Source organism: Chelmon rostratus, chromosome 8 (genome assembly GCF_017976325.1).
Source record: "Chelmon rostratus isolate fCheRos1 chromosome 8, fCheRos1.pri, whole genome shotgun sequence".
Classification (NCBI taxonomy): Eukaryota; Metazoa; Chordata; class Actinopteri; order Chaetodontiformes; family Chaetodontidae; genus Chelmon; species Chelmon rostratus.
Window position 1 is genome coordinate 18,932,495 of NC_055665.1, and position 60,948 is coordinate 18,993,442.

A 60,948-nucleotide genomic window follows, 5' to 3' on the forward strand; every position below is an offset into this window, starting at 1 on the left:
TTCCTGTTGTACATGTGACCTTATAAGGGTTGTGGGTCATGGAGATGATAATCCAAATGTTAATTTTTCACTGCAACTTTATTGCAAACTTGTTGTGAACTGCAGGTCAAGTTCTTTGTTTCACATTTTTACTCCACCTGTCAATCTGAACATTGAGCTTCCTCACAATCTGTGAAGTTCTAATTACAAACTGCTTGGTTTAAAAATTAGATCTATTGTTGTACATAAAAAATATGCTGTCTCTAAATTACCTGCTCAGTCCCTTTCGAATTAACGACCTTAAGTTAATGAAGCAATTGAGACTTAAGTTACAAGATGCTGTGGTTTGTGGCCAGTGTTAGCATCTGTGCAAAATGAGCAGCTGAAACAGTGTGCTTGTCTTCAAAGCAGTATATCAATGGATTCTTGCCACTAAGAGAGAGTGGAACAAGCTGTAAACACAACAGTGACGTAACATCACCTAACAACTTTAAACATCCAGTATTTGTTTAACATTAGCATTTATTTGCAGTTGTGTTTGTAGCCTCCTGACAAATCGAAATCCAACATTCTGTCTACTTTTAGCTCTGCTTTGGTCTCCACCATAGGTGCCGATCGAGCATCCACGGAGAAGGCCGATTCACCACCAAACTGGCGGTGCCAATAATGCTGGACGCGCAACTCGTTAGCTGACCTTGACCAGAGACGTGACCTAGACCAACAAAATGGATAAGTTTGTTACTCGAAGACCCAAAGACGCAAGTGATGCTCATAATATGATTTCCACCACAGCGACTTCCAGTTCCACCAGTGCCGCTGGCTGCAGCTCACAGTCAACTATTGTTAGCGAAGATGGCACCTCCAGCAGGACTGATTTTGGACCAAAAAAGGCACCAACAGGATTTCTTTCATGTCATGTATTTTTGGTGTGTATTTCTAACCCCTATGAGTATTTTATCCGTGTGCGTGTGTGCACGCGTGCCTGTGTCGTCACTGTTAATTTCCTGTGGCGCTGAAATGAGTGCTTTTGAGTCCTTTTTCCAAATCCTTATTGCAGCAAGCCATGTAGGCTATAGTTTTGCATTCAGCTGTTTTGAGCAGCCACCGGCAGAAACATAAATCGGCGTCCATGGTCTCCACCAACTTCTGAGAGAAATCTGGCTTTAGAGTTTCTAAGCGCCCCACTATGTTCACCAAGCTCGTCGCTAACTGTGTATCACAACAAACAGTGTAATAGACCTGCTTGTCCACTGTGTCTGCGTTATATTTTGCTTCATCCAGGTGTGAAAAGAACACGTTCGGATAGATGATATTTCAGGTTGGTATGGTTTAGGAAAAGATCATAGTTTGGCATAAAATAACTCAACATGAACTATTTGGTGTGAGACTGAGCTGGTCTGTCTGCTGTTTGGTGCTTGGCAGGTTGTGTATTGCTTTTTTTTTGGTTTTTTTTTTTTGCTGATAACAGTTGCCTACTGTGGCCCAAAATGACATTATGAGAGCAAAGAAAGTGAACCAACAAGTAAACAATTCAACCAAAACAATGAGCTGAATGACACTAAAACAAAGTGGAATAGAGACGGGGCAAACTGCAGAGTCAGGTTATCTTCAGACAGTGTTGCTATAAAAACATTCATTTGTTCAGCTTTTAAATGTTTGCTTGTGGAATAATTCAGACATTTAGCCCTGGTAACTGCTTGGCTTCGTAGGATGCTTGCTTTGGTCCCATCCTCCAACATAGACTCAGTAAGAGGTGAGCAGGAAACTGAATGTGAAGCCTGTAATTCTCAAATCAAATTCGTTTAAAGTAACCACGACAGTTTTTTTCAAATAAGTCTAGAGTGGCTCTTGGACTTTCTCTCCAAAGCATGAACAAGTCATTTCTACATTTGTCAACTGTCATAACATGAGAATCAGTGGAGGAGACAGGAGCACTTCCTGTTTTTTTTCCAACTCATCCATGTTTTTGTGCTCAGATGGTACCCAGCTGAATAAGGTCTATTAATTAAAGATGGATAGGTAGCAGTGCTTTTCCTGAAGCATGACCTCCTGTTGACATTGGAGCAGAAGTTTCCTCTGGTGTCCTCTCCTGCTCTGTAGGCCTGTTGGCCAACTTCCTGCCTCCACTCGAACTGTCTCAATAAAACATAAAGAACAAAGATATAAAAACGTGGAGGAAAGGGCGAAATGCACCTTTAGGAACATTAGTCTTTCCAACCCAACTGGGACCTGTGCTGCGCAAACACACACACACACACACACACACACACACACGGCAGGAGGCTAACTGCTCCAAGTGGGAGCTGTGCTGCTGAGGGCCGGATGAAAGGAAACACTAAAACTACAACGAGGGAAAGACAGGTGGCCAGTTTGGCAGCTCCACACACTCATACACACACACATACACACACATACACACACAAACACACGTACACAAGCTCTTTCCTCCTCAAACCCCCTGTTGTGCACACCTGTGAAAGTGCCAAATCCTGGACTCTACGTCGTTCAGCTCTCCAGCTTTCTTCCTACCTCCTCTCTCTCTCTCTATCTCTCCCTTCTCTCCCCCACGATGAATCTCTCTCCCGCTTTCTCGCGTTCGGAAAGCTGCTTTGTGTAAACATCCCGCTTGTGAGCTAGCAGCCTGGCTCAACTTTAATTGGTTGTTAAAAAGACATTTCCTGCTCATGAAGATACCACCATGGACGCCTCTATCATTGTGTATAACTGTGTGTATGTGTGTGTACATAGAATAGTAACAATAGTGCAATAGGCCAAATAGGTAACGGTGTGTTTACTCTTGTAAGATCACCAACTGCTCATCAATTATATTTCGTTACCTGATCACAAAAACTCCTGCACTCGGAGCTGAAGAGAAACACCTTGTTGGCTCGACAAAATTCACCAGATTGTTGTAATCCTTGCATAATGTTTTGTCTCCGGAGCACATCCTGAATTTAAAAGGCCAGTAGTTTCTCTTTAGTTCCACTTCTTCTTATGCACTGAGGCTTGTGGTCGAGGATGATCTGGCCAGGTAATGAAAGCTGATGTTCTGGCTAGAGCCAATGATTGTTTCCCCGTTGTGCTCCTCCATTGTTATTCCTCTGGTTTTCCCCGTTTTTTAAAGGAGAATTCTTACTGGTTGCTCACAGCAGATGTCTAGACTCGGTATTAATGTCTGTCTGGAAAATATACCCTGATGAGCAAAGAGAAAATAACTAAGAGACCAAAATTACAACGGTTCAAAGGACAACTGGTGCCCTGTTTGTTTTTATTTCTTCATTAATTCAATTAAACCTTTTAGGGCTGCAAATAATGGTGATTTTCATTATCGATTCATTTGTTATTTTCTCGATTAAAACAACATAATGGAATTATTTTATTTTAAAATAACAGCTTCAAAATCATGTTGACAATACGCTGACTTGTAATAGTTAGAGCAGTGCCTCTGTCATTCCCACTCTGCACCCCGGATGCCTGCTCTCGTCACTTGGGTTGCCAGGTCCAGTCTCCCACCAGACATGCACAACGCTTTACGTCATACGATCATATTTTATGGAGAAAATGTTTTCTGGTTTTCCCTCTGATGTCCTTTGGCTTCTCTGCCTCAACTCTACATATATTCACATTTGAGTAGCTGAGTAGCTTTAAAAAAAAAGTAAATAATAAAGCGATGAAACAATTATCATCGCAGTTGCAGTTGAAGTTTTCATTGATTCACTAATCAGATAATCATCTAATCATTTCAGTACTAAAACCTTTAATAGGAAAAGGAGTGTAGCAGGATATTTAATAGGACTGATATTTGCTGACGATGTTTTGACTTTGTCGCTCCTCACAGGTAAACACCAAGCTCAGCAGAGCAGGGAGTGCCACTAATTTTCCGCCTACAGGTGGATGCTGAGGTGGAGGTGGGGCCACACTAGCAACATAGCTCTGTGGGTGGAACACTGGTCTGTCAGCCATTGGTCTGGACTGAAATGTCTCAAAAACTATTGGATGGATTGGCATCACATTTTTTACAATCAGCCATGTCCCCCCTATCAGATTAAAAATGACATTTGTCCAGGGCTTTGCTTTATGCACAATTCCCTCAGCTGTACTCTGTCATCATCATTGTTGCTGACATCTGTATTTAGTTCAAAGCACTGCCGTCCCCAGGTAGAGCCTCACAGAGCTGCCAGCATGGCTGTGGACTGTGGTGTTAGCATAGCTTTCAGGTGTGGGGTGTGGCAGCCATCTTGGCAGAAAAAGCCTGAACAGAGCACTGATGGGTTAAGTCAACACCATAATCAAAAGGGGTGCATTAGATTTATGTTTTTAGCTTTTTCGATCGTCTTTCTCTTTCATGCAACTTACAACAGTTACTTAAATGCCTTTTTTGGGTCTGGTTTGAACAAACACAGCCAAAGTGGAAAGTAGGTGACAATGGCAACATAAACAAATTTGCAGGAAAACACTGAAGAAACAGGAAATGTAAGAAAAATAATCACTAATCACATTATTGGCCAATGATTAATTGCACAAACATTAATTCCCAGAGCATTGATGTTGACTTTGGCCGCTACGTCACAATCTGAACAGGGGTCCCATGTGTTCATAATTGGAAGACCAAAGGGCACCGATTTTGATCCTAAGCCAAACCAGAGCCAGACCCAGCACAGGCAGAAAATTGTGAAGTTAGAAAAATTGTAGTTAACTGGATTTACACAGTCAGGCCTTGAAAAACACACATGCATGTTTTGAGAAAAGAAAGCATGTTTTGAGAAAAAATGAATTCATACTATACATACATTGGAATATTATACAGTGCTAAAGAGATTTACATTTGACATAACAGCTCTGTGCTGTTGGGGATAGAAAACAGAGCCAGACCTTAACCAAGTACAGGCTCAGTGACCGCCAGCTGACAATCAGTGGAGACACATGAAATATTAGCAATATTAGAGCAGAATATCTGGCAACTGCAGGTGATGTTGAGCCATTCCTCCACTCCTGCATTAAGTTGTCAACTATGAGAATCACTGGGTGACCTACACAGACTTTTCTACTTGATGTGGGCTGGTGATAGATGGATATTGAGATAGATGGAGGTTGAGACACACCCTGAGCTGACTGAGGTGCATGTGTGAAGGCACACGCACACACAGTGTGAGAGCTGCAAGTGTTTCATCCTTTTACAGGCTCTGTGAATCGGGAGGCACTTTAGGTTTTATTAGCCTCTAAGCAGGCGTGTACAGATCCAACAATGAACACGTGCTGCCCTCCCCGGAGTGAAAACTCCAAGCACTTATTAGACGCTAGACAAGAACTCAGGAAGAAAAGAAAGCCCAAAACAGGAAAAGGTGAAATAACTACAACAAGAAAACAGAAGAAGTCAATAAGTGAACTTTGAGAGGAGAGGAGGGTGGGACGAGGAGGAAGAGGAGGAGCAGGTACAGACTGCAGCAATCTTCTCCCCAGTTATAGATAGACTAGAGAGAAAGAAGTAGATGGTAAGAAAGAGAGAACGAAGACGAGGAGCCAAGCCTTCAGTCAGTAGCAGCTTGCCAGAGCGTTGCTTTGCTTCGCCAGGTCCCTGTGCTCTCTGCTCTGTCCTCTCCAATAAGACCCCTGGTTTAATGCTGGAAAATTCCCTCCAAGCTGTCAATCACCCCCTTTAATAAAAACAAAGTATAACATTGCGGTCTCGCTCGCTCTCCGTTCCCCCTCGAGAATTAGAATGCGAGGTTTTGTCTGCGGAACTGTGAAAATCTCCTCTGCTTTTATTAGCAAAGCCCTGGTTCGACCGAAACTCTGGAAAAATCTGGCCACTCTCCGCTCTGCGTCTCCCATCTGGACTACATTAAAGCCAACCACCTGGACCCAAACCAAACCTGAAATGAAACTGGGGGTATTACAGAAAATAACTCTGGGATCTGCCTATACACACACACACACATACACACGCAGTCCCACAGAGATACATATCTCCCGTCGCTCGCTCACACACACATTTGCGTGTGTGTATGCCCCAGACATGGTTCATGCAGCCATCCTGTTTCTCTTGCTTTCGATTTCGTGCCTAATCAGATTTCCTTAAGGAAAACTAGTCTTAGCCAGCATGATGGGATCTGATTTGACTGACTGGCTGGTCGGCTGTTTTTCTTTTTTCTCTCCACTGTTTGGTTAACTGACTAGCTGATGGGCTAGTTGGGTGCTGACAAGCTGGCTAACATGGCTGACAGAATGAGGGATTGACTGGCTGACTGAGGAGTGACAATAACTGACTGACTGAGTGGCGGCTGGCAACGTGCAGTATGTGTGAGATTAATGAACTCTTTCTTTTACCTGCTGAACCAAGAAAAAGTCCTTCAAATATTTGGTCTGGGCCCTGAGTGGACTGCAAGTCTATCAGCAGTCACATCTACTGAACATCTGTACAGTACAGTTTATCACAGGATTTTGAACCCTAACTTTTCAGCCATCAATCAAATATTCATCCAAGGTAGCTTTGTCTTTTCAAAATCTTTTCAAAATCCTACAACCTTCTAGAGATTATTCTTATCGCCAACAAATTGAACAAAAAACAGAAGTAATAAGTAGTTGACCTTGACAACAAATATTGCCTCGTGCCCCTGACATTGCTCATTTCTCTGTGCCATAAAGCTCCATTTTGGTCCAAAAACTATTAAAACACATCACTGAACCTCCAGTTGCTGTGTATAATCATTAGAGCACCAATTGTGTATTAGTCCACCACTGAAAATAGTCCCTAACATAAACACAGTTTCTTCCTGTTTGAGCAACAGTTGCTGAAATGCATTTGTGAGCAGCTTGTAAGGATTTACATCTTCAGTGGGAGGGATTAGGCTGTGAGTGTCAGAGACAGGGACATTTTGAGAGACAGACTTGGACATCGTCATTGACAGTTAATAGGATTGTAAGAGCAAAGAATGCCGTTAAAATATTTCCTTTTTATACCTTTCATTCAAAATTAGAAGTATAATTTAGCACAATTGTCGACATAGATTTACACACACAGGTAAAATCAGCTTTTGATAAAATACACAGTTTAGGTTGTGCAACCTCTCATAGAAGAGACAAAAAATAAAGCAAGCTGAACAACAACATGCAGAGATAAAAGGTGGCAAATTACTATTAACACAGCTATAATTGATAAACATATACGGTACAATACTGCACAGCATGTACAGCTTGCACATCATGTTCTAAGAATTTCTGTAGTGAAAAAAATTATCTTTTAACAGTAGGTGGACAACAGAAGACAACAGCAGCCCGCTGCAAAGAGAAAGGGTCTGTGTGACATCACAATGGTGGATTTACTCTTCATAGAACTGACCTATTAGGAGCTGCAAAATATGTAAAACCACTAATCATATTTCAACACCTATTTAGATTAAGCAACACATGTATGTGATGACAGGTGCACAGTATTCAACAGGTGAAGCTGTTCCATCCCACCTTATTCCAAACATACTGCAGAGTAGAATAAAGAAGTAGAACAGAAGAGGATTCAGTAGCTTAATATTTTAGAGGACATGCACACACACACACACACACACACGCACACACACACGCACACACACCGCCAGTTGATTCTGTTCCAAAACCACTCTTAGCCTCCTTAAATCACCAAGGTAAAGTGTTAGTAGAGGCAGAACAAAATGAAATGAAAATAAACATGGCAGAGCAACGTTTACAGCCCAGAACCCGGTATCACTCCCCTCGGTGGAAAACACGCCATAAATTACTGCAGATCATTTTGTGGAATTTCGGAAAAAAATGTTCTGCGCTCCAACAAAAAATTGGGCAGTTGATTTATATCAGCATTAATTGTGCGTGCATGTGAGCGAGTGTGGGTGATTTGTGTGTGTGCCTGCTGGGTGTCCTTGTGTGCATCCATTTGTTTATATTCAAGATTTGTCTTGTGTGCTCGTGTGTGTTTGAGTAAGAGAGAGAGAGAGAGAGAGAGAGAGACTGGGTTTAAGCTGTGGAGAGTAACAATGCTGCGGTTTTTGACCATATGATCCTTTGCATTTCTTGCTCTGTAGGCAGCTGGACAGCCTCCACCTCTCATAACAACAACAATATGTTCCATAAGAATCCCACTCCTCAACTCTGTAGGCGTTTGGCTACAAATGCACCCCCTCTGCACAGATTTGTATGTATATATCCTTTGGTACTGGTCTGGAGCCAATAAGAAAGGGACAAGACTAAATGTTTATTGTAGCATCACTGAGGAAAACACTCTTCCAAGATTAATAAAAAGTAGTACAACAACTGGCTATTCAATATATTGTGCTGTATATCAGGAAAGAGATTATCAAATGTCTTAAAATGATTCAACTTTTCAACCAGTCCTCATACATTTTAACCCATGTTTAGGTACACATATTAATACATTTAAGCCCAATCTTCACTCTCTGTTTTGGTCTCCACCAGCATCTGGAAAAAATGACTGGTTCTTTAGCTACATGCTCCACTATAGTTACTAGTTTTCTAAACTTTATGAAATTTCCTAAACCTTTATGACTGTGGCTTTACGTGTTTGTACACTGAAAAGTAGTTTTGTTACCTCAACCTCAACAAGTAATTTTGGTGCTCAAACTTGAGGAAACTGCGACTGCTACACAACATTCACCAACATGGAATATCTGCCTTCATCAGCCCTTTGAGTCATCATCATTTAATCAGTTGTTAATATGATAAATATGGATCTCCTCAGTAAATATTGATCTCCACAGCTTTAACACTTGTGTTTGGTAAGGATGAAGTATAAAGTGAGACAGTTACAGTCTTTCCCTGATAGCAGAAGGCTTACAATGTGCTGTTATGGACAGTGTGGTCCAGAGTAAAGCAGTAGCATAAACACTTCAGCCAAAATATTCTTCTATCTGAATATGATGAGAAAATTGGTAGGGCCCTTTGGTAGCAATTACAGCTGTGAGCCTATGTTGAATGGTCCCAGCTTTGCACATCTGGACACAGCAATTTTTGCCCAATCTTTTCTTACTTAACTAAATTGCTGCAGCTCCATCTCACTGAATGGGGAAAACGAGCAAAATGAAATTGTCAAGGCCTTGTCTTCATTCTCAGTTCAGCTGAGGTTTGGACTCTGCCTCGGCTTTGGCTGTGTGTTTGGGGTCAGTGCCTTGTTGGAAGATTGATTCCCTGCAACAGGTTATACTCCAGAATTCCCAGCTACAATTATGCGTTCATTTTGTCTTTTAAGGCATCCAATCTTCACTGTTCAGGTAAGATGATGCTGCAACCACTGTGCCTCTGTAATGGCAGTTGCATTGGTATACATGGATTTTTCGATAGCTTGCACTTTATATAGAGATGGGCGCTGAGGCCAAAATGCTTCATTTTCCCATTAGCATGCTTACAGCTGTGATAAAAATAGACATATGACTAATCATGAAATATTGTATGATTTATAAGTATATGGTATGTGGTAGTTGTTGCTATAGCTGGTATAGTATCCTTCACTTCCTTCCTTCAGTTCCTTCCTTATTAGACTGTTTTCAAAGCCTGCATGGTTTACATCATCTGGCCCTTTTCTTCTTCTCCTCTTTTATTATTGTGTTCCTGCCTTTCACATCATATAACCAATCAGTGCATTCAGCAGACATGTATGGAACCACGTACTTGTCGTGTGCATGTGATTCCTTGTGTGTGCGAGAATAATAAACCATTTGGACTCATAAGACTCGCCATCTTGAATAACAGTATAGTTATTAAAATAGAGAATTTAAGCCTGAAAAAGTATTTTTATGAACCCTATGCAAATGAAGTGTATTAACAAGCCAAACTGTGCGTGAAACCTCCTGAAGATCGGCACCATATGTATATCTTAAAATCATGCAATCTGTGTCCCAGTTTCTCTCAGAGTTTATTTGGGCAGAAAAGTTGTGGCCTGGGTAGAAAATCAAAATCTCCCATTTTTAAGTATAGAACTGAATTACTATGGGCATTTTGGCCTAATGTGAGCAGGATTGTACACTGGCAGTGGCTCAAATGGAAAAAGGGGCATCAGTCACAGGAGTGTGGTTGGAAATTTACCATACAGGACAGTCTGCACATTCTGACTGGCTGAGGAATCTTGAGTGTTCCTCGCTCTGCTGTATTGGTCATTTCACAGGACGGATAACTTGAAGCTTAGTTATGGAACAGTTGTATTCGTCTTTCTGTCTCGCTGTTGTCTATTCAGGGCTTGGGGACTTGAAAGCCTGGCCCTGTGGAGAGGTTACCTGGCTTCCACCCTTTAGCTCTTTAGCCAGTCCAGACTCCTGTGTGCTTGTGTGCGAGATAAATCTGCCCTGGACACAAACTGAAGGGATTTGTTTGGGCTAGATACCGTGCCAACAGGTAAGAATGGTTCAGGATAGCACAGTATCTGATTTCAAAGGTTTGTGATTTAAAGGGAAAATTGTGGCAATATGCAACAGCTGTGAGTGTTGTGGCTGTATCGGCACTTCAGTTGTATACTATATCACCAAATGTCCTAAGAATCCACAAATAAAACATAGCATACGCCACAAGGTTACAGCTGGGTTTTGATTGTCCAAAATACCAACAGGATCTGTGCTTTCTAAGTAGAAGAGCATATGTCTTTTACTTTTCTTGCACAACCAAGAAACGCAGCATTGGTTTTAAATACTGAAGGCAAAAATGTAAATGTTACAAAATTCAAAGATTTATGTGCTGGTGAAGTGCTTTAAATGGCTCTCTGGCATCAAAAAGAGAATATGAAAGCTGGCAAAAGATACATTTAATTGCATCACAGTATCATCAGTCCATGTGAAAAATAGTGACAGCACTGAGGAACTAAAGACTTCTTTACCAGGAAATATGTGAAATATCAAACACCCAGGATCATCAATAAAAAGAGGAGGAAAAAAGAGCTGATCCACAAGATGTACACAGACAAGGACAGAAATTTATGCAAGTACTCCAGATAACCCTTAATCCAAAGAGCCAGAGGGTCAGATTCATATAACAGTAGCCCACAAAAGCAGAGAACATGCAAAATGCAAAATGTCTAGGACACAAGACCTCAGGGATTGAGAAATTAATAATTCTGCACTGAGAAAGTCAGCTGCTGGCAAAGACCTGGACGGTATTCACGAAGCTTCCTAGTACAATGAAACTGTAAGAAAATCCTTAGAATTGTGACATTTTCAAAGAATTTCCCCGTAGAGTTAAGACCCTTAAGAGAGCTCCCTAGGTGAAAAAGTGTTTGGAGCAGGGAGGAGGACTTTTCAGAGGCTGAAGAGTTTCTTAAGCAGAGGAGAAAATGGCAGAAAGGAGGAGGAGAAATATTCTCCAAACGCTGAATGACAGCACGTTAATGGCATAGATCGTGGAGTGATAATGTTTGTGGTCGATCTCGTTCGAGATGGCTCGCATCTCCCACCCAATTAACGCTATAACACCAGAAATCACAAAAAGTGATGAAAGCTAAATTCACTGATCAGGCCTCTGGATTTCACTGCCCATTTTATGTCCATTATAACATAATTTGCACATTTCCTTTCCTTTCCTTTTTTGATCAACCAATCGCACCTTTGTAAAGAATGCCTGAGGTTAACCACACCTCCTCACTAAGGTAAAACTTTCTGTTCCTTCACTGCTCAGAGTTGAGATTTCCCCTACATCTCTCCTAAGCTAAGCAAGGACTCCTTGCTAGAAATGTTTAGGCTGTTAGGAGCTCTCTGAGAGGACTCTCGGGACGTTTGTGAGTACAGCTCCTGGTGTTCAGTCTGTGACCGGCTCGCTTTGCTCTGGAAAAATGTTGGGGATGGCACAAGCTATACCAAACTGCAGCAAGGAGCTGCAAGTGCAGGATACGCCCTGTTGAATTTGGGTGCCATGGATTTGTAGCCACTTCCACGAGCAGTTTACCAGGCAGTTACTGCAGGGTTTTGTGGTCAGGGCGGAGGTCAGAGAGTGCCGGGCTTCCCTATAGGGCAGCAGCTCAGGCTGAAAAAAAGAAAAAGAAAGGACAACCCTGAAGGGTCATATCATAGGTGGCAAACTATGAGTTTGCATATCATGTGATAACAAACATTGGTAGATTTTCTGCATCAATAGTATAATTGTTTTGATAGTTTCAAACCAACTGCTAACACATAACATACTGGTGATGTGGCCAAACCAGTAATTCAGCCTGACACTGCGTTTGTTTCTTGTCGAGGAGGGGTGTTATTTTGTTTCATGTAAAAAATAAAAATAAAAGATCACGTTTACCAAAGTCACATGTTGATTTGGGAGTTGTTATGTTCTTCTACATTTTTCTATTGCTAATTAGAGCCATCAGTAGGCACAACTGTAGTCTGAAACATGGGTGTCTGGAACCAGGCTAACCTGTTTGAAGCTTTGCATAACTCTATAGCTTCCCAACTAACAGTGTGTCTGTATTGTGATTGTGTCTCTTTTATAACACTTCCTGGTCTGAACTTGAGACAGCGTGTCCTTCATGAAGCAATTCATATTTGGTTCAAATGTTTCCATATATTTCCTACTCAGACAATACAAAGATCAGTCTGATTGTGTAATGGAGATGCATCTTCAATTAAAAAAAAAAAAGCAACACTCTGCCCACAACATGTCAAAAATAACACATATACCTCAAGTGAAACCTCAGTGTCTTAATAGAACTTCTAATGTGCGATACAGAGACTGAACGGTCATCCTCTGCATATGCCAGCACCTTTTTGAAGTAACCCTCTACTTAACTATTAACTGCAAGTATATCATGAAGGACGGCTGAAGTAAAACCTGCATTTAGGATGAGAAAAAATAAAAGGCTGCCGCTCTCCCTTGAAAATCACATTTTAGCAGCTTTTATTGCATTTAAAATTCATTGTATCATTGCATGTCCCCTCGGTGGAAGGGAACCTCTGGAAAACCAAGTGTGCAGGATAGTCTGGTTCTGATCATCTGATGTTGCTCCTGTATATTTCAGCGCCGCGTCAACATCAACCCCGCACAGGATGGATGAGCTCGGCCAGAAGCTAGCAGCACACTGTGTGCATGTACTCGACATATGATTTCATTTATTTTACAAGGATTTATCACTTTTCTATTTTAATCATAGCAGGCCATGAAACATTATCATGTCATCGCTGCACAAACATATACAAGCACGGGCACATGCAAAATAAAGCTGTGGTTTAAGTGGAAAGAATTAGAGCCTTCAGAACTCTATTTCCCAGAGGGCCGACTGACTCAGAAGAACTACAGACTCCTGCACACACTCAAATGACAACAGACAAGACAGGCTGAGGAATGAAAGGGAAGTCAGATGGACAGAAAGCAAAGCCAGACCCACACCGACATAATGAATGGAAGATGCTTCCAGTAAGGACTCAGAAAACGGACCAGTGAGGAGGACATTGATTTACTTTCATTTTCGGAAGTGCTTTTTCTTCGATGTCTGGCTTTGGCACAGTGGAAACCAGTGCCACGCTCGCTTTATTACAAGAATGTGATTATGTTTGGAAATATGAGAACACAGTCACAACAGAGCAGAAAGACCAGCTTCTGTTTACACTTTGCACAGACTGGATTTACAGTCATCTAGTGCAAACATGCCCTGGCAGATGTGGAGTAATGGGATTTGGGGTCACAATAAGTTATGGAATGAGCTTCTGCCACTTGTCTCTGTATGGACCATAAACCAACCTTCTCCTCGACGGACAGTGAGCCTCCTTGTGAGAGAGGAAAGATGTTCAGGGAGAGTGGGACGAGCCTGCCAACAGAAATAACGATGGAGGATGTGGAGCACTCTGTAGAAATGTGGAAGCTTTCAAATTATAGAAAGAATAAGATCTCCACTCCGCTGTGAATCATCAATCAGTTCAGAAGCCTCTTTCCTTTAGCTAGAAGAACAAATGATAATATTTTGATCAGAATAAATTTGATGCTGTACGTTTTAGAAAGTTCTGCTTCTTCCCCGTGACAAACTTGAGATAAATCTGCACTGACTCGGGCCTCAGGAAATCTATAACATCCACATGAGAGAGTAAAGGAAATGATTGTTTGTGTTCGATTTCTCCTTTGCTTAACCATGTTTCTTATGGGAGTTAAAACATAGATCGTTTGATTTTAAATGTAAACTTGGAGCAGGTAGATTGAGTGAGCAGAAACGTCACTGGTGTTGACAGTTTTTCCTTGTACAAACAGGCACATTTCAAAGATTAAAATAGTTAAGCAATGGAAAGCAAAATGATCTTTAATTCAGTTATGGTTTCGTAATCAAGTAATAAATTAAATTAGCGTACTTTAAAGTGATAGCTCAACATTTTGGGAAATGCATGTATTTGCTCTCTTGAGTTAGATGAGAAGATCAAAACTCATTTCTGTTAAGTGTGGAGCCTGAGGTGGGAGAGGTGATTAGCTTAGCTTAGCATGAACACTGGAAACAGGTGTGAACGATTCCCTACCATCAGTTCTGAAACTCGTGCTTTATGCATTGTATCTTGTCTGCTCACAAACACTGTTTGAAACCCCCAGAAATTGTAGTCTTGCAGTTTCAGAGGGAATTACATAGTGCCAGTATATTTTGAGGAGCAGCTTATCCACATGCCCGGCACTTTTGTGGCCAGAAACTTTATGGTGACTCCAGGAAGTCACTGTGCTCAGCCATTTTTCACCAAGAAGCAGTTATAGCAATTCTCTGTAAAAAAAACAAACGTATTTACATTTCAGTTTGTGCACAGACTCAGAAAGTGTGATCATTAGTTGATTAGTGAGTTTTAGAGGTGTGGGTAGTATTTATGGGCTTTTGACAGAGCCAGGCGAGCTTCCAACCTTTATGACTGCAAAGCTAATTCATGGTGCCAGCTCCACATTTAACAGACATGTTTGAGAGTGGTATCAATCTCATCTAACTGTCTGCAAGGCGGCCTGATTATTTAACCTGATTGATATCATCTGTGAGACCATAACAAGCTCTCAGATCGCGTATTTCACAACAGTAGTTCACACATAGCAATGAAGCACCGATTTGCCTCTGATGTGCGAGCTTTTGTCTGTGAGTATTTCTGAAAAAGTAACTATTCCTGTAACAGCAAGCACAGAAGACCAAGGTGGATTGGTGCAGGCCTGTAAGCATTTGGGTCTCTTAGTTAGAATTGACATTTTTGATAACATAAATCAAATTGCTTTTGTTGCCAAACTCTAGTCATGACTATAACTCATTTTTAGAAAGCCCTATAAAAGCCATTTGTGGCAGGAAATTCAGTAGTTTGAGTTGACTTGTGCAGGATTATCCATGAGGCTTCACAGTCCAGGCTGCAAACAGTTCAAGACAACAACAACCTGAAAATGGAAACTGTAGTGGAGGAAAGTTTGTAGTGGGATCCTTATGGGAACAAATTGGCTGTGTTAGGGGAGTTTCTGCTAAGTGTTGGAGAGTTAAATATACTGTTTAGTGGCAACTGCAGCTGGCTGGTCGTTATGGAAACAAAGTGAGCGATGCATGACACGCTTTTTATCAGCACAAAATGTGGTTGAGGCAGCACTTTTTCGACAACAGAAACGGTACACGTGAGCACAGCCAAACTGCACAGTTACTGTAGGTCAGCCATCATTTCAGGGAAATTGCTGATGTATGTTTTGCTTTTTTTGTTTTGTTTTGTTTTTTTGGAGAACACTTTGTAATGGCTTTTGTGTCTTGGCATACAACTACGCGCAACACAATACCTGTACAGCATGTGTCAGGAGAGAAGCCAGGTCCTGATTTAAAGCCAGTCCTGATTTTTAAGCCTTTGTAGCCTTTTTTTTAGAGCCTACAGCAGTACTGTTGCTATGAGGATGCTGATACTGATTTTTCTGGATCACTCTTTTTATTCTTTATATTTTATATCTAATTCTATCATGTGGAGAAGGGAAATGGTACAAAAGGATCTTGAGGAGGATCTCTGGAGCTCTGCTGGTTTGTTATGGTGCTGCTCCCTATTATGCATTTTTTTTTAACTTCTTCTCACATCTAATCAAAAGTGTTTCTCCTGATTGCACCAACATTAGGTGATTGGTCACCACCTTTATAGGTGAACAGACAGTATAATGTCATGTTAAGACTGCATGCACGCCCAGGTAAAACGCTGATGCCAGGTTCAATTGAACTGCAGTTACAACAGCAATGCATTGCATCTGTTTAAAATAAAAACTGTTGCCACATTCAGGAAAATTCCTTGCTTTGACTGATTGAATGTGATGATTGTTTCCACTCATTATTTTCCCTCAAGGTACATAACTGTAGCACTGAGGTAGTGTAACTTTTACTCTGTACTTCTCCCCGTGTCGGCTTCCAGGCCTGTATTCCTTTCAGCTTTTATTTTTAATCCGAGGCCATATTGTTGCTTTCTCAGTTATCACCAATTACGTTGATCCACAAATCTCCCCGCTACATTTAACTGCGATGTCTAATAGCTTAAACTAACTGCAACAAACTATCCATTTCTCCCTTTGAGGTTGGTTTCAATCTTGAAATATGAAGTTGGAGCATATTTAGTGATGGAAACCACCAGAAGTGCTAAAAATACCTCTGCCAGTCTGGTAGCCACGAGGCTCCATCACACACTCATTACCACACGACCTGAGGTTGGGAGGAGAGGAGAGAGGAGGGGATGTGGTCAGGAGCGAGAAGCATATAGCGTGTGTGTGTGTGTGTGTGTGTGTGTGTGTGTGTGTGTGTGTGTGTGTGTGTGTGTGTGTGTACGTTAAAAGGGTTAGCAGCAGAAAGGAAAGGAGAGAGAAAGTAAGGGATGTGGTAAAAAGAGGAAAAGAGAGGTGGAGAGTGAAAGAGAGGAAAAGGGAGAGAGAGGGATATGAGGTGTGTGTGTCTGTCTGTCTGTCTGTGTCTGCACAGAGTCAAGAATGGTTGTGGTCAGATACATTAGTATTATATGATATTTCCTATGGTCTCCTGGCATTTCTGAATGACGGCACATTGAAGCCTACTGGGCTATTATTGAAATCTTGCATCACATCATTTCTGAAGAATTTGCAGTTTGTTTGTCTGGACAAACCTCTTTTTCTATGATCCCCCTCCTCCTCCTCCTCCTCCTCCTCCTCTTCCCTCTCCTCTCCTGTCCTCTCCCTTTCTCTCCGTCCTCCACACTTCCAGCCACCTTCCTTTTCTCCTCTATTTCTCTGATTTATTCCCCTGTTTCTCTCCATCCGTCCGTCCGTCTGTCTGGTGTTCTCTGTTCCAGCTGCCGAGTCCCTCCAGGACCATCAATCCTTCTCCTCAACCCATACCTGGCCCTCATTCAGCACACACACACTCTCGCACACAAAGCGCACACACACTAGATATCAACACACATGTACAGATGCAAAGCTATACGCACGCATGCAGACATGTAGTCGGACAAGCGCTAAAAAACACGCGTGCGTACACAAATGCACACACGCATCAGGAAGCCGGAGGGGCAACCTGATCCTTCAGTCAACCTTGGAGTGAATCACACAGATGGAACTTCCAGGTTTGGGTCAGAACCTGAAATCAAGACTAACAAGGTGATCTGTGGCTCAGCGGGCCGAGGCCATGTGCTGGCCACAACGCGAGTCTGAGCTCGGCTCACAACCATTTACTTTGCTGTCCTCTTTCACAGTCAAACGCTGTTAATACTGGACAGCAGGTATGAAGATGACAAAGAGGAGGGAGATAGAAACTCAAAGTTCAAAAAGTTAAATGGAGCCTTTCACATGATTTGATACATCAGTGCACTGGGGGTTTGAAGTGGGGAGTTTACTCGTTTTAATGATCACAGGACACGTAAAATAAAATGTGCAAGAATATAATTAGAAAGTAATTCTGAAGTTAAAGACCACTGTTTTATTTTGGAGGAAAGTGACTTACTTTTACATAATATATACATATAGAGTATACACAAGGGTCCTAATTGTTGGGGGCCCGCTAATTACTGTCCTCCTTAGCCACAAAATAGCCCAGGGAGCAAACCATGCAGTTCTTAGTCAGTTTTAGCAATTTTAATCACGCTAGCTGAACAAATTCACATTTTTAGGTTTGTTATTGTTGGTGGTTAAGTGGTAGAAATCTACACTGGTGGTCAAGGTCTGATTCCTGTGTGACATGACAACCTTGTCAACCTCCATCGTACCAAAGCAGATTGATTTGGTGTGTTGGATGGAGGAGGGGAGGTGCGTGTCTAAATATGATGGAAAAGAGGCCCCGAGATGCATGACAAATGTGATAGGCCACTGTATTTGCCCATGAAAATCAGTTTCTTTTTTGAACATAGATCAGCCGCCCAGCTGTGGTGAGGAAGCGGCCCTCATGTGAATGTACACCACAGGACACCGCTGCAAAGATGCACGGGAGGGAAGGAGGAGCGCATCTCTTCTCCATCTTCAGAGGTTCAAGGCAACACAAAGCAGGTTGCAGCTTATTGTGAATTTGCACTTATTTGTCGGTTGTTTCAGACAGTGTTGGTTCAGGGGCAGAGGGCCCTCCCAGGAGCCAGATCTCCAGCTCTTACTCTCTCTTGCACGTGCTCAGTCACTAGTCCCTTTCCTCAGGAATTTTAAATTGTGAATTATTGTATTTGGACATTTAAACAGCCAATTAAGGGATATGTCTGGGTAAACATTATCACATGTTTTGGTCCATATATATGCCAAAGAGTGCATAGCAGCCCAATGCAAACACATGACATCAGCTTACAGGGAGGGAGAGAGGGAGAAAGAGAGAGAGACACATAGACGTACAGAAACCGGTGTTGAGAGACACTGAGAGATGAAGTGTGAATCAAGCAGGCAGAGAGAGAGGCAGCAACAATAAATAGGCTGAATTAAGTGAAAGAGAAGAAGAGGAGCTGGAAAAGGCAAAAAGAGACAATAATGAGAAAGAGAAAAAAAAACACATTTGGAAAACAGGGAAAGTATATGGATACATTTCTTGGGTGGCCAACCGCTGGACGATGTGTTTAATACACTTAGCAGTCCCTGATTTACTAACTGGCAGATGTGATAGTGACGAGAGCGAGAGGAAGATGAGGAGTGAAACAAAGGAGAGAGGTCACATGCAGGACTGGGTGTTGATGCATGAAGGCGAGAGGAGAAGCGAGAGGAGGATAAGATAATAAAGTCAAGGTGTTAAAACTGGAGGTGTTACGGTAGATCCCGATATTGGAAAAAGAGAAGAGACAAAAAGGCAAAAAAAATACAGAGGAGAGAATGAGACAGAGAGAAATGAAGAAAAAAAAGTCTAGAGGAAAGGAAAGAGGAGAAGACAGGAGCTGGGTTCTGGAGAAAGACTTGACTTAGCAGCTGTTTAAACATCATATTAGTTCATAGTTTATTGTGGGTATGTATGCGCTTCATTATTAATAGCATACACCGAGCACATTGAGAAATATGAAACAATGAGATTTAGATTTATGTCTCCAAAATGTCTTAAGAATCAAAACAGGGAGGGGCAGTTGGTTTAAAGACTCGAGAAGTCAACCCAATCCTGGAGAAAAACAGAGAACGGAGAATCAATAATACTGTCAAATGCAGTCAAAGCTTGTCGGAGCGCCCACAGCGCAGCAGGACAAAGAAAAACTGTGATTATGTTAAAAATAATGTGGTCTTGGTAGTTATCATCAAACACTATACAGCTATGGCTTCCATATATTTTTTTTTCTGTAACATGTCATTTGTTTTTACAATATTTTATAATAAGTTCCTATATATCTTTTACTGTTTTCAGCAAAAAGAATTCCTAGAAATCAAACAACAGTTCTTCAGAAGCAGCTGGGTTGTGCAAAGTGCTGCTTTAGGATGCATCCTGAAGGAGCTTTTCTTCCTGTGGTGGTTTCTTTGATGGAAAAAATACAGTAATGCATTTTCCTTGTTTTCAAACAAGTGTTTTTGCGTGCAGCATTTTAACAATCAAAGAAAACGCATGCGATGACAACACAGTGTATGAAGTCATTCATGACCTTTAGGCGTATGAAGGCCTGAAGAAGCTGAAACAAATAACTTTCTACCACTGTCAAGGCCCAATTGAACATACTGTTATTAAGTTACATGTAGCTTTAAAAGGAAAATCTGTATCATGCATGCATCTGCAGGCTGTTTGCAAACTTTAATATTAATAAATTAAATTTAGTTGTGCAGCATTAGTCCTTGTATGAATTTGAGTAGTGCTATTGTTTTCACTGTTATGAAACACTTTGTTTGGAGGAGGTTGTTGCTGTCAAATAGTTGTATTTGTGAGACCGCCACTGCGCTCTGACCAGCCGGTGCCGTACCCTAAATTTTCATGTATGAAGAAGAGAGGGTCGCACTCAGCAATGGATTGTTTAATAAGTTCACTCAGTCACCCATCTGGCAGTGCACAAAATGTTTTCAGTCATCCGGCCTTCATCAGCGTCACTTCTTAAGGGTGCTGGTTGAGTAAACAGGTGACATTTAATATCTGACACGACACAGTTTTTATTATTGTTGTTATTATTATATATAAACTATTTTCTTAATTGCTTGCAAATATCTTGTTGCAGCAACCTCCAGATGTTTTCTAAAAACATCTGTTTTTAGAAAACATCTGGAAGCATAGCAAGGAACTAAGAGAATTGTTCAAAAAGCTTTGTTATGTTGAATCTCAAATGTGGCTTGGATTACAAAGTAGAAGTGTTTGGGAAGTTTTACTGATCGCTTGTTAGAGCCCAGAATATTTGTTTACTAACTACTGGTTTGATCTGCTTTATGAACGGTGAGAAGCCTGAGGTCCACAGTGATTGCTATAGTTGCTTTGTACATTTTATGTATTTTTTGGTGTTTGTTATTCAAAATGTCTGACTGATCAATAAACTTCATATGAAACTGTGAAGAGCTTTAATGCATAGGTTAATGCATTTCCGTGTTGGGTGCAGACTGATGTCAATGTGATTCCATTCTAGGTGAAATCACAGCGACTGACGATTCCATTCACCTGTTTACTAACCTGGCACCCTCAAGTAGAGATTGTAACCCTGCGTTTGCACACAATGATGACTGCCGGGTGGCGGAAAATGTTTTGTGTATTGCCAGACGAATGGCTGAGTGAACTTAAACTCCTCTTTATACATGTCAAACAGTTTTTACACCTGCTCAGAAACAGTTATTAAAAGAATTTGCTTTGGTTTCTGTCTCATTACTAATGTGTCGGTTTTGGTCGGCACTGCTGTGGCAACAAGCACGTCTGCTGAACTGATTCCATTTCCTGTGGAAGAGTAAGCTACCGGTTACTTTTCAGTTTAGAATGAGCAGATAGAAAGAAGCAGAGTCATTGTTTATTCTGGTAAGCGTTTGCTCATCTCTCTCTCTCTCGCTCTTTGTTTTCTCTTTCTGTGACTCCCTCTCTGCCCCTCTCTCTGCCTCGCTCTATGTTCCTCCAAGAAGGTTTGCTCATCTCCCGGGAGACCCACCTGATGTTTTTGACAGAAGGTGAGCAACAGAGAAGAGACACGTTGTACTCTCAAGAATGTCGTCTTAACCTTGCCATACCACGTCTTACACACACACACATGCACGCACACTCATCATATTTCTCTCTCACACACGCACATAAACGCGTTTGCGAAGACATTCCACTGACTCGCTTCATTCTTTAAATCTTGAGCCTGACATTCACCCAAACCACCAGATGACTGAACTTTTGCTCTTGCGCTGAATCAAACCGCAACAAGTGGTTGAACATACACACACACAAAAAAAAGACAAAACATAAACTTTGTGTAAGCACATGACCTCCCCGACTGGAAAACTAGTTAGGTGTTGAACAGGCACTAAAATGCACATCACACACACACACACACACATACACACATTTTACCTACAGTCTCATTGTTGTAAAACATCGAAGCTGCACTTCCTGTATGAAAGCTGCTACACAAAGTAAAAGTATGGAAGCATTGATCATCTTTTATGCCACAGTGAAATATTGGAGTCGCACTGCTGACTCCGTCAAAATTGTCTGAACGTCAATGAACAGCATGAAGTTGAGTCATGTGCAAATAAGTATAGACAGGAGGAAACTAGAGATAATGGAAGTAGAGCAGTATGATAAAGATAAAGATGGAAAGAAACGCAAGGAAATACAGTAGATGCCGATCTAAAGTTTGTTGTGAACAGCCACTGCAATATTTTAAATATTTTAATTCACTGCAAATAAATTAAAAGACCACTCCAGCGGTTTAGCATTGCACTCCTATAACACAGTCAGACCCTGAGAGGCAGTTTTTAAAAAGGGATCAAAATGCAGCAGAAACAGAGATACTGTTTTGTTTATTCCCGGCATTCTCATTCCTTGTCAAAACCTGGCGCCTACATTAACCACGATGCAACATGACCCAGCAGTTTACTCACAGATTTGGGCATGTTGTGCTCGTAGTGGCTAATGTAGCCTCGAGCTTTTAGCCTGCGGCAGAGATGAGCAGTGTGCAGCAGAGGTCCGAGAAGCTCACCTCCGTCTAACTCCACACCTCCAGATTGATTTCATTTTCGACTAGTCTTCAGACCCAACTGATGCTGACTCAAGTGATATCACGAGAGGATGTTTATCAGATTTCACAAAACTTCTCTCACGTGCAGCGTTGCTCTGCAGTGGACCTGTAAACAGTCTTTAATGTGTAACATCGGCGGAGCTCCCCTTTAATTTCAGCGAACATCAGTCTGCTCAGGTCGCCTTAATTTAAGTCACTACCCTCATCTCTAGGTACGACATTCTTACATCAGAAATTCATGATAAAACCAAGAGAAGTAAAATAAAGTGTTGGCAGCAAGGGTGGAGATATTTCAGCTCCATCGTTTTAGCAGAATTATCTCGTAATAAATTTGAATGAACAGTAGACTTTTTTGGCTCAAACATTAATATTGTGGTTTTGACACTGAAGAGTGGAGCTGCTGTGGTGATTTCTCAGACTGTACACCTGTATCTGACCAGTTCCTGTATCTGACATGCAGCCTAATTCCTCTGCAGGATGAACATTCTTTTCCCACTGTGTATGACTGATAAATTGCCCATTCTTGTTCTTTTATCAGACTGCCAGAATGTCAAATACATGGCTGTGGCAGCTCAGTGGAATTTGAGAACAGTTTATTGCACAATACCTTGTTTGCCTGCGCAGTAAAACCCAGCCAATGTAAGGAAAGGTTCAAAACTGGCACAGTCCCACACACCGCTGAGGCTGATTGTAGAGTTATTACAGGCAGTCTATCTCTCAGATAGACAACGCTGTAAGAGGGACTTCATAGTTCATCGTCTCAAAGCCAACAGTGTTTGTAGGAAGCTGCCAAATCCAGGTTGAGGATTTTAGATCAGATTAACAGACATCCTACTGCAGCCTCCAAGGGAAACAGAACTCCACTGTGATGAGGTGACACTTCCAGCCCCTCAGTGCCAGGCCAAAGAAAACAAGGTAGAGTGGGAGAGGCTGGAGAGGAAGTGGAGGAGATGTATACCAAGGAGAGACAGGTAAGTAGGAACGGGGGCGTGTCCAGGGAGTGGCCTGGGGCTAAATTAGGAAGGATCTACTATGGCTAAGGGATGACCTGCCCTGCTCTAGCTCGGCCTGGCTAGTACCTGTTGCCTTCTTTAATTGGGTTGGTTAGCTTAGACATTAGGAGAAGAGAGATGATTGGTTGGGGTTAGGGTGAGAACAGCCAATCACAGGCAGAGGAGAGGGGGTCACCTTTTCGGCATAGTAGGAATCGTAAAGTTGCAGCGCCAATGGCGCAATCAGATTTGATAGAAATCTGATTGGCCGCCCCGAGTGCTGCCCCATCATCCTAGAATATGATTTGCTATCAAACCAGTGAGAGGCGGGACAAGCACCAAGAATAAAGTATGGAAGCTTTATATTAGATTTTCTTCCTGCCACTCTGTTGTGATTGGTAGGACTATTTATCATTACAGAAAGATATTGTGATATTAGTAATTAAAGTGGATATGACAAATGATAAATATCATACAGTCTTATCATATCTCATGCTCATGTTATTCTGAGGCATATGTGTGTTTGTGTGTGCACACATACTTCATGCCACCTCTGCATACGTTAGTGCCCTACTTGGGCCACCTCGGTCAGAAGAGTCTGCACACACCACTGGTGTGGAAGGAATGTTAACAGGCTAGGAGAGGGTCCAGTTCTAAATCACTCATGACAACAGACTCACAGGCCATAGGCTGGAGCATGAGGGTGAGCACCTGGGAACAAGAAGACAGGAGGCAGGAAGGCAGGAAGCAGACATGGCAAAAATGGCAACAACACCAGGGAGAGCTCAGGACTATCAGTGTTACCACGAAGGTGAACAGACAATTCGACAAATACTGGTTGGAAGGCCAAAACTTTTATACTGTGCCAGCAGCTGGGTCTTCAGGAGAGGAGGGGGCCGGACCAGACCTGCCAGCCACGCCTTGCATGTAAACAAACACACACAAGACAGACAGGGGAGGGATGGACAAGAGACAGAGGGGAAGGGAAACACAAGGGCACAATAGGACAATATTCTCTTACTAACCACAAACCAATCACAAAATTCAGGAAAATCAGGTTTTCCACGCTCAGTTTCAACATTTGGTACAGCTAAAATTTGCAGTGAAATGCTCTGCAATGTGACATTAATCTATCCTTCTAATTTAGGTTAAACTAGCATGATATTTGCATTATAGTTCAACCTGAGGTCAACTATTAAACACACTATCCCACAACACAACTGTGTTGTGATTTGTTTTTAATGTGGCCTGGAAAATACATGTCACAATAAAAAGCAATTATTTATAATTGTCATTTAATAAGAATGCATAGTGACTAGAAAGCAAATACACATAACAATGTGCTCTTGTATTTCACTTTATTTAAGTGTTTGATTTGTTTTCCTTGAGGCATTTCAAATCTTCCATACACTGGAGGTAAAACTGTGTCTTCAACAGAATCTTGATGTAAGCTGTGCAGAGGGGAGACTCACTCACTTTCCTCAGCAGATTGCTCAGCCAGCCAAGGACTCCAGCCAGGAGCCATACCTTCAAGCCTTTGGCTTTCGTTGTCTTCCACCATTTTCCAATCTTGCCAGGAAGTTTGTAAAACTCTGGAAATGCTGCAACCCCGGGCACATGCTACGTCTAAGTGGTGTCAAGGGTTTCAGTCTGACAAAGGATGGCTTTGCAGTATTTCATCCCCTGTCCGTCACATCTTTCCTTTTATTTTCCACTGTGTACTTTCTTTAAAGACACATACGCCATAAAAAATAATTGTTATAATGAATGTTTTAACTTTGGCTAAAACCTGGCGCTCTAGGCTCTCTATCCAGACTTTGTGGTTTACTGATGCTAAGCAGCTCTTGGCATGAGTGTAACTCTGCGATTAGTGCCCCTTTAAACACTTATAATTCACAGCCTATGAAAATATTATCAGAGAGGGCCAGCTCTCTGCCTGAGGGGGTCAGGAGGTTGTTTTAATGGTACCATGGGCTCAGTGTGTTGAACTGTTCAAGCTCACAGCATTAGGGTTGTCTTAAATCACTTTCAGTGGGTTGAGAATGTGAAGAAAAACTATACGAGATATAATCATATGTGCATGGAGTAATGTAAATGTGAAAATTAGGCCTAATGCTCTGGCTATTAAAACCTTGACATGACTGGAACATGTGGAAATTATTTTAAAAGTTTGGATTATAATGACAAATGCTTTGTTTTTCCAGTGTTGTGTAGAAAGCTTGGATTCTCATATGTTCACATCTGCACACACCCCCACACACCTCAGACCTAAATTTCCTGTTAAGTAGTGGTAGGAGGTGTATATGAAAGATTTGTCATTTGGCTGGTGGCTCGTTTCAGCCGACAGTTTATATAGGGAAGTTTCAATATCAATAAACACTTTGTTCTGCTGCACAGGTGCTTTCCGTTCCCAAGACATAATCTATGGTGTGTGGAGGAAGCAATAATGAAAAACAACCAAGAAAAGAACAGACTAAAAAATATTAGGTGTGCTTAATAACAGATGAGCAATTAAACTAGATACATTCTGCAAATGTATTTGCTAAAATTTGACAGAAAGGTTCCTTAACCAACCAAATCATTATGGTTCAATTGTGCAGACAGTGGTCTTTTTCTTTTGTCAGTTCCTGGTAACTCCCCACTGTTTATTGTAATGTATTGTCTGTTCAGAGTCTGTTTTGTTACCACAGAACTTGGAGACGATATAGAGAGACGCAGCACAACTCATCTCTCAAAGCAGAGAACAGGGTTGCTGCTATAATGAGTCAAATATAGGGTACAGAATTGTAAATATGGATTCGAAGGGTCAGTCTTAATTTAAAAAAAAATGTGTACAGTTATATCAAATAAACACGTGGTTTATGATTTACAGTTTTTTTTAATTCATAGATAAAATACAGTTAACACACTTAGTCACAATTAATAAATTGATTACCTTGACACAAGATCGTTCTGTGCGTTTATTAGCCACTGCTTTATTATCTATGTATTCCAACATTTTTTCTCAGGTAGAAGAAACATTCATTAACATACTGGACGTAACTGAGAGTGAACAGACACCGACACTGGCCCTCAGTTGATGCTGCCTCATAAAACTGTATGATTGTAAAGGCAAGGTCGCCCCCTGTTGCACAAAGACGAAATTGCACGGGTCGTGTATTATGTATTATTGTGTTGTCATTTGAAAATTAAGCAGGCAGAAATAGGGAATACTATGAAAAATAGATGGATAGAAAGTGGACTTTAAGTCCGCAACGACAACCTGTTATACTTATACCAGTGTGCTGTCCATCCTGTCCTTATGAATTTCAGCTTCTTATAAAGCTGCTTCACTTTAATCAAGGAAAATGGTTACTAAGTATGGTTCAACAGCAGATGGTTTTCCAAGGCTAAAGGCAATAGACAAAGTGATTGTTCTGACCTTACAGCACCCTGAGCAGCCACGGGACATATGCACAGCTGTATATTCACTGTATCCAGTCCAGCATTTACAGTTAACTGTCCCTGTCCTAATGCCTTTCCACACCACCACTGCATCTACGGCCCTTTCACCTCTCTCACCTTGTACTGAGCTGTTTAACAATGGGGCCTAGTCATAGTGGTGAGACCCAGTGTGAGGTCAGACCAAACATAATGATAGGTTTACTGTCCCAGCTACTTTCGCAACAACTTGCCAGTTTGAAGACTTTCCATCATTTTTCATGGATAAAATAAAGTATTTCCACTGCAGTAAGCACCACAAACACGAGAATTCAACTTTGAATATAAACAGAGCTCCTCTAGAAAACCAACCTAAACCCTCATGCGTGCTGCATGTAGTTCATTGTCCAAACAAATAAAACAAATAAAAGAGTGTTTGCCTATGAAACAACCCTGCACAACATTTCAGCACTTACTTATCTTGATTTTACATCTAAAGTAAACAAGAAGATTGCGTAGCAAAACGGTGCGCAGTGTGGTAGTTTGTCCGGTAGATGGCGCCATAGTTTTACTTCTGGTCCTGAGGGGAACTTACAGAATTGCACAAATGAGCCCTCAGAATTGCTACATGCTTTGATTTTATTTTATTCTTTCATGAACAACTTTCACAAAACAAGAAAAAAAGAAAACCAAAGAAAGAAAAAAAACGCATTTTCAAATCAGCATAGGGCGTCGGCACACTTAAACAAATTATGAGCATGACCTGAACTTGATTGTGTTTTCAAAAAGTAGCATAAGCTTTACTCATTGATGTTTTGATAAATCTGCAAACTTCCTATTTAATTATTTCTTGTTCATGTTAGGTGTTAGATAGATAGATAGATAGATAGATAGATAGATAGATAGATAGATAGATAGATAGATAGCATCTCGAGATTTTGCACTCCTACTCCGAGGCTCATCTTAAATCTGTAAATCTGTAAAATGTATGATCTAATCTTGCTTTATGATGCGGAAATCAAACCTCAACCGGAGCTGACGAAATGCAAGTGTGTGTGTGTGTGTGTGCGCACGCGCGCGCGCGCGTGTGCAAATCATGTTGGTCAACGAGCGTTCCTTCCTACTCGCACTGCAGGGATTTCCCATGTTGCACTACTGCACGCATCCTCCCTCACGTAGCCTTATTCTCAGTCTGACACGTGCTATGGCATCAGGAGAGGAGAGGAGAGGTGAGAGATGAGGAGAAAAACGAGGTCGGCAAAGGAAGAGGATAAAACAAAATGACAGACTACAATAAAACTTTGATCTAATTTAAATATATTCTTATTTTTTATTTGAATCTACGTTATTTCGTATTGTGGTACGTGCAAGCACAGAATTCATCAAGCCAGTTTAAAAGCAGCCTGTCTCCACGGGGTCGTTACATGTTAGTTTCATGACTTCTTACATAACAGTGCTGCATCTATCCATTTAGGCACACACACACACACACACACACTGCATCCATAGGCGACCCAGTGTGCAGTCCTTTACACATCAATGCGCAGTGGAGGCCTGGTTATAAAACATTTGCATGTATAGACCATACTGTCCAGCAGGACACTGCCATATGCAGAGCGTGACCAGCCTAACAATTACATTAATATTGACTTGTTGTGGCTACCTGGCCACTCTCCTGTCTCTGTGCATTACATATAAAGGCTATCTACGTAACAAGCAATGCTTCCCTAGTATTTCATCACATGCACGTGACCAGCCCTGTGCATGGTGGGAATGAGACAAAATGCTTAATCATTCCCACCCAGTTCCACGTTGGCACGCTGTCCCTCTCTGTCTCTCTTTTCTGTTTTATCTTCCTTTCTCTCTGATGAAAATAATCTTTCATCGTCGACACAGCCCTCAGGCCTCCGATCTAAATAAGATGCGTGAAGAAGACGTTAGGCAGACCAGCGTTTCATCACCTCTGCTAACTGTGGCGGCCGTTGAGACGCCGTGACCAGCCGCTCGTTCCGAATGGGTCCTCGCAGCAGAGGATGACATGACGTCACGTCGCCAGGGCGACCAGGCTCCCCGAGGCACGTGTCTCGTATAAAAGCGGAAGGCGGCACTGTGGGTTGCGCACACAGACTGAAGAAGCATCGGCCGTGAGGTAAGCCGTTAGACCGATTTACCCTTCAGTGTGTAGAGGCCCGTCGGACAGCTAGAGTACATTACTTTACCTAAGTTATCAAAGTGAAGGACGTTTTAAGTATCTCACGTTTCAGCCTTCACTATAGTTTCAAATGTTTTCTTATCTGTCGGTGCACAAATGTTGGCCGGCCATACATCAACTTGGCTGACTAGCTAACTTAATGCAGTTTTAAATGACACATTTTCCTCTTTACCGTTAAATTTGCCCCGTGTTTCCCTGAGACTGGCATTACTAAAAGCCCTAAGCGCCTTGCGGAAGCCAGTGGCCACCCACACAGGCTGCGCGGTGCCTTTTCTATGCCAGCTTTATTTAAACGGCCACGTATCCGTTCAACGTGGCGCGAGCGCACAAGAGGATGAGAGTGTCATAGCTCAATGCTCATTTAGCGCTAGGATGTTTAGCGCAGCGTCTTTATCGGGATGCAAGCTTTAATGATACAGGAAGAGAACAGCGGGGATGGGAGGGGATGCGGCCATGGCCTTGCAGTGTGGAGAGAGGCGGGTCGTTGTGTAATGCGTACTGCTCGAGTCGTTTTTACACCTCACATCAAAATCCACTGGAGCTGAAAACACCCTGAAGCACCGAAGTGACAAGGAATAATGCCTTATTGTAAAGAAAATTCGCATATCTGTATTATGGGTGATTCATAATGTGTAATTCATCCATCTGAAGTTAAACTGTCCAACTGAGCGGGTAACGTGACATTGGCAACTCCCGTTGCTGCATCTTTGCGGAAGTGGATTAGTCTCCATGTTATGTAACCCAGTACAAAAAAACACACACTGCCGCTTTTATCACAGCAGAGTAATTAGCAATAGTCTGTTATGATATATATTGGAATGAGAACAGGTTCCCTGTAAAACCTGACTGTAAAAGACCCGTGTACTGAGCTGTAATGACGCCGGTGTAACGTTACTGGGTGTACGTGAACGGAGGTGAAGCTACGTGCCTCCCCTGGCCCTCATGATGAAGTCTGCCGTCGTTGCGAAATTAGATTTCACAGATGAATGGTACTCTCGCAATGACGGGAAGCAGAGGTCGTAGTGATGTAAGGGCCGAAACGGGACATGTGAAAACCCTTGGCAGTATTTTACGTCGAAAGATGAGAGAGTCGTGCTGAAAGCCCCCCTGTGATGCGTTTGAAGGGCAGTGAGGCAGTGTGGTGGTGTCGCATGATTCTGCCGCAGTTTGACTCGACAGACCTGTTGATGCGGTTTGCAAAGAGGCCTGCCTTTTTTAAAGTAACAGCACGAAACAGTTAAATCTCCAGGTTATTAAGCTTTCTAACCAACCATACAATGTATAGGTGCAACACTGGTTTAATAAGAAAACTGAATAGCAGAACAAATAAAGCTCATTCAGTGAGAATTAATAAGGACAAGGATTAAAAAATAAATCTTGCAAAATCAACTTATGTCAAAGCCACACAGTCCCATTGTGGGGGTTAGGGTGCTATGCTAATGTATTTTATTATCTCTTTTAGTATTAACTGCTATTTGTAATAAAAATAGCAGTAATACAGTATGTAATACTGTGTTATTAGTCGTGGCAATCACTGCTTTCTTGCAGTTATATTAATTCATCTCATGGAGGTGTGGTACATGCAGATGCAGCCATGTCTGGCTTTGTGTCATTGTTCAAGGTCATCCCTCCAGCTGAGGAAGGTCACAACAGGCCCAGAGCTGCTGTAGGGATACTGACCTGCCGCTAGTCTTTATTGCCAAATTCCTCAGCGATTTGACAGTGGCTATTTGCATTGTACTTGTGGATGGTGAGCCACATCTATTAGCTCAAGCTCTGGATGACTGAAGGTCACCAAGAACAGGCCCAGTGCTGGGGCCAGGGAGATGCTAAGAATTATAGTCATAGCTGTACATGTTGCTCCAGGTGTTATGATCATAATTTTAGAGGAACATTAGCAACTATTTGCCACAAACCAGTTGGTAATAGCTTTGCAGGATATTTAATTAACATGATATATGATTAGAACCTCCCCCTAGATTAATTTTTTCCAACAGAATTTTACAGCACATACAGTCTATATCCTTCTTCAGAGCAAGGTTTACTTGTCCAACATCCAGCCTAGTCAGAATATTAAAAATGACAGTGATTGTGTCAAGATCTCAAAATGAATCAGTGTCTTTTAGGTGGCTAGATGCTACACTTGCACAATATGACAAGCTACTATTGGCCAAAGATGTGTCTGTTCTGACTTTTATTAATACTTTATATTCAAGACAAATTAAAATTCCTTCCATATGAGGCACAGAAATCAAGTGTCTGAAATGTGAATGTCAGTGACTGCATGACCAACATGGTGCCCCTTGCTGAGCAAGGACTAATTTAATAGCTAGTTAGATTAGCTAGCCCACACTAGCACTACACAGGACATGTTATGCCATCCTAACAGGAGATTTATTAAGGAGATGTGGACAACCCACACAAACCACTTTTGGTGTATGTAAGTGAGAGGCCATGGAATATCTATGACATATCTATGCCTTTTCTTTAAGAAGTATTTGGCCTATTAGGATATTTTGAAGGTATCAGATTAGTGTCTGCATGCTACTCATGTTAAACTTGCGAGAGAATCTCCCTCTTCCATCTGGTACACACTTTTAGAATCAACACAGATTAGTTTAGTGCATCCTGTGGTCAGTGAATAACCACTGCTACTGTAAGTCAATTTTGTTACGAGGCTAATTTACATGCATCCCTCTTGATTATGCTCTGCAGCTGACTTATCAACCAGCCATCTTGTCCAGGATATGTGTAAGAGAGGAGGAATTCAGGAGTGACTCAGCACTCTGCACCTAACCATTGCCAGTTTGAGGAAATAAACCTTACAGTCGGGATATATAAAATAAAAGGTCCCTGCTTGTACAACAAAGCAGTTTTGCTTCGTTTAGTTTATATATATATTGCAGTTATTCAAAGGTGAAGGTGTTTTGCTTGCAAGATAGGAGAAAAGTAGCAAACACAGCATAAAAATGTACGACTGTACTGCAGCTTTAGATAGAGGAGAGGTGAATGACAGGCCCTGAGCCTTAGGAAGGATATCTGCCTGCTGACACAAGCTCATGCAGTAAGGCTATGGGCAGTGTGTGTGCGTGTGTGGTCCAGCATTACGCCTGCTGAGTAGTCATGTTCTCTCGTATTGAATCCTTTGCAGTTTGATACAGCACACCTTTTACTAATACATGATGGTTGATGTGTGTGTGTACATGCATACTATTGTTGTTCAACGCTTTAATTCACACAGCAAAGTTGAGCTCTAATAGTGAATTACTAGATTTATAAATGCACCTTTTTTGTCTAAATGTCTAACGAAACAGTGATCTCGTTATGTGCCTGTCACTGTCAGCAGGAGACCATGCCTGCTGAGCAGGACACACAGTCTGTGGCGTTGTGTGTCTGACAGGTGATGTGATAGTGTTGGACATTTAACTGACTAGTTTACAACAGCAAAGTGGCGTTGCCTCTGTGATGAGACTATAAAAAGCAGGTATACTGCTAAAGAAAAAAAGATGAGAATAAAAGTTCTTGAAATTGCGGACAAGACAGAAAGTTTGACTAAATTAGCGTGTGGATTTGAGAGTGTATAACTGCTATTTATTGTTTAGTCTTCAATGTATTTGATTCACAGAGAGGCGGGCAAGAAGACAAAACATTACCTAATTGGATAGTCTGCCTGGCCTCTAGCCAATCAATGCGCTGCAGTGGAAAAATACTAGAGAGAGAGAGAGTGTGTAACAGAGGGGTAAAAAGCTGGAGGAAGGCTTGAATTGGCAAGAGACACTAAAAGAAGGGCGTCTGAAGGAGGTGGGGGGGCATAGTGGGCAGGAGAAGTAAGCAACGAGTCAGTGAGTTCATACACACCCTTCCAACAGATACACTCAAAGCAACGCAAAGACGCAAATAGTGTACTAGCCTTAGTCTAACCTTAGCCTCTCCTATGAATAGAGGTTTTCAAGTTTTCAAGTTGTAGTTTTACCCTCAAACATCAACAGCTTTAGAAAACAATCAGTCTATACCACATAGGTAACCCAGTCATCACCTACCATAGAGAATAATGTGAATGGGTTATTAATGTGTCCTGTCTGTATGGGTACCATAATACTGTTGAAAGGATAACTTATCTGTACTCCTCCAAACTCAGGTCCATATAAGGTTTAACAGCAAGTGACTGGAGTCCACACACTGTCCAAGTGCTCTTCTAATAGTGTTGACATATTACAGAGAAGAGGAGAATCATTGTTTGTTTGGTGAAGTGTTGGTGCTTGACATCAGAAGAGGTGTTGGCAGAAGTGAAATGCTGTGCCGTGCCCTCTCCTCTCCCTTGCTCTTTCATTCATCCAACAGTTTTTGCTTAACTTTTGAGATTTTATCACCTGATGCAGCCTGGTGTCTTTGTCTTTTTCTGGTCGACTGGTTACGAGTCATCTTTCCCCTAGCAGTCCCTCTGGTGCACACACAAACACACAGGCAAGGCAACCCTGTCCCGCACCCCCACCACCCGATTAAAATCTGGGTTTGTGCTAGGAAAATGGGTCGCCGCTCAGAGGGAGGGTAGGGTTGTGCTAAATGAGGGGACTAGACAGACAAAGGGCAGACAAATAGGGAGATGGAGGGAGGCTGTTGAATTTTAATGATTAGTTTGGGTGGTGTGGAAAAGGGGAGGGGAGGTACAATACTCGTGGAGCCCAAAAAGCGAGGGAGAGACAGCTAAGAATGAGCCAGGGGAAGAATTTAAATGCAAGGAGAGAATGAAGTAGAGGAGAGTCGGTGGACAACAAAAGAAAGTGAATAAGCCAAACAGAGGAAAGAAGTATTAGGATGGAGGACAGATGGATGAAGACACAGAAAGAGAAGCAGTACTGTAGTTAGACAGTGAGTAGCTGGATGTACTTCCTCATTGATTCGGACTGAACACATTAAAGCTTCTCTGACTGGTTGGTTCTTCCTGTTGTCTAGCCAATCAGAAGAGGGGATGGTTGCACCACCTCTGCCAGGTGATTTACTCTTTAACAGTTTGGTCTGATCTCTGGCTGGTGATCAAGGAGATGTCAAATTTATGCAGCAGAGAGGTAAGACAGAAGTGAGGATGAAGGGAGGAAGATTGAACAGAGAGACATACAGACTGAATGGATGTGTTTCCCTTCTTACTCACACACAGTGAAGTGTTTCTCTGATTGGTCTCAGTCCTGCTCTCTGGCCAGCCAATCAGCAGAGGAGGTGGATGCACTGCAGAAATCTGAATCATGTGTGCTAACCACATCAGTGCAGGTAGTGTAGATAAATGAATTCAGATGCCATTGAAGACAGCTGATTTTGACCACAGTAATATTCACTGATGCAAGCCCTATGAGTTCCAACAATAATCATGACACCAACGTTGTTATGGGTTTTCAGTACTCGACTCTGCAAGTCAGTCATGTTCAGATATCAATGCGGTGTAGTTAATATGCAAATGGTCAGAGAAATGTTGAAGGAAACATGCTACACGTCACATGTCTGGCCGGCTGCCTGCCTCTTCTTCCTACGTTTTAATGAGTGTCAGCAGATTGCAAGCTGCAGTTAACAACATGTAACTTCCTCGCTCTGCTCTTCACAACACTGCCTCTATGAGCCGGGGCATGTCTGTGCGAGTGTTGAATACCAGATCAGGGCTGATTTATAAACAGTGAAAGAGGCAGGACTGTGTGGTGAAGACCAGGGAAGAGGTGCTGGCTATGGATGAGTTAATTTTGCCAGGTTAGAAATGCTTTTATATGTTGTGTTACAACATTTTTTGCATATTTTATGCTAAAACTGCGTGACCGTATATATAGCTAACACTAAATTTGGAAGCAGAACAGTGGTGCTACAGTAGGGCAAGATGGTGCAGCATGAGCATTTCCACTCAATTTATTCAGTAGTTAAAGCTGTTTTAAGAAAGAGTATTTCTTAGAAATAGACATGATATTATAAATACATAAGAACTTCAAAGCAACAGTCACCATGAGCAGCATGGGCATCAGAATTAAAGATACTGCTGTTTTTAGTGACTGTGTCACTAAACAACAATAGTTATGCACAGTCTGGTAACTTTGACTTTTTTTACCAGACCCAAATTATGTTAACTGTGACTCAGTGGTGGGCATCGATGTCCATCTTAAGTTGGTTGGCCTTTTATTCTTGGGCACTGGCTGCCTGGTGTAACCCCTCCCTCTGCTCCCACTGGCTGGTCAAAGCTGCACACAGTTGCTAGGCAACAGTAACGGACATGGAGGGGGAGTGTCAGCAAGTACATACAGGCAGACAGATAAACACATACATGCACCTCCGCCATATTGAAGTCTCAGTCTCTATTCAAACATACTCACATTTTCATGGTTTTATCTTAAGCAACAAATTTAAAACTTATATTTTCCATGTACAGCAAAATGTTAAATTCTCTATATTTAGAGCCAGAGTTTGTTTCTCTCTTATGTGGCTCCACTAGTCTTTGTCCAGTCCCATTTCCCAAACTGAATAGCCCACTCTTTTTTAAAAAAGTAGCATCATTTGTCAGTAGCACAGCCATTTTATGTTTGAAAACTCACTGGTCAGTTTGAAGAAAATGGAGAGGTTAGTGTAGACAGAGTGAAAGCCAACAAATGTGGTGAAATGTTAAAAAGTTCACAGGCTACGGGGGGATGCAGAGTTCAAAAGAGAGGAAGAAGCCGTGAATGCACAATGGGTAATGTTGAGAACCAAGTATAAAGGACAGGAAAGACAGAAATGTGAGAACAGCATGGTCACGTTGTGTGCACCCTCCCTCTCCCTTGTCTCCTCTGGTGACCTTGTATAATAGATCCTAGCAGCAGAACACAAAATGGCTGCGCTAACCTGAAAGAAAGGTACCACAAATAGGCAAACAAGTATAAACGTGACAGTTGAAACTGTTGTAGATCTGAGTTGATCTACCATTGTTCATCTTCAAGAGAGTGTGGGAGAGCGAGAAGAGATCATTTATCCTAATCTGGTTGCTCCTTCAGTCTATTTAAAGTGCTCCCATAATGCATTTCACCAGATTGTCAGCCTGTCCTACATGCACCCCACTGTGACACACACACAGACTCGTGCAGATAGAGACACACACATACACACACAAAACAGATTAGGAGATTACAGTAGTCTAAAATGACAGCCAACCAGTTTCAAGGACAGTCCTTACGTACTCTACCTGCGCCTGTCTCACACACACACGTTAGCTCCTGACTTAGCATTTCTGTTCACCTGTATGTGTATCTGTAGCTGTATCACCTGAGTGTGTGTTTGGATGTATGTTACAAACGTTGCTAATAATATGTTAACGTATGTTAATAAACCCTAGATGAGTCCATAAAAGACTTCAGTCAGCTGGTGGATGTTGAAACGTGGTCACAAATTGACAAAACAAAGCTCACTCAATCCTATATGAACAAGTTAGCGACACAAAGCCGCAAAGCATGACGTGGTATAGACTTGGGCTAAATGTTAGGGAGAGGGATACCGAGGAGATGACCAGACGAAGGGGATGCAACTGGTAGAAAATATGTGGGCCAGAAAAGTGGGAGGACGGGACAGAGGAGGCGTGGAGAGGAGAAATGGGCAGATGAGTGTTCAGTATGAAAAGGAGCGGAAAGCAGAAGAGGTCACATAGTTGAGTCAAGGCCAGGCTTCCTCTCTGTCCAGCCAGCAGACACGTCTCTGCTTCCACCACTTTCTCCCCAGCTTCTTATCCCATTGTTTTCTAAACATGTCCCTGCATGATGAAACACCTCCCTACTCCTGCAGCAGATGCACGTAAAACATGGTATTTGACAGCCTGTATTTTTCAGCCACTGACAACAAACAGAATCACACCCTTTTACAGCTGCAGTCTTCAACCCAAGTACCCAACTCAACCCAACTAATAACCTCCAGAACACATTAACGCACTGCACCACCTTGGTGTTTTTTTCACCCTTTAGTGCTAATGCGTCACACCGCCTGTACTGTGCTGTGAGGCTACCGCTGCCAGTCTTTCTGCATGTTATTTTAGCATTGCTGTGCAGCTGACATCACAAAAGAAAATAACACCATACAAAGTAGATGTTAAAATGTAGTCCACAGAGCATTTTCAAATGCATACCTTCTCTCAAGAAGCTACATGATGCAAAAGGTCCCCTGCTACCATGTTGCTGAAGGGGGGCGGACAGATGGTACCAGTGTGACTGCCAGTTTACTGTATATGCAATAAGGTGAGACGCAGAGGAAGAGCTGAAAAATTAAGAAAAAATTTGAACTGTATTGGCACAGCTTTTTCAGGTCATGGTCACATTACAGCAACACACAGACACACACATTATGTTTCACCAACAACTAACCTGATTCATGCCACCTCCTGCTGCCAGGGCAACAGTTTGTCTCAGTCCAAGCACTCAACTACAGTGTGGTTTTTGTTGTCAGGCTTAACATTGCATGTTTAAACTCAAGGACAAAGAAGAGAGGGTATTTTCTGGCACATTGTTTGGATGCATGAGTTTCTGCCATTGTTAAGAATAGAAGCATTTTTGTCTCAGTCATCTGACTGGGTGCGTTGCCAGCTTGAGGACATTACTAACTGAGATTGAATAGCCTGCATTTCATATTATTTTCATCATTCGGTGGCTGTAGTTCTCTTTCTAATGTCAATGGTTTCTCTGTTTTTTCATTCCAGGTAACTCCCCCAAGCAGCAGCAACCATGCCAGAACTCTCAGTTGGAATCAATGGGTGAGTATGAAACACACAGATAAACACACACGCACACACACACACTCACGTTTTATAAACAGGATGTTTTAGGATGTTCAAGATAGGATGTCAGTGAAGCATATTTTGGGGGTGGGTGCTCACCATTTACACAACAATTTCTGGTCAGTAAACTGTCATGAAGACGGATGGCTGTAGACAAACTTAAATGTAAACTAACAAGCAGAGTGTTCAGCTTAACAGCAGTGGAGCTGCCAGAGAGTAGAAGAATGATCATCATGATTTCATGATATTTCTGCTGTTGAGAATTAATGGGCAGGTCTTCTCTATATAACACTGGAAGTTATGTTGGACTCACTCTCACACTAACTTGACATCACAGTTTGAGGCTTTTTCGGAAGATTCGTGTCCCAGGAGTGGTTTGACATCCTGAGGAAGTTTCCCACCATTTTCCCAAAATAACTATTATTAATCTCTTTCTCTCTCTCTCCCCTCACAGCTTCGGTCGTATTGGCCGTCTGGTCTTGAGGGCTTGCCTTCAGAAAGGCATCAAGGTCGTGGCCATCAATGACCCCTTCATTGACTTGCAGTACATGGTAAGAGAACTTACAAATTATTAACATTTATTTTGATTCCAGTGGAGCAACCCTTGTGCGAGATTTACATTATTACTCACTTAAAATATTAGATAGACAAATAAGACTTATGTCACCGTATATTGTTGAAAGAGGCTGGTTTAAAACATTACTAACAGAAAAACACACTAAAACGGGCCCATAATTAATCCATTTAATCAAAGCTTTAACTGGACACGAGTTTTAATTTCATTTAACTATTAATTGGCATTTGGTTGCAATTCTTTAGTCAGATGAAAAATCTCAAACACTACCAGTGACTACCAAATTCTCCCAGATTGTTTTGGCACTTATGTTAAGATGGGGTATAGTGTATGAAATATAGTGTTCAGATGAAGTTTCATTGTTGTGATCAAACAACCAGAGGCCACAAGCCTCTCTGAGCCTCTGCCCTTATAAGCCCATCATATTCCTCCTGCCTCCCAGGTCTACATGTTCAAGTATGATTCCACCCACGGCCGTTACCATGGTGAGGTCTCCCAAGAGGATGGCAAGCTCATGGTCGATGGCAACGCCATCTCCGTCTTCCAGTCGTAAGTGATGATGATGTTCAGTGGTTAGTGGCTGGTGTTGCACAGATCTTGGCAGTGTTGATATGAGTTGGTGGCAAAAAGCTTCAGTGAGGCCAAAAACAGGCCAGGTGAAGTGCCACTAGAGTACAAAATGTATCATAGCGATCTCTCTGATAGAGAAGCAGCTATCCAAGAGTTCACTCGGAATTAGTACATGTTTATTTTTGATTAAAGGTGAGGTATTTGGTGCTAGTTTGACCTCCTGGTCTTTAATATCCTGAGTGTATTCCAGGCAATGGAATGAGACTTTCTGCTGCCTAGGGCTTCACCCATATCCCCCTCCACACACTGCACCGGCTGTTGTTTTAGTCCATTGAGTGATGGGCCTCATCACTGTAAAAGGCAACACCAACAGAAAGGAGGGTTAAACATTCCTGTCTTCTTTGAGCACTGAGTGTAAATTTATGAGGCTTCCCCCGTTGAGACTCCTGTTTTTACTTTTCGGCAAAGCTATTGACCTTTGCATCCTGACGTGTTAACTGAGAAATTATCTTCTGTTCATTACTAGCATTCAAAGAGGCTCTGCATTCTAATTTAGAAAGCACAGTTCTACAAGGTTACCACTTCACTTCTCTCTCACTACATGAAACTTGCTCACTCTCTCTGGTTTGTTCTACTTTTGTTGTATTTTCTGTTACTTGTGCTTTTCCCCTGAGTTTAACATTACTAAACAGTAGTGAAAATCATTTAATCTGCGACTGACTCTCTGACTCTAGTATGAAGCCAAATGAGATCCCATGGGGCAATGCTGGAGCCTTGTACGTTGTCGAGTCCACTGGAGTCTTCCTCAGTGTGGAGAAGGCCTCTGTATGTACACACACACACGCATATACAGTACACAACATATACACAGTCTGCCAGAGGGTCCGGTTTCTAACCTGTGTCCCCTCTCTCTCTTGGCCACAGTCTCACCTCCAGGGTGGAGCTAAGCGTGTGGTTGTGTCCGCCCCCTCCCCTGATGCTCCAATGTTTGTCATGGGAGTTAACGAGGACAAATACGACCCCTCCGCCATGACCATCGTCAGGTAACGTACCTTTGGTCTTGGGCATGCATACTCACTTAACATTTTTAGTAAGCACAAACATGTTGTTAGATTTAGGTGGAGCAAGTCCATTATTCACTTGAAGTGTGGTAGTTAGTGACGTGTCTGTCTTTCTGTTGATAGCAATGCCTCCTGTACCACCAACTGCCTGGCCCCCCTGGCTAAAGTCATCCATGATAACTTTGGTATTGAGGAGGCTCTCATGGTAAGTCCCAGTAAATCTGAACACATCTATCATTTGACTGCAGTTAGTAATATAAAAATGTAACTCAAGAAGTTTTAACCACTATTGTGACAAGGACTGTTTCATCATATTATTCCTAGCCTTAAATGGATTGACGTTATATGACCCTCCTCTCTGCAGACTACAGTCCATGCTTACACAGCCACCCAGAAGACAGTGGATGGTCCCAGCGCCAAGGCCTGGCGCGACGGCCGCGGTGCCCACCAGAACATCATTCCAGCCTCCACTGGTGCTGCCAAGGCAGTGGGCAAAGTCATCCCCGAACTCAACGGGTAAGGACAAGCACAATTGTGTTTGAAGGTGAAAAAAAGCCAAAAAAGAGAAGCTGACACAGGTCCAATATGTCTCTCTTTTGTCCATCCTCTCTCTAGCAAGCTGACAGGCATGGCCTTCAGGGTGCCAGTGGCTGATGTGTCAGTGGTGGACCTGACATGCCGTCTGTCCAAGCCTGCATCTTACGCTGAGATTAAGGAAGCCTGCAAGAAGGCCGCACATGGGCCCATGAAGGGAGTGCTGGGTTACACCGAGGACCAGGTAACACAAAAGTTATTTCACATTTACTGTAAAGCAGATACATGGCTAGTTATGATGTCAGAGTTAAAGAAACTTAATGTGGACACTGTGAGGTGGGGTAAAGAGGTTCAGGCCACAGTTTATGTGCTTTTGTCCACTCATGTTCTTAATTAATCAGAATTCATTTCTTTCTATGTCTGATTTTGTGTTTTGTCCATTGGTAATGTATTGCCTCTGCCTGGCTACACTACAGTACATCTGACTTGTAGTGTGGTTTGTGATCTGCAGGTGGTCTCTTCTGACTTCATCGGTGACACCCACTCCTCCATCTTTGATGCTGGCGCCGGAATCTCCCTCAATGACAACTTCGTCAAGCTCATTTCCTGGTTAGTTTTCAGATGTCTCTGCCAGTCCCACATGTAAAACAGGAAGTTAGTGTTAATCTAAAGAGGAAACAAAAAGCACAGTGTTATCTGTTCAAAACCAAACAATTCATTTTTCTTTCTCCCTCCCTCTCTCCAGGTATGATAATGAGTTTGGCTACAGCCACCGTGTCGCTGACCTGCTGCTGTACATGCACTCCAAGGAGTAGACGCTTCCTGTCCAACAAGGAAGTCAGGAAAGGGACCACCCCAACCATCCTCCCATTCCCTCCCTTCTCTTTTACACACAAGTCCCACTCATAGCCAAGTCATAGCATCACAGCCCTTAGCTCTACTACAGTATACGTAGGCAGCAGCAACAGTGTGTTTGAGTGTTCTGAGTTTATCTGTTTTTCCTTTAACAATGAGATGATCGGTCGGTGACAGTATTTGTGTCCGTGTGCCCCCTCTCCACCTCCCACTGCCACTTTAGATGTGTCGTTATGGCTCAGTACTATGGTAACTACTGTATCCATCTCCCTGTTGGTGTGTGTTTTAAAGGCTTAATCACCAGTGGAAAGAGGAAGCTGAGAGGCAGAGCTACTGTAACTCCGCTTAAGAGTAAAGAGACAAAGAAATAAAACTTGAAAAACCTCAAGCTGTCAAGTTGTCCTGTTTCATTATGATCTTTATCTGTTCACTGTGTCCTATGGAGCCCTGAGACTGACAAAATGTAGGTATCAGACAAATCAAAAATATAACTGGATACATCAGTAAATGATATTTTTAGTTAAATCATTAAAATGGAGTACAAGAACTATATACCTCTTATTACCACTATTTTTACTATGCATATATATTTTTAGCACAGTTTTTATATAGTTCAGCTCCTTCATTTTCCAATTTTTGATGTGCATTGTAATACAAAAGGAGGCATCCTAATCACCTGTTAAAGAAAGAAAAAATAGTGATTGTGTGTAAAGATTAAATGAAAATTTGCTTTTTTATAGTAAGGGTCTTGTTACACCTCCTGTAGCAGAAGGTGGGCAACTCAGTGGCAACATCAGCCAAAAAGGAGCAGCCACCGGAGGGAACCTTTAGAGCCACCTGCTGCCCTTGTAGGGTACTGCAGCAAGACTCAGAATATAGCTGAAAGGTTCTGCTTTTTTCCTGAATTGGCCAAGTTTGTCCCACATAGAAGGAACTGACATCAAAACCTTTGAGGATGTTTTGAATGATTTTGCTGCAGTGCCACCTACTGTTTCACTGGACATACTGCAAAAGGAACAGCAAATTTCAAGGGTCAATGGAACAACTGCAACTATTAACTGTTTTTTATGGGATTGCATGAACATTACTTTTTTATTTAAAGTCATCTTCACGAAGAGTTAAAGCTCATGTTGAAACGGTGTCATGAATTCTGCAGACATCTTCATTTCAGACTGATGTCAGCTGCTCAGCTTTATAACTCAAGCACAGTGCCCCATTTAGTTTGAATGGATGAGTATAAGGTTAGAGTTGTCAGGTGAACAGAGGACAGCACAAAGACGTCGTCATCGTTAGCCTCTCCTGACTGAAAAGATTCAAATCTGGTCATTTGCCTGCAGCCTGATTTCCCCATCCAAGCATGGAGACTGGACAGTTTTGAATGGAGAAAATTTGAATTTAGCTTTCGGATGCAGAGGAACAGAGGCTTTCATCGCACCACACATGACCGGATTTGGGTCCACTTTGTTTGTTTTTTTTATGTTGTTTTCATACTTTCCTCGTCATTTGTTTCCAATTCATGAAACTCACTGAAGCCAAACCAACACTGTGTTGTACTGTGTTCACTGTGTTTAAGTTTTCACCAAGTTTGCATTTGTCCTTCCACCACTTTTTTTCAGATTTTTCAGATACATCACTGACTAGCCTTCCTGCCCTCTCTGTAATACTTAGAGTTATAATCCTTACACTTTTAATGACATCAATAAGCTATTAATGGTCTGCATGATACATTCTGTAATCAATCTATATACAGTTTGCCTACCTACACATACCTAAAACATAGGTTTGACTGTCTGCATTGCAACACCAGTTGCTCTTCTAACAAAGTGGCTGCTGAAGAAAGTTATAGTTCTCTATAGTATTAAACAGCACACAGTGTTACCATGGTAACCATGTGGGTCACCTAATCAACCAGACTTGAAATCTGAAAAGGATTACAAGGTGATATGACTGATTCACATCATGTGTAGTATAGCCAGGTTTACCGTTATTGTGGAAAAAAAAATACTAAAGATCAGCTGTGTGTTCGTCTTCCTCCTGACACAAACATGAGAATGTGTCTTCTCTTTTATTCAAAATCAAATCATTTCTTTCTTTCTGTCTTTTTTTGAATTAACATGTGTGACAGTAGTTTGAGAGTTTGGAAAAAAGCATCATCAATCTAGAATTTACAGATAAGTTTAAGTGGCTATAATATAAAAAATACTGGCACGACTGTAACACCTGAGTGCCATGGAGAGGTGATCCTGGTCAGCTGGATCTGGTGAGGTGTGTCTACGTGGGAGTGACCAGGTATGTAGTTTCTATAAGAGCAGAGTGAGAGCTCCTCGGCAGTCACTGACCACAACACGAACCGACCTGGTTTCTGCATCCGACGTGAAGAGGAGACCGGTCATGGGGAACAAGAGCAGCCCTGAGCTCACACTCTCCCTCCTGCTCATGGCCGCTCTCTACCTGGAGGCATTCATCTTGAGAAAGGCAGTGTACTGTCCACCTAAGAACATGACTTGGCCAGAGGCGAGACTGTACTGCCAGGAGAACTACATTGACATGGTTACTTTGAACGCAGTGGACAAATCCTCACTGGCTAATTATTTGATAAAAATCAAGGTCAAACAAGTCTGGATTGGTCTACTCAGAGACCCCGAGAATGACTCAGTCTGGAAGTGGATAAATCTAAAGTGAGTAACCCGTTTGACATTATCTTTTTTCTCATTTCAGTATCTTGAAATATAAAGAACGTAAATATAGTGGCTAAGCTGCAGATATGGTTGGTTTGTTTCAGAACTGGAAAAGGGATCACAGGAGAAAGTGTCTCGGAGAGCAGCGACTGGGCCGATAGACAGCAGAGCCGTCACTGTGCAGTTGTGTCAGATAAGGATTTAATGTGGCACAGTGTTAAATGTTCAGATGAATACAACTTCTACTGCTCAGCAGGGGACACAATTCATTATCACCATATGGCCCTCGGCTGGCACAATGCTTCTCTCTCCTGTCAGGAAAACAGTAACAACCTAGCCACCATCACCCAAACCAACAGAGCTGATTTAAACCAAACTGGCTGGATTGGACTGTACCGAGAGGCTGGCGAGACCTGGAGTTGGATCGGAAACTTGCCATCCGATTACAGAAACTGGGCACCGGGAGAGCCACTCAATGCAGATTGTGCCTCATTTGACCCCGTCACCGAAGCGTACCACAGCAAGCCGTGCTCCAAAGAGCTTCCGTTTCTCTGCTACGATGACAACCTGGTGGTGGTGAAAGAGAACAAGACATGGGAGGAGGCCCTGAAGCACTGCCAGACCATGGAGAAGCCGTGTTCTGAACCTCCGATGCCCTGCTTGTACCAGTACAGCCTCCTGAGCCTGGAACACTTCTCCAACTACGACCACATCAGAGACAGGATTTACAAAGCCACGACCGATGAGGTTTGAGAATGAGTACCGGGGTTTGCAAATAAATCGAGAACACGGCCATTTTCACTGAACACTGTCATAAAGCGAATCAAGTTAGTAAAAAGGTTTCTCCCACACGGTGCTGGCTTGTGACGTTATAGTGAAGTGATCGATACCGCCCACCTAAACTTTATAAAGCCCATATTTCATTTTAAAACTCAATTATAAAAACATTCATTTCAAAGACAGAATCAGGATAATAGAATTAGTGACTGGCATTTTATTTTGTTTTTAGTGCATCATTTAAATGCAAATTCAGCTGTATTTATTTACTGATAGATTAAGCATTAAAGGGTGTAATGCTCCAATTTTTAGGGTAAGTATACATTTTCAGTGGATGGAATTGCTTTACTCTTCTTTCTATTTCATCTTACTGAAATGCAATCAAGATGTGATCATCAGCTTAATACCAGGATGTAGACTAATTTGTCTTTTTTAAATGGATACCAAAGAGAATACTGAGCAGTGCAGGTAGCCACATCACTGAGTGATCATGCCGGTACATTTCCTCAATGTTAGACCCTCGACTCCTCACGGAGGCTCAGAGGTGTACGTCTGAAACTGTGTCAGCAGAGGTTCAAAGACATTTTTCCACAGTTCCATACTAATTCACTAAATAGAAACCAATTTTCAACACACTATAAAGATAATAACACAAAAAAGAAAGATGTGTCTGGGCTGTGTGATAACCCAAATAGACCCTAGTACTGCCTGGTTCACAGTCAGTGCGTTAAACATATATTTTTCATTGGGTATTTGATTGAGTGTTAATATTTGAGTTCGCTAACTGTCGTGACTTTAAATGTCAGCATTGGGGTTGTTGTTTGAGGCTTATTTCATGAGACAGAAGACTCCTTGTCCTTCAAATAGGTGTTTTGTTGTCTCAGGAGTCGAAGACTGACTTGAGGTCTCTCTAAGTTTCATCAAGCTTCCTAAAAAAAAAGCAAACATAAGGTGAATGAAAGCGTGAGCAGTCACAGTAAAACACTTTAAAAAGGCTTGCCCTGTGTTTCTCAGGTTTGGATGGGCCTGCGCTTCCTGGGAGAGGAGTGGTGGTGGGTGAGTGGACACATGCCAGAAGACCAGGGGATGCTGCCAAAGTGTCCGTCCCACTGGAAACACTGCGGGACCGTGTCTAAACATGACACACGCAACTGGATCACCAGGGACTGCTCAGAGAGAAGAAACTTCATCTGCCAAAGAATTAAATTCTTCGTAGTAGTAGTGAATCGCACCGCCAATACACAAAATTAATCATCTGTTGATTCATTGTCTCTATGATAAGGCTTTTTATTGTATATTAATTTGTTTTGTGGTGCAAAACAAAAGAAAAAACTTTTTCCTCTTCTTCTTTGTGACATTTCAAACATGCTAGTGTAGCCTGCATATCATAGACATAATAGACTGCTTTTGGTTAAAACTGTCATCATTCACATTTTGTTCCATTCTTTCACTGCTCGCTGATCAGCTACTGGGTGCTCATGTAGTGTTTTTTTGTTTTTGTTTTTTTTCAGTTTGTGTGACATTTAAACAGACATGTAAATCTATGAGTATTACAAAAGTTATGGCAACCATATTAGATAATAAACACATTCTCGTAAAAACCTTTCTTAAATAGTGTTTGTCCTGCAGTGTTCTTCCTTTATGGTTGTCAAAGTTATAAAGGTTTTCATCAGGCATTTGAGAAATTTCAGTTAAACAACCACAACCACATATGACTTAACTCTGCAAAAAATTAGAAAATTAAATCTTCCTTAAATTATTTAATGAAACCCACATTTTTCATTATCTAGACATTCAAATAACATATCCACGTAGCACCAGTTTTTTTTTTTTTTTCCAACACCGGCTGAATATAGAAACTCCACTTGTATGACTTTTAATTGAATGGATACAAGCTTTACATGAGTTAGCAGGAGAGTCTAGAATGTTTTGGTTTTGTTTTTTTAATCAACTTAAAGGACTGTTTGACTGGTTTTAAGATATTAAAGTGAATACCAAAAGCCTACTATGGTGACCAGTTTTGCAGAATGATTTCTCACACCATAGACATCCACTAGTTTCCGGTCAGTGTCCAGTGTTCCTAAGACTTTATGGTATGAAAATGAAATGGTGGTCTACAAAGTTGAAGCAAGTCCATTCCAATAAATATTTCATCCCCTTTGTGCCCTTTTTTCTTTTCTTTTTTTTAATGGTTAGCCTGTTCATATTTTCTATTTTACATAAACGTGGCATAATTATATTGTGAGCAACGTAGTGTAAATTTTGAATTCTCAACATTATTCTTTAATGTCCAACTTAACTATCAATTGTTGAATGTCGGAGCACCCTGAACGCACCACAGACGGTAGTTTTGGAAATGGTAATTAACCAGGATATACAAAGGGCAATGCTAATAAGTCACATTTCAACATACACACTCTATACTTTGCAATGCATTAAATTGTGTCCGATAATTCACGTTATTTGACACAGAAGAGAGCATCATGCGGAACATATTGACATATTGTTAAGTTTCTAGGGATGACGTTGTCGGAGCCATTTCGAGGTTGAACCAAGCTTACTTCCGTCCGTCATTCAACGAGACAGTTTTACTACATACTGCTTCTACTAACCTCTTCAGACACAGTAAGCACGGCCTCTGTTTTACAGGTGCTGCCATGTGGTTTTAATGGTAGCTGACGAAATGCTAATTTTGTGGTTAAACTCGGCAGACAGAAATTATCAAGTGTTGTTAGCTAGACGCAGGAGCGTGGCTACAACGGTGACGGGATTGTAGTTTAGCTAGCTAACGTAGAGTATTCATTTCCATAATGGCATTAACGTTACAGCTTTATAGCTCTGTACATTGGTTAATATAGAAACCTGCTAAACATTTTACTACTACTTGTTACTTTGCTGTAAATCAGTCTGTAAGCAGGTTACACTGTTACCGATGTAGGTCGAGTATGACACGGTAATGTTACATTCGACAAGGTAACATCATCTCAAAACGGTGAATGACCGTTTAATAAAGAACAGTTGTTATTCAGGTGACATGAACATGTAAAATCAAGCATTAAAATGAGAATTAATATTTAGGCAAGTAATTGTATAAAAGTGTTAAACACATTTAGCAAGTAATTGATTAGTCAAACAGAACGAACCAGCAAAAATGTAGTTAATCAGTCATTTAAGCCAGTGAGCAACTTAACGCTCTGTCTGGTGAAGTCAGAGGATTGCTGCTCTCTCTGTTTTATGTCGTGGACTCTTTTGAGCATTTTGTGTCAAGAATGGGTTGGTATCAAAAAGATCTGCTAAAAGTGTGGTCTGTTGAAGTCAGCCTGTCTGTTGGTCAGTGAAGTCTTACCCTCTTCATCTCTCTTTCTCTGCAGGGAGCTGAATTTTGTGACCAGACATCATGACACTGTTTCACTTCGGGAACTGCTTTGCCCTGGCATATTTCCCTTACTTTATAACATACAAGTGCAGTGGCCTGTAAGTGTGTGTGTGTGTGTGTGTGTGTGTGTGTGTGTGAGAATCAGGGATCTGCAACGTGTGGGGAATGATGTCCGACTGTGTGCTGTTTGATATCCATCAGTCCAGTCATGGTCGGTGAAGTGTAGTTTGAGTGAATGATTGAAAGTAAAATGCAGTTTTGGCTAAAATGGCTAATTTTAACATCATTATTACATGATTTCTTGTGTATTACTACACTGTTGCAACATACGTTCAGACGCTAAGAAGTCTGTCAATAATCTGCTTAGGTTTGGGAGGGGTCCCCATAATCTTCTTAAACCAGTGTAGCGTGCCCTTGAATTTGGCAGTACTTTTCCTTTGTTTCTGTCTCTATTACTGCACTCAAGTCTTAAAACACTGCATCCCAAATTGCCAGTTTCTGCCTGGGCTGCCTTGTCTTATTGTGCACTCTTATTTTACATTGTTCAATTTAATGCTGTGCTTTTGTGTTCAATCTATAGTTCAGAATACAATGCCTTCTGGAGATGTGTTCAGGCTGGAGCAACCTACCTGTTTGTCCAGCTGTGTAAAGTGAGTGAGCTTTGTGTTGATTAAACAATCTCTCATCTTTTTTTGAAAGTGCCTGGAATAAATTAAATAAAATCAAGCAGGGGAGACTGGAAGAAAAAACACAAACTATATGCTGTCATTCACTTCCTTGTGTTTCGGAGTGTGTAAACAGGGTTTGCTCATCTTTCATTATTGTAGATGCTGTTCTTAGCTACATTTTTCCCCACATGGGAAGGGGGAGCTGGAGTTTATGACTTTGTTGGGGTGAGTGTTGAAACTCCATCACAATGATAACATTATAAAAGATAAACATTTCCTCACACTTGGTCAGATTTAGTTAACTCCTACTAATACCAGCTCGTGTAGGAGGCTATGATGTGTGCATGTGTTTGTTTTCCAGGAATTCATGAAGGCAACAGTGGACCTGGCAGACCTGTTGGGCCTTCACCTTGTGATGTCTCGTAATGCTGGTAAAGGAGAGTACAAAATCATGGTGGCTGCCATGGGCTGGGCCACAGCAGAACTTGTGATGTCAAGGTAAGCAGTAACGTTGTTCCTGCAAAACAAACAATAGCTTTACTTTGTCAAATTATTGCACAAAAGTCAACACTAAACCTCACTATTTGTGTCCTGTTGTGGCTCTGCAGGTGTCTTCCTCTGTGGGTGGGAGCCCGAGGAATTGAGTTTGACTGGAAATACATCCAGATGAGCTTTGACTCTAACATTAGTTTGGTGAGTACTCTTGGTATTGTTTGTCTTGCAACTACTCTACTCTGCTCCTGTATTTCCAGTCTTCAGTCTATTAGAATGTTTGTAATATGGGTATGTAAAAAAAAAAAAAAAGCATAAAACCAGTAATCATGTCTTTGTGCTTATAGGTCCATTACATTGCAATGGCAGCAGTGGTGTGGATGTTCACTCGATATGACCTTCCTAAGAGCTTCAGGCTTCCTGTTACTGTGCTGCTGGCTCTCTGTGTCTACAAGGCCTTCTTAATGGAGTAAGTCTGACTATACACACACGCATGTGCTCAACACAAACATTGACACACCCTCAGACATACTACAGACAGTACACAGAAGGACAATAGAATAGTTTATTTGTCTTCAGGGAAATGGCATTTGCTATTATTGTTGAAAAGTAAACAGTTGGAGCTCAAATTTAGCAGGTAACTCAGTTATCGTGAGTGTTGGGTGTCGTTAATTCTTTTAATTGCAGCAGTAGAAACCAACAAAGATATGTGTTAATTAGTGAGCTTTAGAGGCATTGAAAGGCAGCATTTGTTTCCTTTGGACGGACCCTGGGTGGCTGTTTCCAGTCTTTATGCTAAGCTAGGCTAACCACTTCCTGGCTCCAGCTCCATACTTAATGGAGAGATGGAACATTGGTATCAGTCTTGTCATCGAACTTCTGACAAGCAGTGTGTTTCAAAAAAGGCCAAACTGTTTGAGGGAAAATTCAGTTCAGCCAGGGTTTGGCCTCCTGTGTGGTGGCACTTTGCTTTGTAAACCACAGGATGGTGCTAGTCACCAGCAACAACATGAGCAGTAAGGGGAGATACATTTTATATACACAGTGTATAACAGAGTGCTACCGCCAATTACCTGCCCGTTCGCATTAGTGCTTTATTTGCCTGGAAGAATCTTAAAGCTCAGAGAATTTTTACATTTCTGATTACTCTAGTTTCATGATATGTGAGGTGATGAAATATCTGAAATCTCTTGCATGCATTCGCTGCTTATCTATAACTTGCATTGTGTTTCTCTCTGCTGTGTCTTCAGGTTGTTTGTCCATGTCTTCCTGTTGGGCAGTTGGACAGTGCTGTTGGTGAAAGCTGTGCTGACTGGTGTCATCTCTCTCTGCTCACTGTTTCTCTTCGTCACTCTGGTCCACAGCAACTAAGTAAAACTCAGCACCCTGGAATAAGCCTTCAACAGTCAGTCTCTCTGGTCCAGATTGGACCGGGGTTGCCATAACTCAGATGCTGACTCCTGATACCATTTTAGTCTTTCAATCACACCAAAGACTACTGAAAAATGCTTGTTGCTGGGTAGTTGGACTGTTCTAATATATAAAACAGGCTTAGGTACAAGCTGCCAGCTGGTAAGATAACCAGTTTTTCCTGTTTGTACTAACTGGTCTATATGAGCCGTTGAGATCGAAAACATGCACTCAGGGCGAGGCTTTGGTAGCTTTCAGTCCACCAGTAAGAACTGCAGGATGAATTGTGACATCAGGAGGCTTCCGAATATGATTGGCTTACCTATGCTGTGTTGGTTTCATAAAAGGGTGAATTTTGTATCCAAAAGATCACAAATGAATTGAGAGTTTATATAAATAGCGGGGTTTTTTTATGTGTTGTCCAATTAGCCAGCGTAAACACTTAGATTAAATAGTAAAGTGAATTTCTAACAACTTGACGGTTTGCTGTGTTGCCACACATCTGTCAATTTATTTATATACAATATAAGTAAATATTTCAAGTAGTTAAAACATAACTGTAGCAGCATTTTTGTAATTATCGAAGAACTTTAAGACTTATTAGAGTTTAACCTCCAACACCTGAATGCAGCCCGCAGTATGAAAACACTGAGGTCCACTCAGCATTATGACCACATTATGTTGAATTGTAAGCATCTGTGATTTTGACATTAAAGTGTCTTTTTTTGTCTTATCCAGGGTTCTTGTGGCTCCTTTAAAAACTCTTAAAATATTATCAAGGTTATAATTAAATTTTCCCATAGATTTGCTGTAGGTATTATATTTACACATGGTGCGTTTAAGGCTGATGGGAAAATTGTCATGCACCGTTGCTGACCGAAACGTCCAATAGTGTGTATTGTTTGATTAATTTAGTGTCAGACAATGAGGGACTCGTGGTCTGCTCTGCTGATTTATTCGACCACCTCTTCACACAACACACATCCTCTGTTATTACACCTCATGTTTTTCCCCTGTGCGAGTTCAGCTCAATCTGCCTGCATTCTCTGCTCCTCTCTCAGCTGGGGCCTCTGCAGTCCAACAAAGCTCTCATTATTTACATGCCACAATGGCCTTGGCTGTTACCTAGTACGCTTACACACTACTTTCTGTTTATGCACGGTTGCTAGTTGTGTGCGGTTGCTGAAAAAAAAAAAAAAAAACAACAAACAAACATGAACACAAGCCTGACCTTGTGACTTCCAATGAGACTTAGAGGGTTATGACTCCAGGATCTGGGCGGTACCAACCCTCACCATGCAGGTTGATGTAAGATGTAAGCACATTGTGTAAGATTGAGAGTATGGGCTTGACCAACATTCCTGCCAGCTAGAGTATCAAGTAAAGAGGAGCTCAGGGAAAAGGGACTGTAACAGGAGAAACCCCCAGAACTGTGAGAAAGAGAGGAAGGAGCAACGTTTAGATTACCAGACTAACAGAGCTTTCAACCCCTGAGCCAGACACAATCATCATGTCCTCCTGCGAGTATATACAGTACCGTGGCATTAACCTGCCGCCTGTGGCTCACACCATGGAGAGCTTGGAATACGCCCAAAATTTCTCTGTGGAAGACACCGATGTGTTTGCCGTGACTTACCCTAAATCAGGTACAGTGTATTAATTGTCATATCTGTTAATCACCTCTTTTCAGCCGTCCCATGTTTTATGTGTGTGTTTTCACATGCAGGCTGCATACATGTTGTAAAATCAAAGTCTGTACGTTTTGTAGAAATAACGCATTCATAACTTCCGTGGCCATGTATTTGCTGCCCTAAAGCACCAGATGTATGGACTATAAATCAGGTCTTTTTGTCATTTCTGTGTGAGCCAGCCTGGAAGCCTGCTTCAACCTGCATTTTACATGGATTGATTACATAGATTTTTCAGCTCTTTTCAATAATTCTGTTATTTTTGCTTTCTTTTTTTTAAGTTCCTTAATAATAATAATGCATCCTAAATAAAATTGAGTTGTTTGCAGGTTAACACACTTAACAAAATAAATAGTTGCTACTTTCCGGAATGTGTCTCTAAAGTTAGCGTAACCTGCGGCATGTGAACAGGCAGGGCAGGCAACAACTTGGGGTACCTGAGGATAGATGAACTTATCTCAGAAGGTAGAGTCATGCAGCTGTCTTAATTCTGGATCTAGCAGACGCAGTCAAATCTTCGGTCTATCAACTTCGTTGGTGTTCTCCAGCGATTGTACAATCTTATTTAGCTCCTGTGTGCAATGCTGAGTTCAACAGTAAAATCTTTTACAGCAACCAGATGGGAGGCCATGCCCTGTCAGTGCAGAAGGACTCTGAGACAATGTCCACTACAGCCAGCAGAAAGGATGAACTCATGACATGGAGATTTGCACTGTGCACCATTATCTGGTTCAACATATTTGATCAGATCAAGCACCTCAGCAAGATCCTGCAGAGCCCCAGTGTTTCTCTGGAAATGCATCAAAGAGAAACAGGTCCAGAGTGTATCTGGACCATTTCAGGGAGAGTGGACTTGAGCTGCCTCTTGCACCAATGGTAGAGAGATGGCAGAAAACCAAGAGACTGACCGGACATTTCCTGAACAAAAAAAAAAAAGACACAGTAGCAGACAACAGTTTTATGAGAAACTGGAGAAAATACTGCGCAACATAGATTCTGAGAATTTGGTTCATGAGGTTAGGGCTCCCGATCGAGTATCTTCCTCCCTAAGAGAGGTATTTGATTACATTACCAAGGAACAGCCTCTGGATCTGCTGTTATCTCTTCCATTCACTGCTGCCTCCAGAGAGAGAAGCTCCTCTGCATTAAAACTCATGAAAACCTAGCTCAGGTCACCTCGTCCCAGGAGAGGCTTTCAAGACCGGCTCTGTTTCAATAGTGTGCAAAGGTCTTCTGATGTGAGGACAGTAGCAGTATTTGCAAAATCAGTGCTTCATGTGTAGATGAGCCCTGCCTTATAATGTGGGTTATTTACAATGTGCCAACATTGAAGTTAGATATTTTCAATGTTCTTTATTTTTAAATTTTGAAAGTTACAAGGTTTTTAATGTACCTTCTGTTTTGAAAATTCCACTGACGTGAACAACTGAAGTTTTAGGTATATAATGTTGTTTAGGGCCCCAAAAGACCCCAGAGTCACCCCTGCACTCTAACTCAGTTTAATCTGAGCAGGCACAGGTGTTTCAGCCAGCAGAGAAACACAAAAAAAATCTCCTCACTAACGTCATGATGCTGTTGAAAATGGGTAGAGGACAGACAAGGGGTTAAATTAACGCAGTCCTTCGGTTTTATACTTGTAGTTGTAATGTCAGTTTATCATATATCTACATTGACCTGAAATGACTGTTGAACTTGAATCTATTGTGCATTCATTCCTGTTTAACCTGACCAAATGTTTCACATAGGAGGAGGCAACCGCCTTGTGTGCCGTCATATCATATAAACTTTAAACTAATCTGCTCATCGCTTGGTGTTTCGTCAAGCTGAAAGTAACATTCATACAAGACATACCATACCATACATACCATACCACCATAATATACTCTGCTCAGGGTCAGAGTCAAGCTCTGGTTTATGAGCTTTGTAACGTGCTGTGTGTCTGATGGCTGTGTGAACCTCCTCTTATTCATTATTTAGCAACACAAACCCAAGCTTTAGGGCATTCAATCGTTCGCAACTGGACCTCGTCAGTTTGTCTTAGAAGACGTTTCGCCTCTCATCCGAGCAGGCTTCATTAGTTCGTACGCAACCAGACTAGATAGGACAGCTCTAGTCCAATGCAATGATGTTAGGTTCAAGTATTTATCCCCTGAGTGAGACAAACCCACAAAAACAAGAATGGTATCACTCTATTGTGAGGCAAACGATCCCCCATTAAGGCGGGGTGGGGTGCAACCCTTTGGTGTCAACGACAGTCGTTAGCCTCGTTAGTGTCCCATTGTTGTCATTGGGAGGCTCCTTGAGCCATGTGTGAATGGCTTTGTTGTTTGTTGAACAGAGTTCTTAGACACCACCTATCTCACCTATGCTGTGTCTAAGAACAGAATAGGTGTCTAAGAACTCTGTTCTAAGAACTCTGTTCTTAGACACCTATGCTGTGTCTAAGAACAGAGTTCTTAGACACCACCTATCTCCCACATACAATGCTGTCCTTTCATCTCTCCCTAAGAGATTCAAAGATTTAGCCTCTGAAAACAAACAACAAAGCCATTCACTTACAATGACCTGGATGAATGAGAATATTCACAGGCAACACAAACCCAAGTTTGTTCCATCATCTTTTACAGGAAATAAGAGAATTCCCACCACCTGTGTGAAAACAATATGCTCTCTGTGTGTGTGTGTCCGTCCAATGCGATAAGAAGTGCGTGTGAGCTAAAAGTTCTAACATACATACCCCCATCCCACTGATCGGGCGGAACAATCAAGTGCATCTCCCTGGAAAAGGACGTAATGCGCTGCCTTCAGGTCGCTCCCAGAAAGTTGGGGTTTTATAAATGTATCGTTGATTTTAATGGTTATTGTGCAGTCAACTCGTTCTGCTTGGATATAGTAATAACGAAACGTACGATGTACTAACTGGCGATTCATTGAAGAGATGCGGCAACAATTGAAGGCGTTTGTGCTTCAATAATAACTGCTTATAGTGAGTGTAGTAGCCTACAAAAACACTAAAATAACGTATAATCATAATCAAAATAATTTAGATGACTTTGGAGGCTCAAGACTGGCGCACGCGAAGTTTCGTTAGCTAGTTTGCTCTTTTGTACGCCCTTATATCTCAGTTGCATTTTTTCCCACACGGCTAGAACGCAGCAGGGGAAGCTGTTGACTACGCTTCTCGCTCTGATTTCCCGACTTTAAAATCGACAACAATGTCCTCTGACGAGATTTGTATGCTGTATCATGGACTTCTACTTCCCAAAGAGACTCACTCCACGGAGAGCTTGAAGTTTGTGCAGGAATACACGTTTAAAGACGAGGACGTCGTGGCTGTCACGTATCCGAAGTCAGGTCAGTGTTTCCATGTTAGACACAAAACTTCAGGGGTTTATACCAGTCGCAAAGGTGAGCATTTCTGTCAACAGTGCGTGAGACGGTCCAGGAATGCTTGGACTGTGCTGGAAAGATGCAAACCCTGTGGAGGGAAAATTAAATGCATATCAAGCTTTACATGCTTTGTTCCCCTCTAACAGGGGAAAGTGCAATGGCACAGTCTGAGTTTGCACGCATAAACACACTTGCATCTCACCAAAGTTGAGGCAAACACGGTGAACAGTAGACAGAGTTACCTTTCATCGAAGTTTACTCCAGAGTGAGACAAGATAAAACTTTATTAGTCTCCTGCCGGGGAAATCCTGGTTACTGTCAGCAGGCAATTGCAGTAGGAATAACAACAGAATAAATTAAAAAAACAAAACAAAATCAAAGTTGACTATGTACATTTTATACAAAGAACTTTAACAAATATATTGCCAAGGGAAAAAACTGAACAGAATTGGACAGTGTTGAGAGAATTGCACATGGATTTGAAATTGCATGGTGGGTACGAATAAATTAATTACAGTGTTTGCTCTATTGCAAAGTAATAAATATATATGTATCACAGTATAATAAAAGTATATATGCATAGGTTGGGTACTTAAAGGAAATGAAAATGTAATATTGCATAAAGTATTACCTGTATGTGATGGGAAACCATGGAAACATGAAAACCAGTGCTACATTAAGCAATGCTGGAGCTGAACACTCTGACTGCTGTTGGAATGAAGGACCTGCGGTAGTGTTCTTTCTTGCAATGTGGATGCAGCAGTCTGTCGCTGAAAGAGCTGTTGAGGGCCCCCAGTGTGTCATGCAGGGTGTGGGAGGGGTTGTCAGTGATGGATGTCAGCTTGGCTAACATCCTCCTCTCACCCACATCCTCAGTGTTGTCCAGAGGGCAGTCCAGGATGGTGCCCAATGTGTAGAGGGTGAAGAGAAAAGGAGAGAGCACTGCTAATATGCTACAAACATCAGTTTGCGACAGGCGTCCATATTTTCTGGAGCAGATGCACTAGAAACCATTTGGATTTGAAGTCAGGATTACCAACTCAGAACTATCGACTTTCATTTAGTTTAGTGGGATTAGACTTTAGTTCAACTGCTATGCATAGACCACATGTCAGCTGCCTCAGAAATGTTGACACATCAACTCCTCACACCCTTCATTCTGCCTTCATTTTTTAGCATGCATTAAAGGAAGTGAGAGTGAATGGATGTAGTCACTACACTTCCCAATTAAATTAAGCTCTGCCATGTGATTTTCTTTAAGCATAACAAGTCTTCCTTGCCTGTGAAAGTCATTGGTGATCCCGTCTGACACTAATGACTTGAGGACATTTTTTCAATTTTCAATTATCGTTTTTAAAGTTGCGTTGATTTTGTCAATGATGAGTGTTTGCTCAGTGCAGAAACAGCCACATTTACAATTCGCTCAGAAAGACGCACAGAAAAACAAAAACTTGCAGTTGCAGACCGAGAACTGTTTCCATATGGCATAACCTCGTTAAGAGGCGACTGTGGCTCAGGAGGTAGAGCATTTTTAAGTTTTCTTCAGTATCAAAGTAATCCAGTGACAGTTGTCTGTGCATCTGTGGGTTCATTGCAAACTGGAACTGCTAATAGCTAATTCCGCATAATTTTAATGATACCAGTTTGCCAAACTGGAAACAAATATAGGCCAAAAAACAGTTGTTGGCAGGTGTGTTTGTTTTAGTTTGTCTAAAGCGGGACCAACAGTGTCAGACTTTGAAGACCCCTGATTTGGACCAGATAGTGCTGCTTTATCACTCTGTCTCTGTCTTTTCCTTGTTATAGAAGTTAGTGCTAGCATGCTTGTTACTTGTCACTATTCTTTTCTGCAGGTACAATCTGGATGCAGGAGATCCTCCCGCTGGTGCTGAATGGTGGGGATCTGACGCCGATCCAAACCATTCCTAACTGGGACAGAGTCCCCTGGCTGGAGGAGAAGAGGTTGGCAGTGGTTGTGGATCAGTTACCTTCTCCGCGAGCGCTGGTCACACATTTTCCTTACCACCTCATGCCCCCCTCCTTCCACGCCTCCAAAGCCAAGGTAAGTGTTTGGAAGCTTCTGGTGTGAACCTCTCTTCAGTGTGTCATCAGCAGCCTTGAGATCTTGAATAATCGCACATTAGAAAACACGGGCAGATTCTCCCTTAACGTCTGGGTGCATATCTCCTGGAACATCATCCAGGAGCCTATTGTCTGTTTCATTCTGGCAACATCTATGGTTAGCGGAGCTCTTTACTGTGTTGTTGCAGAATATGATTTTCTCTTCATGGTTATTTGTAACTGCCACAGGTGATCTATGTCATGAGGAACCCTAAGGACGTCATGGTGTCTTCATACTACTTCCACCAGATGGCCGGATTCCTCATGGATCCAGGAACCTTCGATGAGTTCATGGCCAAGTTCCTGGAGGGCAGAGGTCAGAGAGTGTGAACAGATTTTGGATGCTGATAGCCCTTGAAAGACAAAGTCATCTTTGTTTGTCATTATTGCCAACGTAGAGCGGTGGTTGGTTGCATTTATGCTGTGGTCAAACGTCCATGTTGTCTGCAGTGCTGTTTGGAAAATGGACAGACCACGTGAAGAGCTGGAGACACACAGAGCTGGGGGACAGAATAATGTACATCACATATGAAGAAATGGTTCAGGTAAAACACTCTAATCTGAAGGTGGGACTTGCTGGCTGACTCTGACCAATAATTCTTGTTGAACAAATGAATAAAATTCGTGGTGCAATATGTGCAAACAACTGTATTGATTCCTAGAGAAAATATCTGTTCTGTCAGACACTTGACGGACAATGAAAAACACAACTTAAATGCCTCTTGTGTAGTCTATCAGTACATAAAGCCACAGCAGTGTAATGCTATTTAAATGTGACGTCAAATTTTAGCTCATCATCAGATTCACAGCGGGCCCTCATCATAGAAGTAATGTAGAAAGTTCTTGCTATGAGAATGGCCTTAATAAGATAAAGGCCTGATGCTTCATGTAAATGAATGAATGTGCATGTGCCCTGTTTTAGGACCTCCCTGCAGCTCTCAGGAGTTTGTCAGATTTCCTGGGCAGTAATCTGAGCGAGGAAGTCATCCAAAAGATAGCAGAGCATTGCTCCTTCAAGACCATGAAGGTCAACAGCATGTCCAACTTCAGCCTGGTCCCTAAGGTGCTGATGGACAGCGATAAATCTCCATTCCTCAGGAAAGGTGAGGCTCCGTGTGTCCATTATCAGTTCCTCTGCTTTGGTCAGTTTGCTTTGAATTGCATTAAACTGTGGGATTGGATTGAAATGTCACCCCAGTTGAAGCTGATCGGGTCGGGTTAGTACAACCCTGGAGGACTGAGGTGTAATCAGCCCCCATTGAAATGTCTGACTATTTTTAGATTTTTATTAAATTGATTTTTTTTTTCATGTTAGAGATTTGTTGTGGTCATGTAACTGCCTTTGTGTGTGTGTGTGTGTTTTATGTTAGGTGTTGTGGGAGACTGGAAAAATCATTTCAGCTCAGAGCAACTGGCCAGATTCACGTCCGTCATTCGCAAAGAGATGGAGGACGAGAGCTTCCCTCTGCCTTGGAGCTTGGATTGAAAAAGGGAGAGAGCTGTAGAAATAAAACCAAGGCATATCCTTGACTTTTTATTGAACAACTAACGTCCTTAAAATTAGTAATTAGATAAATATTTTGTCACTTAATCTATCCAGGATGTAAATGCTGCATCTGCAAAAGTTCACCCTCTGCAGAAAACATGTACTTGTACGTAATTTGTGTTAAACGGCCAGCGAGGAAATGCTGCTACAACACTGATCGTCCGGATCACTCACAGCTGAGCTTACTGCACCTTTATGCTGCAGGCACATATTGTTGTTTTTCTGTCACTAAGCTTGATTGAAACAGCTGTGATGCACATTGCTGGCTTCTTGCTAGCTTGCATATTATCACGACATGATTACCTGGTAAATGCTTAATTACTTTCTAATTATTTGGTTCATAAAATTAGTTTTTACTGTTTATTTTAGGATGACTTTGAACAAATGTAGTCGGACAGTAGACATGTTTTTATTGAGTGATTAAAATGTTTATTATTATTATTATGGTCTTTGATTGATTATTATTGTTATAATTGTTACTGGATTGATATTCATTCCTTCAGAATCTCAGTTGTACTACTTTTTGTATTAGTAGTTGTTGCATGGCCTTTAAGGATGCACTTTTTCTTAAAGGTCCAGTGTGTAGGCTTTAGTAGCATCTAGCATTAAATGAATACCCCTCGTCTCACCCTTCCCTTTCCAAAGCATCCACAAAACGGTCAGTGTTTTGTTTGTCGTCTCTGGATTACTGTAGAAACATGGCTGTGCAACATGGTGGACTCCATGGAAGAGGACCTGCTCCCTCTGTAGATATAAAGAGCTCACTCTAAGGCAACAAAAACACAACAATTCTTATTTCAGGTGATTATGCACTAATGAAAACATACTTATAAATGTTATATTCCTTTCTGGGCTGTTCAAAGTGTTCTCGTTAAGGGACATGTGTGTAGAGGATAGTTTGTTTTGGTTTCTCAGCAAACCAAGGAACGAACATTCACCTGAAGGTGCCAACTTGCTACCTAGCTGGCCCACTGAACCAAGCTCATGTCACAAATTTGGGAATTCGCTTCCTAAATATTTGACAAATAGTAATTGGAGATATATGGAGAAATAGTAATTCCAAGTACATTTTCACTGTTAACATTAAAAAAGGTTAATAAAGCATATTTGATTTCAATTTTTAACATTTTGATGCTCCATTGAGCTCTATATTCAGTAATTAGAGCTAAAATCTAAAGTATAAGAAAATGTTCAGCACTGTGCAGCTCTTTCTGCAGCCCGCACATGCTATGGACTGCATGGTTGAGTGATCACTCATCACACACTGCACAACCATCGCTATTTATTCAGCAGACAAGCTCAGACAAGACGAGTAAACGTGACCTGCACGGCATGAAGC

The 60,948-nt window shown here is 41.8% G+C and overlaps 4 protein-coding genes across 5 annotated transcripts; all 4 read left to right on the forward strand.

Annotated features, from left to right (window-relative positions):
- The first annotated feature begins 28,996 nt into the window (after positions 1–28,996).
- gapdhs (glyceraldehyde-3-phosphate dehydrogenase, spermatogenic) lies at positions 28,997–41,851 on the forward strand. Its single transcript, XM_041942909.1, has 11 exons — positions 28,997–29,045; positions 37,792–37,845; positions 38,324–38,420; positions 38,886–38,992; positions 39,748–39,838; positions 39,938–40,056; positions 40,198–40,279; positions 40,439–40,590; positions 40,690–40,852; positions 41,120–41,217; positions 41,354–41,851. The coding sequence occupies exons 2-11, from the start codon at positions 37,817–37,819 to the stop codon at positions 41,421–41,423; spliced, it is 1,008 nt and encodes a 335-aa protein (XP_041798843.1). The 5' UTR covers positions 28,997–29,045; positions 37,792–37,816; the 3' UTR covers positions 41,424–41,851.
- A 2,003-nt stretch (positions 41,852–43,854) lies between these two features.
- LOC121610334 (macrophage mannose receptor 1-like) lies at positions 43,855–46,228 on the forward strand. The gene is made up of 3 exons (XM_041942372.1): positions 43,855–44,013; positions 44,460–44,888; positions 45,933–46,228. The coding sequence occupies exons 1-3, from the start codon at positions 43,855–43,857 to the stop codon at positions 46,167–46,169; spliced, it is 825 nt and encodes a 274-aa protein (XP_041798306.1). The 3' UTR covers positions 46,170–46,228.
- A 1,240-nt stretch (positions 46,229–47,468) lies between these two features.
- tmem147 (transmembrane protein 147) lies at positions 47,469–51,597 on the forward strand. Its single transcript, XM_041942792.1, has 8 exons — positions 47,469–47,543; positions 48,290–48,392; positions 48,875–48,944; positions 49,122–49,187; positions 49,324–49,460; positions 49,571–49,655; positions 49,802–49,923; positions 50,705–51,597. Exons 2-8 carry the CDS (start codon positions 48,316–48,318, stop codon positions 50,823–50,825), a joined length of 678 nt encoding a protein of 225 aa, XP_041798726.1. The 5' UTR covers positions 47,469–47,543; positions 48,290–48,315; the 3' UTR covers positions 50,826–51,597.
- Positions 51,598–52,207: 610 nt separating this feature from the next.
- Positions 52,208–60,050, forward strand: sult2st3 (sulfotransferase family 2, cytosolic sulfotransferase 3). Of its 2 annotated transcripts, none has more exons than XM_041943193.1 (6): positions 52,208–52,510; positions 57,796–58,004; positions 58,253–58,379; positions 58,514–58,608; positions 58,986–59,166; positions 59,434–60,050. In XM_041943193.1, the coding sequence occupies exons 1-6, from the start codon at positions 52,375–52,377 to the stop codon at positions 59,547–59,549; spliced, it is 864 nt and encodes a 287-aa protein (XP_041799127.1). In that variant the 5' UTR covers positions 52,208–52,374; the 3' UTR covers positions 59,550–60,050. The 2 variants fall into 2 exon arrangements, with proteins under 2 accessions (XP_041799127.1, XP_041799126.1); XM_041943192.1 differs by lacking the exon at positions 52,208–52,510 and adding an exon at positions 55,127–55,906.
- The last annotated feature ends 898 nt before the right edge of the window (positions 60,051–60,948 follow it).

Bases quoted from the DNA above. Each gene is read 5' to 3' on its own strand.
- gapdhs (XM_041942909.1), top strand. From the start codon at position 37,817: ATGCCAGAACTCTCAGTTGGAATCAATGG. The intron at 38,421-38,885 runs GTAAGAGAACTT...CCTGCCTCCCAG, and splicing joins TCATTGACTTGCAGTACATG to GTCTACATGTTCAAGTATGA. The intron at 40,853-41,119 runs GTAACACAAAAG...TGTGATCTGCAG, and splicing joins TGGGTTACACCGAGGACCAG to GTGGTCTCTTCTGACTTCAT.
- LOC121610334 (XM_041942372.1), top strand. From the start codon at position 43,855: ATGGGGAACAAGAGCAGCCCTGAGCTCACACTCTCCCTCCTGCTCATG. The intron at 44,014-44,459 runs GTTACTTTGAAC...CTCTCCTGTCAG, and splicing joins AGGAGAACTACATTGACATG to GAAAACAGTAACAACCTAGC. The intron at 44,889-45,932 runs GTTTGAGAATGA...TGTGTTTCTCAG, and splicing joins ACAAAGCCACGACCGATGAG to GTTTGGATGGGCCTGCGCTT.
- tmem147 (XM_041942792.1), top strand. From the start codon at position 48,316: ATGACACTGTTTCACTTCGGGAACTGCTTTGCCCTGGCATATTTCCCT. The intron at 48,393-48,874 runs GTAAGTGTGTGT...TTCAATCTATAG, and splicing joins ACATACAAGTGCAGTGGCCT to TTCAGAATACAATGCCTTCT. The intron at 49,656-49,801 runs GTGAGTACTCTT...TTGTGCTTATAG, and splicing joins TTGACTCTAACATTAGTTTG to GTCCATTACATTGCAATGGC.
- sult2st3 (XM_041943192.1), top strand. From the start codon at position 55,768: ATGTCCTCTGACGAGATTTGTATGCTGTATCATGGACTTCTACTTCCC. The intron at 58,005-58,252 runs GTAAGTGTTTGG...TAACTGCCACAG, and splicing joins TCCACGCCTCCAAAGCCAAG to GTGATCTATGTCATGAGGAA. The intron at 59,167-59,433 runs GTGAGGCTCCGT...GTTTTATGTTAG, and splicing joins ATCTCCATTCCTCAGGAAAG to GTGTTGTGGGAGACTGGAAA.